The sequence below is a fragment of the Saimiri boliviensis genome, chromosome 3 (genome assembly GCF_048565385.1).
Source record: "Saimiri boliviensis isolate mSaiBol1 chromosome 3, mSaiBol1.pri, whole genome shotgun sequence".
Classification (NCBI taxonomy): domain Eukaryota; kingdom Metazoa; phylum Chordata; class Mammalia; order Primates; family Cebidae; genus Saimiri; species Saimiri boliviensis.
Window position 1 is genome coordinate 170,871,423 of NC_133451.1, and position 72,089 is coordinate 170,943,511.

The 72,089-nt window shown below is 34.3% G+C and overlaps 1 pseudogene; it reads left to right on the forward strand.

The window, feature by feature from the left end:
• The first annotated feature begins 36,431 nt into the window (after positions 1–36,431).
• Positions 36,432–37,816, forward strand: LOC101050751 (kelch-like protein 12 pseudogene; annotated as a pseudogene).
• Positions 37,817–72,089: the final 34,273 nt, after the last annotated feature.

Here is a 72,089-nt window from a genome sequence, read left to right on the forward strand (position 1 = left end):
GAATCAAGTAAACCATATGCACATAACAAAATTATATATACAAATTTGTATTTTATCTAAAATTAATACACATATTAATATGCAAAGTTATATATTTACACATGCATACACATTCACACATATACCTATATGGGAAATCTTACCTCATCACTCTGTATCAACCAATTTGTTCTTTTTATTGTTCTTCTAATATACTAATTCTATAAACATTCAAGGGCATTATCTTTACAGTTTCTTTGTCTGGAATGCTCTTTCTCTGATATTAAATCATTCACTGTTATACTTTATTCAGTGTTCAAAAATCCACTTCTCTAAATAGCCTTACGTTTCCTTATAAAATACTATGACCTATTATATTCTCAGCCATCTGTGAGTCCTTTCCATTAGAATGCAAGGTTCATGGAGGAGATGGATGCTATCTGTTTTATCATAATTGCATCCTGAGTTCCTTGCATTATACATGTTACATAGCGGTTGTTTGGTAAATGGTGGTAAAGAAAATACATAAATTAATTCATAATTTTTGATCCAAATATTTACAGTATTATAAAAATATTCTTGACTTTGGTATTTTTTGTATGTTTATAAGAGATTGCTAATTTTATTGTATCAAGATTGGATATAATTTTGTTTATTATTTTTAATTTTTATAATCTTTAAATCTCTATTTCTTAATGTATGACCAATGTTTATGATTATTTCATACAGTCTTGATGGTAGAAACTCTATTCTAATGGTATAGAATTGTACAAGAGTCATAGTTGAAATTAGGCCTATTTGATTCTTAATTAGAATTGTATATTGATATTTTTGGGGGTTCCATGAGAACACTATGTACTAATGCTGGTAATCTTTTTTTATCAAGTGTAACGCTAGAGAAATAATTTGACTTTTATTTGGTTTATGTCTTTATATATTTTTATTATACCCTTTCTTGTTTGATGGTTTGCTAAAAAGTTTTTTACTACTGATTTCTATGGGTGCAAATATCACATGATTCTGAGCAAAGAGTAATGAAAGGTCATGTGATAGGGGGCCTTTAGGAAAACATTTTAGAGCATATTTGTAAGATAAGGTGGTCTTTTTAAATCTCTCAGCATTTCTTTATCTTGATGTAGTACCTGGAGATACTATGACTATTTACCAAAGGACAAAATTGACACAGAAAAAGTGATATAGAAAAATTCTGAAAATTGCCCTGCCTGCTAGACAGAGATGATAAATTATACTCTTTGTTTAAGAAAATAACATGAAGCAGACCATGTCCAAATTGATATAGTACATGAAAAAATTCTCCAAGAAAAATCCTGGGAATTGTGCTCCCCCAATTGAAAAAAAAGTGAAATGTTTTGGCCATTCACTTTATATTTCAACAATAGTTTATTTTAAAAGTTTTGGTTCACCTGGTCTACACTTAAATGCTTCATAGATACGTTTTACTTAAGAATGCAAGATTGAAATATGAAGAAGAGTTTATTTCCCTCTTTATAACTTATTTGATTTTGTCACATGCACCCCACATTCTGCCTATTTCTATAAGGTGCAATGAGTTTACTGGACTATATGTTTTACTGTTTACCATTACTTTTCTTTGTACAGAGAGCAGTGTCCTGTTTCAGTCAACAGATGTGTTTTATTTTCTTTATCAAATGTTGTTCTGTGTTATACTTTAAATTGTTTTTTTTTTTTCCCTCTCTCTTTTGTTTGGGTTCTCCTTCATAGATACATATTTTGTGCAAATTAGACCTCATTTTTCTTGTATATTCTTTGAGAGCATCATTTTTCTCTCTTTTAAAAATTATGTGAGTATGAACATGTGTCTATTTAGTTCTTCCTAAATTATGATTTAGCAATTTGGCTGGGCATGGTAGCTCACATCTATAATCCCAGCACTTTAGGAGGACAAGGCAGGAGGATCACTTCAACTCAAGAGACAAGTCTGGGCAACATGGCTAAACAATCTCTACAAAAACTACAAAAATTAGCCCTGTATGGCGGCACAGAGCTTTAGTCCCTGCTACTTAGGGTCAGGGTAGGAGTTGGGCGTGGCTGAGGTGGGAGGATCAATTGAGCCCAGGAGGTCAAGACTGTAGTGGCCTTTGATTGTGCCACTATACTCCAGGCTTGGTGACAAGAGCAGGACCCTGTCTCAAAAATAAAAAAAAAAAAGAAAGAAAGAAATTCAACTGTTTTCAGTGTTTCTGTTTTTTTTTTCCACAATCACTTAATATTTTAAATATTTTAAAATATTGACAATAAATGAATAAAATAGACAATAGTTTAAAATGTTGACTAAGAAGCTCTCTCTCTTCCTCTTGCTGTTAACAATATGACCATAATAGTTTGATAGCTTCATTTTTTCCCATGTCTTATGCACTTAGCCAGATAATTATTGATCTTCTGTGGTCTCATCAACTGTAGCTTCAAAAAATACTAAACTGGGGAGTTAAAAACTGGAAAATTGATTTTATACTGCAGAGATTGTGATTTTTAGTTTTTGCAATTATAACCTGGCCATTTTCATTGACAAAACAACAGCAAACTATTCTTATGTTCAGCTATTGAGAAAAAGTTACTGATGTTAATATTTGTTTAGTTCTATTTTGGATTTGTTTCTGTAATTTGTAGTTTTCTTATAAATCATCAAAATGTTCATGTTCATTTTGACAATATTTAGAAAAATCTTCTCCTGCATGTTTATTTTTTAAAATTTCATTAGGGTTTATTAATATCCTCTCATTCTCTTTTTCCTTTCTTTCTTTCTTTTTTTTTTTTTTTTTTTTTTTTTTATATGGAATTTCACTCTTGTTGCCCAGGGTGAAGTGCAGTGGCTCCATCTGCTCTCACCTCAGCCTCTGTCCCTCATGTTCAAGCAATTCTCCTGTGTCAGCTTCCTGAGTAGCTGGGATTACAGGCATGCACCATCACCCAGCTAATTTTGTATTTTTATTAGACAAGGAATTTCTCCACGTTGGTCAGGCTGGTCTGGAGCTCCTGACCTCAGGTTATCCACCTGCCTCAGCTTCCCAAAGTGCTGTGATTAAAGGAATGAGTCACCATTCCCGGCTCTTACCTTCTTTTCAAATTACCTGTATGTTTTCTTGACTATGTTAACTCAGTGGTGATCTCTCTTATTATTTTATATGAAAATAGTAGCTCTTGCACTTGTTCAGTAGTTTTATCCAATTTTTTCTTCTATTTCATTATTTTACGCACTTATATTTGTTCTGCTTTTCCTTAAATTAATATTATTCCCCATCTAACTTTTGAATTGAATGATTATTCCATTTATTTTAACTATCTTTTTAGTAAACATTTCTAGTTAAAGTTTCTGACTATTTAAACACCAGTTTAGCTATTATATATCCCATAAATTCTGGTAAGTCATGACATTAAGATGGAGCCTGTACTAATATTGAACATCGGTGAGAATAATGATTTATTTTTTCAAAGTTGGTTTCCTATGCTTAACTCTTTAAGCAGCTATAAAACATACAACGTTATAAATTAGATAATGAAGTAGGCAGTGGATACAGTGTTTGTCATGGTTGCCTCTAGATTGTCTCATAATGATGAGTATGATGTTCAGGGTTCTTGACAGTGGCTTAAGGTGAACTCTCTGCCCAATTAAAGAATCAGTTTGCCTATTCCCCTATATATCCCAGCCTGCAAAAGAAAAAAAAAATACAGAACATAATATCCCTACATAGTGACCCAGGTTAACTGTCACTACTATCCTTAATTATCTTTGTGTTGTGTATGAGACTTAGATATTCCCCAGTTATTTGATTAGGGGATTTCCAAGTTCCAATCTGCCCATTATCTGCTAAGTATTATTTTATTTTAAATGTGTTTTTCAAGAAAAATTGTTTTTGGAGTCTTATTTTTTATGTTTCTACTTGGTATTAAACCTTGTCATCTAGTAAACTATTCTGTTGAAAAGCAAGTGAGGCCAGGCACGGTGAGAGACCTAGGCAGGTAGATCGCATGAGGCCAGGAGTTCCAGACCAGACTGGCTAACATGGTGAAATCCAATCTCTACTAAACAAATAGAACAATTAGCCAGGCATGCTGGAGCATCCCTAAAGTCCCTGATACTCTGGAGGCTGAGGTAAGAGAATTGCTTGAACTGAGGAGGTGGAGGTTGCAGTGAGCTGAGATGGCACTGCACTACAGTGTGGGCAACAGAGTAAGACCTCAAAGAAAGAAAGAAAGAAAGAGAGAGAGAGAGAGAGAGAGAGAGAGAGAGAGAGCGAGAGAGCGAGAGAGAGAGAAATAAAGAAAGAGAGAGAGACAGAGGAGATTTAAAAGTAAAAATACCAGAGTCTGTCTTTCAGCTTCATTAATTATGAAAATTTCTAAAACTCTAATTGACAGATTTATCATTTTTAAAAAGATGTAAATCATAGTAGTTTTTGAGAATGAAACTATAAGTTTATGATACATAAAATATCTTACATTTTACACAGATGCTAGTTTTCTTGTTCTCATGATAATTACATTATCTCTTTCTAATATTTACTATTAGAATTTTTCTGAAGATAATACACTAAAAGTGAGACCACATTATACCTATGCTTTCTGATTAAACGTGTTGGTCTATTTGAGCTAGTTTCTTCAAATGTAAAATATGAGAAATTTTAGAGCAATAAAGAAGAAAATATGGACAATGAAATCACATATTTGTACATACTAGATAACTAAACCGCTGATCATCATTATTTTTAGAATTATTTCACCTTCTAACTTGATTGATTTTTCACTTTGGAATGATGGCTGTGACATTTGAAGAAACAGAATATTTAAAAAAATATAGCTACTTAATAGCAATGTCACATTTATTTCTGTGTGATTGTTATTGTATTTCAGAAGTATGAATTATATTTGGAGATTAGTAATGAGGTGGGCATAGTTAATACCATCTACTTCCAATTTCTATTAAGAAATCACATTAAATTTGAGTTTCTCTTTTGAACTATACATGATATGATTAGCTGTCACACCTTTAAAATTTTTTCTCTTTATTTGTGTGTGTTTGAAAGAGAAATAAATAATTTTTGTTTAAATTAATTGATCTGATAAGTGCAAAAATAGTAGGTGTGTTTAATGAACTGATATTGAGAACTTAGCCTTGTGCTAAGAAATTTATTACAAAAAAAAAAAAAAAGAAAAAAAGAAAGAAATACAGCCTTCAGTTAAACATGAGATTGACTTCATTTGGCTATTTTTTCTTCATGTTTATTTTATGTATCCACCACTCTGTTTCTCATATTGATGGCATATCGAGCTTAATGAGGTGGATGGTGGGTGAAATTTAGTGTGCACTCAGATGAAGAACACATTCAGTGTGCCTCGTTAGCATCACATTCTGAATAGAATGAGGCTGCTTACTTTCTTTTAATAAGCATTAGTGATAAACTGATACACTCATTAGGTTTTTAAAAATCAAGTAATAAATTTTAAATGATCATGCAAACAATCTGACAAAATATTTCAGACTTTTATAGTTTTTAATTACATGATGTTAATCTACAAATTTAGAGTACATTTCAAATGTATTGCATGCAAATGAACTATAGAAAATATATTCAAAACAAGGATACAGTATCATAATTGGCCACAAATTTATAAAACTCTATTATCACTGAATGAATTGAAAATTACATTTGGATACTTTTTCATTATTTGCAGGGTATTTAAAATATAATAAAATATAAAGAATATTAGATTTTTACCTTCAGGAATTTGGATTATATACTGTTGTAAAAACTGTTATATGCAGCTCAGTTATATGTAGATACAGAAAAAAACTAATAAAGATGTAAGTAATCTTCATTAATCTGCTATTGGTAAATAAAAAAAACTGAGGAAGAATATATATCTACACACACACACACACAAACACGAACTTTATTTTCAACTCCAGAGGAAAAATAGATAATAAATATAGATTGTATTTTCTTGAATTATTAGTATTAAACTTTATATAATGGTACAAAGTACAACAAAAAAGTGTCCTTTTGTGTTCATTTTATATTGATAGGTATATAAATTAATACAGTGTTGGGAAACACTGCAAAGGAGAAAGGGCTTACAGAGTGCCTACATAAATGTGTTATAAGTAACATATAAACAAGGAACAACAAACTGTGGAAGGCCACAGGAGGCCTCTGAGGAGGAAGGTCCCTCCATGCCTCATGTTCCGGTGCAGGGTGACCTAGGCTCTGTTACCATAAACATTGTGCTCAAGGATGTAAATCCTCTTCATAGCACTATGACATAGCCAGACTTGCAGACTCCTTGTAAGGCCTGCATTCCATCAGCTGCGCATAGATAATAAGCTAAAGATAACCACCTGTTCTCCTTTTTGTGAAACTCCCAAACCGCCACTGTTATCAACCCTTAGAAGGATACACCAGTTCCGGCTCACTGATTCATCCCAGCGTCACTCCACCTCTACCCTATAGATCAAAGTCACTGTAATCAATAAATAGTGTGGATGATCAGAGCTTGGGGCTTCACTGCCTTCACTGTCACCACCACAGAGTAATAAGTGATGGCCTCCTGATCCCACTTTTTCTCTTAATCTTTTTCTCATTCCTTTGTCGCCACTGAACTTGGGGTACCCATGGGTGATGTAGGACTGGCTCCTTACATTCTGGTGCACCAACGTGTGGGGCTCATGGATTCCCTACAATAGAACGTATATTTTAATGCATATCTTTATTGACATGTTTATATATTTATTTATACTTTATATAAAACATCAGTATAGTATTCATAAATCTTTTTCAATATAGTTATTTCCTTTTTGTATTTTGTTATCCTCATTTTGGAGAGAAAAATAGGAGTATCTACATCATTGAAATATTGAAAAGAAATAAAATTTTCTGCAATGGAAAGCCTCATCATGTATCCTTTTGAATATTTATAGAAGTTCAAGTTTGAAGCTCTTTAAAAATAATTTTGACTTTCTAATGTCTGATTTCAGACTTTCATTGCAAGTGTTTTATTCATTCAATGCTGATAATTAAATCATCTAGATAACGTGGTATTTTCACATTTCTTCAGAAATGGATTTCACCTGACACGTTTTTAACTGGCCTCCCTGAAGTGGCATTCAGCATGCACCATCTCAATGTGCTCTTCACCCAGTAGCCCAGAACCAAAAAACCCGAAAACTTTATTTCCCTGATTAAAATACTGTGTACTTCACCCACTGCATTATCTAGTTACAGAAACCCTTTCAGTCATCCAAAGTATCTGAAGGCATTTTCTCTTCTACGCACTGCAGTCTGGCAACACTGGGCTCCTTTATGCTTAAAAGCAATGAGCAAGCTCCTGTCTCTGCTTTCACACTTACTCCTTTTCCTGAAATGCATCATCACTAAATATCTACAGAGCTCAGTCTTTTACTTTCCTCAAGTGTCTTATCAAATAACTTCTTATTTTAGATGCTTTTTTTGTATCATGTTATATAATTGATAAATAGTTTTCTCCATACTTTATTTTTCCTCTTAACAGTATAATTGATATTATATTATGTACTAATTTTGTTTGCCATGTGTGGGCTGAAATTTATTTCCCTCCCTCCTGAAAAAAATATGTATGTTGAAGTCCTAATCCTTAGTAATTCAGAATGGGACTGTATTTGGAGATAGGGTTTTCAAATAGTAATTAAATTAAAACGAGGTCATTAGGATGGGTACTAATTCAATATAACCAATGTTCCACTAAGTTGGGGAGATTAGGACACAGACACACATATATAGAGAATACCATGTAAAGACTCATGGAGAAGATAGCCATCTACCTGCCAAGGAGGGAGGGCTCTGAGAATTTGTTTGGCTCACTTCTGACTCTTTGACCTCTGATGTCTAGCCTTCAAGAGAAAATAAATTTTTGTTGTTTAAGCCTTCCAGCTTGTGGAACTTTGTTAGGGCAGTTCTAGCAAACTACGACACTGTCTTTCTCTGTTTCCTACCTGTCTCCCTTTAATTCCTAGAACAAAAAAATAATAATAATAACGTAACTAGCCTTTGAGGACTTGCTCATTTCATTCATTGTTGTATTTCCGTAGGTCAAATAATTCCTAGGGCATCAGTTTGCTCAATAGATATTTGTTGAATGGCTAAAACTGTAACAAATAATAAAATGCTTAATAAATTACCTATGTTGTTTTCAAGGAATGCTGAGGTTTGATTGTAATTTTATATTATTCTTATGAGCCATATTGATGAAAAAACTTCTCAAATTTTAATATTGAGTGTTGTAAGAGACTGGAAGCTATATCCCTCTCATTTGTGCTGAATTGTGTTTTTCAACTTGGCTAAGACTGAAAAGTATGTAGCTACTCAGTGTTCACTTTATCTTATATGAAGTACCGATTTACTGAACACATAATAAAAACATAATTTTTAATTACCCTACCCACTCCTTTTCTCTTGCAACATGTGAATTCAGTGATGTGACTATACCCTCCCTCTTTCCCATCTGGCCTGTTTTTCTCCTTTAAATGTCGAAGCTCTCAAAATAATCTTTTTTGATGAAGCCCTCAAGATGTCTCCTGGAGATTTCTTTAACCTTGGCAAAATAAACTTGTAAATTGATTGAGACCTCTCTCAGATACATTTTTTTTCCCAAATATTTTGCTGCAGTTTTTTCAGAGATGGCAGTATCTTCACATATTTATTGAGCTCTCCCAGTGTTGTGACCTCTTTTGTAGTCCAAACTGCAAAGCTTCTAAAATCTCTCTGTAAGCTGTAACTATGCACACAAATGCTTTAGCTGAGCATGGTTGATGACTTTCTCTGATCCTCCAAACTCCTTGCATTCCTCAGGACTTAAGTTCCTCCAGATCTTCTTACATTTATGTACACTCTAATTTTTATTACAAATAATTTGTACCCATATAAAATCAATTTGTTTTCTTCTAACTTAACAAACCCTAACCAATAAACCAAATATGACTAAATATGGGATATACTTGGATATATTTTTCTATATTGTTCTACCCTTCTTTCCATGGATCAGCATTCAGTTTTGAAAGATAGATGATTTTATAATTTTTAAATAAAAAATCATGTTTTAAACAAAATTATAATGTAGACAAATCTGTTTATTATTTTGATATTTTTAGTAAACACAATTATAATTTTCATAATATATATTTGCTTTGCTTCCTATTAAAAGTGTCTTATACAATGAATTAAGGAACCCAATCATCAGCAGATATATTATCCATCTAATATGTTACATCAAATCCCATATTCCACTACAATTGTTCATCTAGCATACCATTCCTATTTACAGAAATGCTATTATAATTTTAAAATCTTATAAAATTAAAAAGTTCAACAATATTCTAAGATAAACATGCTTGCTTTTAAAACAATTTAGTGTAATTTTAAAATATTTTGCACTCATCCACAATTTTAAAAATATTTAACAACGCATAATAATAAAATTAAACACATTTTTACTGTAAAAAAATATTTAAATCCTAAATGTGGAAGTGGCAGAGGTGATGGTGTTATCTTTCTGCACCTGTGCCTGGAGAGGATTTGCCTGAATCTCTCTTGACACGAAGAATTCCGCGGCCACGGTGTGAGTAGTCTTCAGCCAGTGCACACAGAGATGAGGGGTCAGGTGGAAAATTGTTTATTCCAGTGGTCCATCTGCGAGTCCCCAGCTGCCTGACAGTTGACTACAGTTGTGTGATTAAACCCGGACAAGACTGGTTATTATTTAGTTGTTATAAACAATGCTATGATAAACATAGTTGAATATGTATCTTGGTGAAAATATACTCATCTCTCTAAATTATGTATCTAAAAGTAAAAAGGATGGGTCACAGACTATAAGACAATGTCAAACTCTTTTCCAGAGTAGTTGCATCATAAGAAAGTTACTTCGCTGCATTCTTGGTAGCATTTAGCTTCCTTTTATTTTACAATTTTTGGCTATTCTGGGAGAAAACTTAGTGGTGCTTTGTTTATACATTTTACTTATTTTCACCCTTTTTTCCCCACGTGACTGGATGTGTCAATCATATTATAATGAGTTTAGGAAGACCAATTTTAAGGGATCCAATAATTTTAAATAGCGATTTTATTTTGTGACTACTTTTATGTTTTTTTATTATTATTTTGAGCGAAAATAACAATTGATATCTACTTGCAGAATATATGAGGTAGTTTTTACCTAGTGTAAAAAATGTATGTATACACACATAGGTAAGCGCATGTATACATACTAAACACACTCATGTATCTGTATTCTTAGTAATGCCATTATTCATTCATATAATCAAAAATGCCAACTTTTTTGTCTTTATGAATCATATTTGAATATTCATTTAATTATTATTTTGGGTAGGCGAATACTCTCTTTCCCCTAGGTATAATGAGTGAATAGAAAAGAAATTTTTACTCTTGAGTTGAAAGTATGATCTGGTAGAGGTTAAAAAAATTAAAGGCAATTGCTAAAAGGGCATCTAAGATAGAGACACATTCGTTTCCTGGGTCACCATAAGCGGCTGATGAGGTCATGCTCCCCTCTCATGCATCGATGAGACAGTGCTTCCCTACCTCTCCCAGCTTGTGGTAGTCCCAGGCTTTCCTTGATTTGCAGCTGCAGCAGTTCAGTCCCTGAGCACATCTTCACTGGTGCTCTCTCTGTATGGTTCTCTTCTCTTCTGTTAGGGACACTAGTACAAACTGGATTAAGAGCCTACTCTACTCTGGTATAACCTCATCTTAACCAGTTACATTTGCAAGAACCTTATTTCTAAATGAGACTGCATTCTGAGGGACTGAAGGTTGGAACTTCAATATGTCTTTTGGGGAAGAACCAAGCTCAGCCCATAACAAGTCATCTTCTTATAGAAGAGATTTCCAGAAAGGAGAGATTTCAACCAAGAATTGATTAAAATATAGGTAAAAGACCATGATGATATTATTTTTAAAACATATTTTTCTTTCAGAAGGAAGGAAGGAGAAGGGAAAGGAAGGTGAAGGGAGGGCATGGGAGGGGAGGGAAGGGAAGGAAGGAGGGAAGGAGGGAGGAAGAGAAAGAGAGAGAGAGAGAGAGAGAGAGAGAGAGAGAGAGAGAGAGAAGTATTCTGTTGTTTAAGAGCTATAAAAGTATTTTCCTATGGCTTAAGCATTAATAAAGTGAACATTAAGATAATAAAGAAAATGATAGCAAAGATCAAGCTAGAGAAGTAAACAAGTCTAGATGTACTTTTACACATTATTCTAAGGACAATGATGATTCTTTTACACATAATTCTAAGCATATCATTTTAAAAATTGCTTTCAAAAAATCATCCTGGATGAAGAGATGAGAATGGGTTGGGGAACGAGTAGACAGCCTGGAGTCAGGGAGACTAGTTAGACTAGCAAGAGTTCACTCTTTTCTAAACAAGACAATGGCAGGATGCATAAAACAAGATGTATTTGAAAGAAATTTTAACAACATAATATATGCAACTTAGTGTTTGATTGTTTATGGGGCAGGAGGGAGAAGGAGTGAATTCTAACTCCAAAAGTTCAGGATAAATGAATGGACAGAGTGAGGCAGCATTCAATGGAATGGGAAAACAGAAGTTCAGGCTATTCTAGTGGGATAAATTTAATTTGCATATTTCCAGTGTCTCTTGGTATACAAGTAGAAATGTCCTATAGGCAAGTAACTGTTTCTGTATTGTATTGGAATTAAACGAAGGAAGTGAGCATTGTCTGGAGACTATTTAAACAGAATTAAAATTTAATTCCATTTTATTTTTGTTGAGAAAGGGAGAAACGACTTACAGAGTGCCTACATAAATTAGTTATGAGTAACATATAAACAAGAACAACAAACTGCCGAAAGCCGAAGGAGGCCTCTGAGGAGGAAGGGCTCTCCATGCCTCATGTTTGGGTGCAGGGTGACCTAGGTTCTATTACCGTAAACATTGTGTTAAAGGCTCAAGGATGAAAAACCCCTTCGTAGCACTATGATGTAGCCAGACTTGTAGGCTCCTTGTAAGTCCTGTGTTCCACCAGCTGTACATAGATAACAGGCTAAAGGTAACCATGTGTTCTTGTTTTGTGAAACTCACAAACCACCGCTATTATGGGTCCCTAGAATAATACACCGGTTCGGGTTCACTAATTCACTTCCAGCTCACTGATTCACTCCACCTACCTTATAGATCATCACTCCACCCTACCATCACTCCACCCTACCCTATAGATCAAAGTCATTGTAATCAATAAATAGAGCTCTGGGTCTTCACTACTTCCTCCAGAGTAATAAAGTGATTGCCCCCTGGTCCCACTTTTTCTCTTAATCTGTCTTTTTCTCATTCCTTGTCACCACTGAACTTGGGGTACCCACTGGTGAGATGAGAATGGGTTGGGGAATGAGTAGTTTTTACCTAGTGTAAAATTTAGGGCTGGCTCCCTAAATTCTGGTGCCCAGTGTGGGGCTCATGGATCCCTACATTCTGGTACCCAACATGTAGGGCTCATGGATTCCCTACAATTTTTGTATTAGAGATATTTAACATTGATAAAAATGGATAGAAATAATATGTGGCAAAGATGAAATTATCCAGATAGCTCAAATCCTCAGAGTACTAATTTAAAAGTTCAAACTTTTTAAAATTAATTACAGAAAAAAACTTGACAGGTAAGCAGCGTAGCTGTCCATTTATTTGCCTCATTATTTTACATGTTCAGATACAAAGAAAAAATTGAAATTATTGACATAGGGCTAAATTGATTGTTAATATGCTTCTTTTTGTCTTTTCTGACCAACTTGAAATACACACACACACACACACACACACACACACACACACCACAAATTGAAAAACAAAACAACAAATTTTTGGAAGAAGAAAATTCCTACACTTTGCCTTAATATCACACTAAGGACCATGACCTTTTCATGAAACTAGAGTCTGCATATTATTGGTATTGTGTTTGTTACAGTTTATTAAACTGGGTTTAAAATTCTGTCTCTGACATGTAATAACAACATTTAGAATTGACGGCCCTTGCATCATTTCCCACAGTCATCCAGTGAACTCTGTATTATTGTTTCTTGCCCATCAACTGCCAAATTTATAACTAAAAAAACTATCAGATCTTTCCAGATGGTCCATCCAATATCATTTGTACTGAGGTTGTCAATCTACCAAACTCAGGTGCATGCATTCTCTGCTGTCATTTCAAGATAATTTTAGACATCCTATTACACCCACCATAGAAGGCAGACTATGGCAAAGTTTTATTTAATGTTGTGGATAAAAGTCCTTTTTTTTTTTTTATTTTCGCTATTAGGCAATTAATGTATTTGAAGAGTGGCCATCCAAGAAAATAATAAAATAGAATGACATATTGTTAGGTAGAACATTGTAATAAAAAAAATTCCTATTTCTATTTTATCATAAAAATTAGAACTCCCTCAAAAAATCAAAGAAAATGGGTATAATTTCCATATTTTATATTACTAAAATTATACATGGACAGGTCACTTGATTTTCTAAAATACTAGAGCTAAAAGGAGTGTATGTTGATATTTATCAGTATATACATACACTAGATAAACATTTGTTGCAGTAATATTGAAATTTCTGTTTGCAAACTATACCATTTTTTGATGCTGAATTTTATTTGATTATGACAATGTTAATCTGCAACTAAGTGATACAAAACAGCTCTAAATTTCCAATTAGCCCTGTAATGTTTTCTTTTTCCTTTATTTTACCTTTTTTTTTAAGAGACAGGGCCTCACTCTTTTGCCCAGGCTGCAGTGCAGTGGCACTGTCATAGCTCATTGCAGCCTCAAATTCCTGGCCTCAAGAGATCCTCCTTCCTCAGCCTCCCAAATAACTGGGACTACAGGTGCTTACAACTTCACCTAACTAGCATTTTCCTTTTTTTTTCTTTTTCTTTTTCTTTTCTTTTTTCCAGGTTGGTTCTCACTGTGTTGCTCAGGCCAGTCCCAAACTCCTGACTTTTAGTGATCTTCCCATCTGAGCCTCCTGAGTAACTGGGATTGCAAGTGCAAACTGCCTTTCCCGAGTGAGAAACATTTTCTGTATGTTAAATCTAAAGTAGAGCTTGGATCATAAACTGGAAGTGGAGGGCTTTCTCTTATGATGATGTTATTTAATGAAAATCAATTACTGATGTCTGCTCTGCTCTATGGAGAGCATGCAGTGATTAGAAACTGTATTTTTAACATTTAAAAAATCTTTATATGCTGGGTAATAAAAGACATATACCTTGAAAACCAAAGTCTACAAAATGTTGACAGGAACATTTTTGTTTTTACAAGAAAAATGACGTAATATTCCTCACATAGCTTTCTCAAAAATTCCTTTCTATAGAATGCATCAATCCATCAATTCCCCTTTTGTTGCAAGCATCATTGGTATTCCTCTGGTAGCTCTATTACTGAACAGGCTCTACGTATTTTCTGTTATAGCCTACAATGACAAGAAAACTGAAATCTTTGCCATATTCATTTTCTTGGCTCATACCAGAGTTATTTAACATTGTTGTTTTCCTTTTTATTTGCCAAGAAAATTATTAAACTAAATTAATGAGGACATTAAGAACTCAACTCGTTCTCAAGGTATTAATTAGAAAATCATAAAATTACGTAAGTCCACCCATGCAGAAGAAGAGTGACAAACTTTTTGTTAAAGTTCCTAAAGTCAACAAAGTTTTTCAGTAATATTGTATTCTCTTTTAAAGGAGTTCCATAAGTTTTTAATGAAAATAAGGAAGTAGTGTAAGCTTCTGCTATAGCAGATTGAAAATATTATCATCTTGAAAATATCATCTTAATTCATGTTTTCTTAATGAATTAGTAAAAATGAAATTATTTCTGGCTATGCAACTGCAAAGCTTTTTTTTTTTTTTAAAACAAAACAAAACAAAACAGGGTTTATCTTTATCCTGGTGAACTCTATCTCATAATTCACTGAATTGCCAGTTAATTTTATATAACAAAGAATTGACCATTTTAAATATTTTCTTTACAAAATAAAATACATGTAAGCATCACTTTTGATTCCAAGTCTGTACAAGATAATTCAGAAAAAAATTATACTGTCATTTGGGGATAGATCAATAGATAGACAGATATATGTGATAAATAGATAGATAAAATAATTTTTAGGATAAATGTATTTTTTTCTGAAGCTACATTAAAAAGTACTACAAGCTGATTGGCTTCAAATGACAAAAATTTATTTTTTCAGGGTTGGGGAGGCTGGAAGTTCAAAATCAAATGTTGGGCAGGGAAAGAATCTGCAGTGTAAGACTAGGCAGAATTTGGCTCTTCTTAGCTTCTGGTGGTGGTTGCCAATCCTTAGTGTTCTTTGCCTTGCAGTGGGAGCACTCTAATCTCTGGCTCTGTGTTCATATGATGTTTTCCTTGTGTGTCAGTGTTCAAATTTACCTCCTCTTATAAGGACACTGGTCACATCAGGTTAGGGCCTACCCTGAAGACTTTACATTATTATCACACAAAACCTTATTTTCAAAGATTTTTACAGTCACACGTACTAGGGATTAGGATTTCAGCATATATTGGGGGAACACAATTCAACTCATAACTGTGAGTGTCATGATATTCAGGTGCTATATGATAATAGCAACTCAGGGGCACAGAATATATAATAATCTTATCATTAAAGTCTTTTAGTCAATAAAATTCTTTTATATATATATATATATATATATATATATATATATATATATATATATATTGCATTTTAGGTTTTGGGGTACATGTGAAGAACATGCAAGATTGTTGCATAGGTACACACATGGTAGTGTGGTTTGCTGCCTAAAATTCTTATGCTACTCAACTGAGGATCTTAAATAATGGTTTCAAAACTTGGGAGAGAGAAATATAAGACAGAAGCAGGCTGCAAAAACTTAAGGGCTCTATTAAAATATGTCTACTCCACAGGTGTTAAAATAAGGTTCTAACTTCTAGGTAAGACCAAAAATGCAATAACTGAATTGGTAACAGTAGTCCTGATTCTGTTACACCATTTCTAAGAATAGAATTTCTTCTGTATGATGCTAGAAGTGATAAAAGACAACTAAGAGAAATCTAGACTGAATTTAGGGAATCAAACATCATTGGTGAAGTTGAGAACAGAACTATAAAAGTTAGAAACCACTTATTAAAAAGCACATAGATGTATTTTCTGACATTATTATTTACATAATATAGCGCACTTTGACAGTAAGTCTTGAGTCCTAACATTTTAATACATTTTCTAAGTGTTTGTTTATATTTTGAAATCCTTGAAAGTTAATCATTAATAAACATTTTCTGTTTAAAAAAATATATATCAACTCTTCAAAATGGCAGTGCTCTCTGGTACACTCCACCAGGCTGTGTTTTTCTGTCCAAATATTATTCAGATGCACTCCAGTACGTTTTTCTAACTGCTCTATTTGGACAGCAGCCTCTTGATATGTAATTAGGCACTGAATTACATAATTACATAATAGAGTGTAAAATAAAGCTTTTCCTGTTTATGCAAGTTTAGTTTGTAATCACATTAACCATATTAATTGTTTCATTCATACAATGCATATTACACTGTTACATATTTACAATTTTTGCATTACACCCTCCTATAATGGGATTTTATAGGAATATTGTCTTGTTAGTTATGAGAAGCAAATCATTTGAATTAGTATTCATTAAAAATCATGAGTATTAATCTGGTTATTAGGAACTATAGCAACTTATATTTTTATAGTACTTTCTATGTGCCAGGCATTTTAAAAATCATTGTATCTGTCTTTACTCAGTATTCACAACGAATATACAGGTTAGCTAATATTAATCTCCTCATTTTTAACATGAGAAAGCTGGTGCGCAAAGAGACTAAATAATTTCACTTAGGTTTTCTCATAGGTAAGTGAAGTTAGAATACAAAATCACCCTTTAGGAGGCCGAGGCGGGTGGATCACGAGGTCAAGAAATCGAGACCATCCTGGTCAACATGGTGAAACCCCGTCTCTACTAAAAATACAAAAAATTAGCTGGGCATGGTGGCGCGTGCCTGTAATCCCAGCTACTCAGGAGGCTGAGGCAGGAGAATTGCCTGAGCCCAGGAGGCGGAGGCTGCGGTGAGCCGAGATCGCGCCATTGCACTCCAGCCTGGGTAACAAGGGCGAAACTCCGTCTCAAAAAAAAAAAAAAAAAAAAAAAAAGAATACAAAATCACCATATCAGGCTCAAAATCTAGCCTATTAACCAGATCTCTGTCTGTTTTATGTTGTAAAGTATATTCATTAGACAATACAACAGAATTGGATAGTAATACAATTTGCATTTTAAGCATTTTTAAATTATTTTAAAATAGAGGAGAAATTGCTATTCATATATAATGAAGAAAATGTGGAGATTCTCTGTAGTATGAGAATCTTTGAATTAAGAATTTTATGAACTTATACTTACACATCTAGAACTTAAGTGTAGTTTCTGTAAACCAAGTATTCCAAGGACTGGTAATCTTTTTGCTAGTTTTATCAGTATTTAAAAGTTCAGAAACTAGTATTTGGAATAAGTGATGTTTATTCAGCAAACAGATACTGAATGGTTTGTTTATGTTCAGAAGTTTAATATAAATTTGAAAAATGTTAAATAAATACTAAATACTGAAATCATTCAAAACTTGTATAGATATATATGTTACAACACTATGTTATCCAAATATTTGAAATATATGGGATAGAGAATATGTACTATATACTCAGTACTATGTAATATATAATCAGCACTATGACTGTCTGCTGGGATCAGCAAAATCTACATGATCACAGTTACAATATGAGTGGGGAAAAAATCAAAATAAAAGCAACAGCCAGTGGAAAAGCCCAGGAGCCAATAATATCATGATACAGTAATTTGTGTTATTTTTCTCTGATCCATTTCCTGTTCTTTGCTCTGCTCTTTGTGGCAGTGCACTGACGCTTGTGATGTGACAGGTGCTCTTGCTCTCAGGTTCTGGTTCTGGTTTACCAATGGTAAACATCAGAGATTAGAAAGTGATGAAGCCAGAATACTTCTTCCATTTTATGTTTTTTTTTTCAGATCAGAGGTTATGTCATCTATGGTTCAAGCTCCTGATTGACATCCCACCTTCATAGGTTCCAGTTTCGATTAGAAAGCTTAGAATCTTCAGCTCTGGTAACTTGAACGCTTCCCTTTTTCTCTCCATTCCTAGGCATAGTGGCTATTTTTTTCAGTGATACTTAATTCTCTTCTGTTTGCCCTTAAATCACTTCCAACAACCTTGTAATGGCAGGTTTAAAAGCAAGGTTTATGTATGAGCTTCATGAGAGGCAAGGTATAGACAAGAAAAATGGCAACAAAGAGGTTGGGCAAAAGAAACCAACAAAGGAGAGACCAAAAAACAGTTGGAAAACCAAGAAAGTAGTGTGATGGAAACCAAGTGCAATTCATGGAGATGACGTTGATCAGTGTAAAGTATCTCATGTCAATAAAGTCTGAGAAATATTTATTGTGTTTGGAAATTGAGAGTTTACCAGTATTTATATTAAATAGAGTTAAATTTGGGAAAGGAATTTGAGGAGAGATAAAGTTTAGATGCTTCGTAAGTGAAGATTAGGAGAGAGAGCTGATCAAAGTAAGTTGAGTGATTAAGTGAAGACATTAATTAACTAATAATTTAATGAAAAAAATTATCAACTCTTGTGATCTCTCTTTAGCATTTCTCAGGTGTTTGGGCAAAGAAGATGAACAGTTAAGTTGTCCAGATTATCTGCAATGGATATATTACATAGAAGAACCTAAAGCAGTGGATATTAGAGATTCCAAAAAAATAAATCATGTGACCAGCTACAGATCTAAGATTGTAGTGGGAGGGTACTAATAACATAGAGACTTTGATGGTAGCACTTATTTATGACGGACCTGCATATTAATGCCAGTAGTTGACTGATGCCTACTTGGCTCAGTACTATGGATCAGTGTCAGAGAATATAAGGAAGAAAACATAGGTGCAAACAGGCTGCCATTTGAGATGAGAACAAGGATAACAGATATGTAAATAATTGCATTTAATTAGTGGGCCTACCTTCCCCAAGCTTCTAAACAAAATATGATAAATATTGAATCTTGGAGCATATTTTATACTTTATAATTGAAAATGTTGATACTGACTTCTCTTATTCCTAGTTTTATTTCTTACATTTTTGAAAACAAGTATTATGTGTCTGTGTGTACTCAATCCAATCTATTTCAATCATTCAAAGAACTTTAATTTCTTTCTATGTCAGAATTTAGAAAGTAAGTAATACATTTTGATGAGTTTGGTGCTCACAAAAAGAATTTAAAATTCTAGAAAAGAATTGGAAAGCAGAAAGCAGTTAGCAAAAGCTTTTCTCTACACAAATTTAAAGACTTTTTTGAGGTGTTTTATTAAGATATGCTGCTTCCTTACATATAGTATGTATATTTACAGAAAAATATCTATAAAAGAAAAAAAATCAAAGTGCCTTATAAGCTCATTAATTAAATATTAATTGGATTCATAAAGATAAATATTATTATTTTTATACTGAACATTTTCCATTCTGGTTGTATCGAACTTTTAACCAGCTCATTGATCCTTTTCCACATGTTTTTTCCAGATTAGACTTCCTTTTGCCAGGGCCTGTCATTTGTAGAGAATGCTGATCTGCTGTAGTACTAGTCAAACTAAAATAAGTTAAGAAGGTACATTCGCAAAGAATCCATTACAATTCATTGCAGACATATTTTCTGGACACATTTGGATTAAACACTTCTGATTACTTATGTCAGTGCTTATTTCCTTCCACTAACTAATTTGAATAATTTCTTGTAGGTCCCTATGTAATAAACTTTTGGGGAATATTGTCATTATATATTCCTGTAATTACCAGTAGTGTCCTGAAGTTAGAACAGCTTCCAAAATATATCTCAAACAGAAGTTGGAGGAAAAAATGTTACAATATTCCAAAGTCTCATTGTAATGAGTTACAGAAAACAAAACCAAGCATCAAGTGAAGTTAATCTCATATTACACATAATTTGCCAAAGGGCACCTGAAGCTGTGTTTGGCTTCAGGAGTCTGAACACAGATGTAGATTCATCAATTGGAAACAATTAGTTATATTTCTCTTTAATGGAGTTCCTGAGCCTTTTCAACAGATGGAAGAAGTAACTGAGGAATAAAGTCCAATTTGGTATAAAAACATGTAAGTTTTAAAACAATAGAGGAAATATCAAAATAAAGGTAGACAAAAATATATTTTGGAAGGTTTTATATGGGTTCTTAAATTACTGGGATTTTTGTATCAATTTCATTAAATGTATGTGAAAATTTAAATAAAGTATCATTTTTATGCATGATTTAGACATGGCACAATCAAATCCTGGAAAGTAAAGAAAGAAAGGAAGGAGAAAGTAATGCCAAAAGAAATAGAAGAAAGTGAATATTTATACTATTGTGATTTATACTTAATAATTCAGTCCACTCTATGTTTGTCTGCAGCTTTCTGACAGTTGACCAATCTAGTCATTATTTTACAATATGCAAACATATACTCATAGAGTGTGTATCACTACTGAATAACATAATGGCATCATAATTCTAAATTTTCTTTTGGAATCTAGTGAGAATGAAATCACAAATTCCACAATGTGAGAAAAATACTACACATATTGTTGAGAAATATGGCAACATGAAATAGAGGAAGAATATAAAAATCATAAAACATAATCATCTGAACCAATTGGAGTGAAGTCAAGAGAAGAGCCACCATCATGTTTATGACCAATTGGAGTGAAGTCAAGAGAAGAGCCACCATCATGTTTATTTTTCATAAGAATTTTTTTTTTTTTTGTAAAACTAAGACCTTTCACAGTGTGGGACAAGCTTAAATAGGAAAGAGCCCAAAAGGACAGAATCAGAGAAAATGCCCACAACACACTTCCTGCATGAGTGGTTCAGGTGAATACACTGGTACTTGCAGGGAGTTCTGAAAGCTAGCCTTGTCTAGCTCCTGGAGTGGGCCTGACAAGTGGACTATGTAAAGCTGTTGCCTCTTGTCACCAATATATCTGAATTTGCATCAAAGCATCTAAATATGATCCCAGGCTTACTTTTGAATAGAAGGACCACAGTTGAGAAGAGGAGATCAATACAGAGTGGAAAAAGTGAAGGTAAGCCAAGTCCTGCCAGTATATCCTCCATCAAAGACGCTAACCATGTTGACTGTCAGATAATAATAGCTGTTGCCCAGTTTCTTACTCCAACTTTTGCTCAATTATTTTTCTCCAAAGTCAGATGGTCAAGAGGATTCTCTAAAATGTAGTGTCATCAATTGAGACTTGTAATTGTGATCTCCTCTGCCATGGTACCACCCCCACTGAAAGAGAAAACAATGATTACTATTAAGAAAACTGTAAAATGTCAAAATGTATATAATTGTTGCCATTAATTTCCTGGCTGCAATATATTACTTTGTTTCAATATTTGAAAAAGCTCAAGTATCAACCAAATGTTTGGGATTTTGAACGTAACAATTTTAAATTTTCTCAGTAATTTATAACTTAACTGCTATTTCTTCCAGTTCACACTAGGTGTATTTGATAATTTCTAATCAATGCTATTCCTATTGTTTCCAGAACTGGTGAAATCAGCAGTGAAACTATTCATTTCATTGTGAGTGAGAAAAGTTCAACAATCAATGTGAATGATCCTGAGAAAATTATTTACAGTTGTAGATAACTACATTTAGCTATACTCTGTTTTGTGACAATATTAAGGAGAGAAGAAAATACACATAAACATACTTACAAATACTTTTCTAATGGGATGACAATTGACAAATTGTTACATGAATTGAAAGCAGAAACCACTTAGAATAATGGCAAAACTATTTGGTGAAACTATGCTATTATGTTCTCATTACACTAGAGTAGCTATCTTTAATGCTTTCTTTTCTATTTTAACATGTGGTAAGCATAAAGCATGGTTTTAGCTATAAAAATGTAGATGTTTCAAATAAAAGAATAATTCCTTCTCTAAATTATTTAAAAACAGTTGGTAGATTAAATTGGATTTTCTAGCTGCTATTTTATATTATAAAAACTATAATTTTCTCAATTTTTTTATTGTCAGGTTAAGCATGTGCAATGATTCCTGATTTAATTTGCACCAGCAAATTTCAACAATTTAGCCAATTTAAGGTCTATAAACATATATGCTGCATTTTACATTTCTTTATGCAGCCTTCATTTTTCTCACACTATACTTTAATCCATTGCAGATAACACCAGAAATCTCAAAACCCTTTTCTATTTCAAAATAATAAGGCTTATATAATAAGAATTAGGTTTGGATCCAGTATACTAGTTATGGTAATGTTAAACATTGTAACAGAGAGACACACAGTTACATTAGTTAAAACAGAATAGAATAGGCTAATGGAACAGAATGGAAAACCCAGAAATAAATTCACACATTTACAGTGAGCTCGATCTCAAAAAAGATGCTAAGAACATGCATTGGGATATGTAGTGCCCTCAGTGAATGTTGCATGGAAAACTGGATATCCATATGCAAAATAATGAATCTAGACACCTTTATCTCGATATATACACAATTCAAACTAAAATGGATTAAAGACTTAAATCTAAGACCTAAAACTATGAAACTAATAAAACAAAACTTTGGTAAAATTCCCCACGACATTAAACTGGGCAACCATTTCTTGAGTAATACTGCACAGGCACAAGCAACCAAAGAAAAAATGAACCAAATGGATCACATTAAGTTAAAAAGCTTCTGCAAAGTTAAGGAAACAATCAACAAAATGAAGGGAATACCCCACGGATTGGAAGTAAATATTGGCAAACTATCCATTTGGCAAGAGATTAGTAACAAGAATACATTATTATGTCAAACAAATCCATAGGGAAAATTATATAATAATCCAATTTAAAAGTGGGCTAAAAATGTAAATAGAGATTTATCAAAATAAGGCATATAAATGGGAAAGAGGTATAGAAAAAATTGCTCAACATCATTGATCAACAGAGAAATGCAAAACAAAACTGCAATGAAATATCATCTCACCCCAATTAAAATTTATTTTATCTAAAAGACAAGCAATAACAAATTCTGGAAAGGAGGTGGAAAAAAGTGAATCCTCATACAGTGTTATTGGGAATATAAATTAGAACAACCACTTTGGAGAATAGCTTGGAGATTTCTTAAAAAACTAGAAAGAGAGGTGCCATATGATCCAGCAATCCCAGGGCGAGGTATATAGACAAAAGCAAAGAAGTCAGTATATCAAGAGATATCTGCACTCCCATGTTTATTGCAACACTCTTCACAATAGCTGAAATTAACTTGGATAAATCAATAGATAAATGGATAAAGAAATGATGATCATATACACAATGAAGAATTTGCCATAAAGAGAATGAGATCCACTGGGTGCAGTGGCTCACACCCATAATCCCAGCACTTTGGAAGACTGAGGTAGGTGGATCACAACCCATAATCCCAGCACTTTGGAAGGCTGAGGTAGGTGGATCACAACCCATAATCCCAGCACTTTGGAAGGCTGAGGTAGGTGGATCACAAGATCAGGAGTTCAGGACCAGCCTGACCAAGATGGTGAAACCTTTTCTCTACTAAAAATACAAAATAATAATAATAATAATAAGCCAGGTGTGATTGTGGGTACCTGTAATCCCAGGTACTTGGGAGGCTGAGGCAAAGAATTGCTTGAACCTGGGAGGTGGAGGTTGCAGTGAGCTGAGAACACGCCACTGCACTCCATCCTGGGAGATAGAGCAAGACTCCATCTCAAAAAAAAAAAAAAAAAAAAAAAGAGAGAGAGAGAGTTTAAGAGAGAGAATGAGATCCTGTCATTTGCAGCAACAGGTATAAAACCAAGAACATTATGCTAAGTGAAACAAGCCAGGCACATAAAGACTAACTTTACATGTTCTCACGCATTTGTGGGAGTTACAAATTGAACTTATGGAGATAGAGAGTAGAATGATTGTTACCAGAAGCTGAGAAAAATAATGAAGAAGAAACTGGAAAGTGAGGAAGATTAATGGACACAAAAATATAATTAGACAGAATGAATAAGATCCAGTATTTTGTGGCACAGCAGGGTGTTTACAGTAGCTCATAATTCATCATACATTTTTAAATAACTAAAAGAGTATAAGTGTAATGTTTTCAACACAAAGAAATGATAAATGTTAGACCGATTTACCTCATTACACTGAGGATTATACATTGCATATATGTATCAAAATATCTCAACTACCCTATAAATATATATACCTTTAATGTTTATGTGTCCATAAACATTATTATTTTTTTCTTTTTAAGACGGGGTTTCACCATGTTGGTCAGGCTGGTCTTGAACTCCCAACCTCAGGTAATCCGCTCGCCTTGGCCTTCAAAGTGCTTGGATTACAGGCGTGAGCCACCACACATGGCCTAAACATTAATATATATATTTTTTTAAGTTTAAGGAAGAAGTTATATCAGCCCTAAAAGATTTTTCATAAAATAGAGGATGCTGGGTGCATTGGCTCATGCCTGTAATCCCAGTACTTTGGGATGCTAATGTAAGATAATTGCTTGAGTTTGAGACTAACCTGGGCAACAAAGTAAGACCCCATCTCTAGAAAAAATAAAATAGCTGTGCATGGTAGTATACATCTTTAGTCTCAGCTACTCGACAGGCTTAGGTAGGAGTACCACTTGAGTCTGGGAGGACAAGGGTGCAATGAGCTGTGATCACACCACTGCACTACAGCCTGGGTGACACAGTGAGAGCCCGTCTCAAAAAAAAAAAAAAAAAAAAAAAGAAAAAGAAAAAGAAAAAAACCTGAGTTGAAATAAAGGAAGAACAAAGAGCAAACTCTTCCTTACATTCAGGGAGGCCAGTATTATTCTGACACCAAATAGAGAATAAGTTTTTTTTTAAAGTGTATTACAAGGAAAGAGAACTATACCCCAATATTCCTCATGCACATCATACTACCAAATAAAATACAACAATATTGAAAAAGGATAATAAAACAAGTGGATTTATCATAAGATTGTCAGGTTAGTTTAACATTTCAATATCATTATCAATGTCAATATACCATCTAAGAAAATAAAAGGAGAAAAGCCAGATGAAGATCTAAGTTTCCACAGAAGCAGCAATTTAAAAATGAGCATTCATACATAATAATAACTCAGCAAACTAGAAGAGTAAGGTAACCACTTAAACCTGATCAAAGGAACTTGTGAATGTCTACCTCTCATTTCACATGTAACATTGAAAAATGTAATATTTTCCATTAATATTTAACATACAGATTGGAAATGAATAATTAAAACTGTCTTTAGTTACTGGAAATATGAGATTTTGTAGAAAATCCTAAGGATTTTACAAAGCAATGATCATGTACAATAAGGCTGCTAGCCTGTCCTGGGATACAAAATTAATACTTTGTGGTTTTATTCATTAACAGCAAATATATGGAAGGTGAAAGAAAAAGTGCTAATTAAAGTAGTACCAGCAAATCTGAAACAATTATGATTACATTTAACAGTATACATAAAAATACACATTGAAAATTACTATGAGGAACATAATCGAACAAGCAAAAAATAAATAACACCATTAGAACTTGGCAAAAGACATGAACAGACACTTCTCAAAAGAAGACAGAGATGCAGTAAAACAAATATTACAAAAATGCTTAGCATCACTAATCATTGAAGAAATACAAATTAAAACCACAAAGAGATACTCTCTTACACCATTCAGAGTGGCTGTTATTAAATGGTTAAAAAACAAAAATCTAGGTGAGACTGCAGAGAAAAGGGAATGCTGATACACTGTTGGTAGGAATACAAATTCGTTCCGTCAGTGTGGAAAGCTGTTCGGAGATTTCTCAAAGAACTTAAAACAGAACTACCATTCGACCCAACCACCCTGCTGTTGGTTACGTTCCCAAAATGAAACAAATTGTTCTACCCTCCCCTCTCCTAAAAAAAAGAAACATATGCACTCATCTGTTCATCACAGTACCTTATGTTCCCACTTATAAATGGAAGCTAAACTTCAGGTGCTCATGAACATAAAGATGGCAACAAAAGACACTTGGGACCACTAGAGGTGAAAGGGAGGGAGAAATGATTGAAAAACCTACCTATTGGGTACTATTCTCTGTACATGGGTGATGGGATCAATCATATTTACTCCTAACCTCAGCATCATATAATATACCCAGGTAACAAACTTGCACATATACTCCCAAATCTAAAATAAAAATTGAAATTATTTTTTTTAAATCCAGCAGGGTTGAGTAGCTGCAATGGAGGACTGTATGTTCCACATGATTGTATACACACACACACACACACACACACACATAAACACAACTATCTGGCCCTTTATGGAAATAATTTGCTGATCTCTGGTATTAAAGAGACTCACATGCATATCAATTATATGTTCCAAAATATGCCATGGAAAAGGGTTGTCTTTTAAACAATGGATTCTGGAATAATTGTGTATCCTAATTTAAAATAGAAAAAAGAAGAATGAAAAGAGAGCTTTTGTTGTTTATGTACACCACATAAGAAAATTAACTCATAATAGTCTATTGCCCTATAAGCAAAGGCCAACAATATAAAGCTCCTGGAAAACGCAGAGAAAAAAAATCACCTGTGATCTTTTGATTGGTAAAAATTTCTTAGATGTAGTAAAATTGCCTGAAACATGAAATAAATTAATTAAAGTTTATCAAAATTACAATCTCCTATTTTTCAAAAGACACTGTTATGTAATAGAAATGACAAACCAAATTGGGAAATATATTCCCAATATTGATCTTACGAAGGACTTTTATTCAGAATATAGAACAATTATTGTAAACATAAAATAAAGCAAGCAACCCAATAAACTGGTCCAAGAAAGACATTAAAATGGTCAACAGTCACAAGAAAGTAATAGTAACCTTAGTATCTTAGAAATGCAGTGTGCAGTGGCTCAGGCCTGTAATCCCAGCATTTGGGAGGCTGAGGTGGGTGGATGGTCTGAGGTCGGGAGCTGAAACCAGCTTGACCAACATTTTGAAACTCCATCTATACTAAGAAAATAAAATAAAATAAAATAAAATATTAGCCAGGTGTGGTGGGACATGCCTGTAATCTCAGGTACTTGGGAGGCTGAGGCAGGAGAATTGCTTGAACCCAGGAGGCTGAGGTTGTGGTGAGCCAAGATCCTGCCATTGCACTCCAGCCTGGGTAACAAGAGCCAAACTCCATCTCAAAGAAAGGAAGCGGAGGGGAGGGGAAGGGAAGGCTGTGTCCCCTTTTATTTTGTGTCTCTCAAGAGTGTGACTTGTTCTTATTATGAAAACTAAGCATCAGAAATGTTTATCATCCATCTTAAGGTGGTGAAGTGTGTATACAATTTCTTTATTCCCTTGTCTGTCCACTGGATGTTAATAAAAATTCACAAGTCATATGTAAAAGATATCAGAAATTCTGAAAATCTCCATTTTTAAAAAAACATGTGAAGAAGGGCCTGCAAGGCTGCCACATCTTCCATAGAACAGGAACACCTTCTTTTTTTTTTTTTTTTTTTTTTTTTTTTGAGTCAGAGTTTCGCTCTTGTTACCCAGGCTGGAGTGCAATGGCGCGATCTCGGCTCACCGCAACCTCCGCCTCCTGGGTTCAGGCAATTCTCCTGCCTCAGCCTCCTGAGTAGTTGGTATTGCAGGCTTGCGCCACCATGCCCAGCTAATTTTTTGCATTTTTAGTAGAGATGGGGTTTCGCCATGTTGGCCAGGATGGTCTCGATCTCGTGATCCACCCGCCTCCGCCTCCCAAAGTGCTGGGGTAACAGGCGTGAGCCACTGCGCCCGGCCCAGGAACACCTTCTTTTACACTGTAGTTAAGGAAAAAATAAATTATGTTGCACAAAGTCACAAAAAAGCGATTCAGGAATAAAAAAACTTGCTTTAATTAAACTAATGCAATATTAAAACTGAAATATTGACAATATTTCAGTTTTAATATTGCATTAGTTTTTTAATTATCTTTTACTAAAATTATCTGTTACTTTTTTAAATTACCTTTTACTAAAATTCAATATGCTTATGAATTTACATCCATCTATATAATACAAACATAAACACAAATACATATGTACTTTTTGGGATTTCAATTCCACTTAAAATAATTTCTTTGGAAGGGGTGGCAAATGACAGAGGTAACTAACTAAAGTGGCTGAGATAACTTGGTGAGATATTACTATTGCTATTACCCAGTAGACAGTAACTTGGAGTTTCTTGGTCATATTTTTTAATACTCTCACTACCCACACTTTATTAATTCTTGCATATATTTGACAATCTAAGTAGAGAGTCTTTTATTAATCCATGTTCATATTCCATTAATGTAAAGTCCAAATTCTTTGTTAGATTGAGGCTAACATTTAATTTTTGAAAATTAAAAAATAACATTGTTCAACAGTTTGCTAGTAAAATAACATAAAATAACATAGGCATATTTAAATTAGTCACAAAAGCAAAATATTTAAGGAATTTCAGCAGTATATCATACAGAATATAGAGAAGCCAAATTCTGATATTAGCTGTGGCTGTTAGAATTTACATAAAAATTTTAAGTTCTTCCGTTGAATTTTAGCTCTTCTGTTGCCAGCTGCATGACAAACCAAGTCCCTTAATTTGTGTCTTTTGTGGTGCAAAACATAAATATATTAATTGCCCCTTCCTATGAAATGCAGTTATGAAAATTAATAAATATAATTTATTTAAAGTGTTTAACAAAGTGCCATATACACATTAATAATTCATACATATCATTACCTTTTATTACTCATAGTAATTTTACAAACAGGCTATATAATTTAAAAATAATAGGTAACTACTTAAAGCAGTCAACTTCCCCTTGATAATATTTCTTTAGCAGTTTAATGTATTATAAGTATTTGGTGAGAGTAAATCTTTATCTGTTTAAATTTTCACAAGCAAATTACCCTAAGACAGTTTTTTTTAAATTAACTTTTACTAAAATTCAACATGCTTGTGACTTTACATCCATGTATGTAATACATACATAAACACAAATACATATGTACTTTTGGGATTTCCATTCCACTTAAAATAATTTCTTTGGTGGAGGTGGCAAATGACAGAGATAATATACTAAAGTGGATGAGATAACTTGGTGAGATAATATATCAAATTTAATAATGCAGTATAATTATTGCTGTATGCCAAAAGATACAGTGGAAAATAGCAATTAACGATTTAGGTACTTGATATTGGAAAGGTGGAAGAAGAAATATTTGAGGCAAACATTTCATTGAGAACCATGGTCATGTGTAAAAAAATGAGTAAACTGAAATGTAGACATGTATAGATATAGGTAGATATATTATATTTAATGTTTTTAAATAACAGAGAAAACCTATGCAACAAATTTATTACCATTAATAAATAGAAAATGTTGGCATATATATATGAGCATATATATGCTCATATATATATATATACATACATACATAGAGCATATATATATATATATATATATATATATATATATATATATGCTTTTTCAACTCGCTTGGTCTATCTTTCTTAAGAGCTTCTCCCTCAATTTCCCACTGTTACTGGTAGTTCAACCACCAATCAATCTCTGTTAAAAAGGTGTCTTTCCTTTTTGTACTTACCATCACATCCATGAAAAGAGAAAAGCCCTCAGGAAACAGAGAAGTAAATAGGTAGGTCACCAACTATATTAGTTTCCCAGGACTGTCATAACCATGTACCATAAATTGAGTAGGTTAAAACAAAGAGATTTATTCTCCTCAAGTTCTGAAAGTCAGAATCTGGAAATCAAGCTGTCAGCAGGACCATGTTATTTCTAAAGGGTTTACAGAAGAATCCTTCCAGGAGTTCTTTGGCTTGTGGTTGCATGGCTCCAATCTCTGCCCTTGCGTTCATATGGTCTACTTTTCAGTGTGCATTTGTTTTTGTGTGTCTTGTCTTCTCCTTTTATTATAAAGACAATTGTGTGACCTCATCTTAACTAGTGACATCTGCTGAGACCCTGTTTCCGAAGTCTGAAGTTCTGGTGGATGTGAATTTTAGAAGACACTATTGAACGTATGAAACTTAGTCTGCTTCTTTTCTTACCAGGAGTCCGTCCCCTCCCTGGTTTTGTCTAATTTGGTTGTTCTCTATTGTCTTAGAATAGTCGTTTTTACATTCATTCCACTTTTCATTATTGTTATTAAGTGAATGTTTTGTCTAATACTAGCCACTTTGTCATGAATAGAACCAGACTTCCTCCTCTGGTTTTCTTTTTTTTCTCAGTGCTCTTGATAGCAGCCTGAAGTTGTTGCCATCCATCAGCTTTATTCCCTACAGTACGTTGTACAGTGTTATACTGGTGATGAAAACTCAAATAGTATTATATTAAGTGGAGCCATACATATATCTACTACTAAATTAAAATGTTATATTGCAATGGTATGCTTGTAACTTTGTCTGCTACAAAGCTGAGTGATTTTGTACGCACAGTGCCTGATTCACCATGTGACGTATACTAGAAACTCAAAATATATTTATTTAATAAACAAGTTTATAGTTGAATATGGAGAAAAGAATGGTCATGATCATTATATTACAAAGACAGGAGGAACCTACTCAGATATATAAAAGCAAGAAGAAAGCAAAGGAGTGAAGTTTGAGTTCTAATTATTTAATTTATTATTATTTATATAACTAATTATTTTAATGACAACAGATAAATTAATAAACATCAATGAATGTACCAGATAACTTGGTAATTACATTATACATTTTAAATTTCAAATTAACTTTATGAGGTATCATTCTTAGTTCCTTTACATGTTGATAAACTGACTCTTAGAAGACCATTCTGTTTCAGGTGACTCAACTAACTGCTACTTGCAACTCTAACTTTAAAAACTACACTCAGTTTCTCCCATGGGTTTTGATTTAATTTTTAAATCAGTTTAATTTTCTCAATCATTTTAACATACAAAACCTTTCAGGGATCAATGGATTCGGCAAATTGATAAGTATAACCTAATTTGCATAAGAACAGTGTGGCTCAGGGTTTGACTTGGGAATTATACTATTTTTGGCTTTTATGAACAAGCTTGAGAGGCTTGCAATTTCGGTTTACTAAATTGGTCTGTTTGCTCAATGTAAAATAGAGACAGAATAAACTTATCAAAAGCTGAGCTTAGCTGGAGAGCTGAACTGACAGATGTCATAGTAGCCACTAAGACAAGTCAAAATGAAAACAATAGTCAAGCCGTTAATCACTTAAAACAAGAGGATAAATAGAGAAAGGTGGAGTCTCGCTCGCCACGCTGGAGTGCAGTGGCACAATCTCGTCTCACCAGAACCTCTGCCTCCTGAGTTCAAGCGATTCTCCTGCCTCAGCCTCCAGAGTAGCTGGGACTAAAGGTGGGCTACCACACCCAGCTTTTGTGTGTGTGTGTGTGTGTGTGTATTTTTAGTAGAGACAGGGTTTCACCATGTGGGCCAGGATGGTCTCTATCTCTTGACCCCGTGATCCGCGCACCTCAGCCTCCCAAAGTACTGGGATCACAGGCGTGAGAACCGCGCCTGGCCATCTCCTGATATTTTATGGACCCAGGGGCTAGAAGGAGGGTAAAGGTGAATGATTAGGAGTGGAAAAGTAATAAGTACTAAGTTCAGGTGAGGAAAAGTATTTCTAGGCTCTCTCCTTCCCCTCTCTAAGTGGGTCTCAGTAGACATGCCTAAGGAAGCCCTCAGGGAGAGCTCTTTATAAAGAAGCCTCCAGCAGATGCACCTGGTCTAGAAATGCAGCTGTGCTAACAACATGGCCAGCACGGAGGACCAGAGTCTTGGCGGCAATTTCCTTCAGAGGCTGCAATGCGTTCTTTGTGCACCACACTTGGTGTGGGGAGAGTAGTTTTCTCTGCAAGGACTGAGAGGTAGTTTTTGTAATTGCCTATGGTTGGGTCTCATATACCACACATAGGTTTTCAATCTAAAGTTGGACTTCTTAATTTTGTCATCACTTAGAAATAATTTACAACTATGGTTAAATGGTTCTTTCTGCTGTAGGAAATGTATTCTTTAATGAAGGCCATTCGTTACACATGCAGAATGCCAACTAAAATAGTCCAGCTGTGTTCACATATTTTGGGTTGAAAGACTGATAACTCACATGCAATTTTCCTTGCATAATGGAAGAGCTAGCTACATGGCCTTGCGGTGAAAGTGCTTGAAAAATTTTACATAGAGCCATAATAATGAGGCATAATTCTGCAAACATTAGAATTATAGAATTATACACACATTTTAGATAAGATTTCAGTAAACATTCTGTTTTTATTTCTGACATTCTATTGATAACATTTGCTTGTCAGTTTTGTTGAAGACAGTGAAAATAGCCTCAAATGAATGCTTATGTGACAAGTGTTCAAGTGTCTTCTGAGTCATTGCCCTTTGACCATTAATTGTATATATATGAAATAATATTTAAGATTCATGATTTTTAGGTTTAACAAATACTAGCCTACCACCATGCCTTTATATATTCAGTAATACACACAAACATTAACAAATAATTCATTTGTTTCCATAAAAGGCTTTACTCATGTTTTATATTAGTAAATACACCATTGGACAACATTCTCTTGAGAAATCCAGGGTTATATCTTCCATCTGCGGTTTCTCAATCCTCCCTAATTTGTGTTTATGAAAAGACTTGTAAATATTAACCAAGGATCTCCCAGGTATCCCAAACTAACCCATCAACCATCACTTGTAGTCATTACTTTCAGAATGTACCTCTTTATATAGTTGAAAATGCAATGGCTTTGTTATTTATGAAACAGTGAAAAAGGATTTTCCATGTGGATGCTAGCCAAATTTGTGTGTATTTTAGAAGACTTTCAGAAAGCAGCATCTAGAAACAAAATGCCAGAGAAGAAGCTGTATTTAAATGGTTCTACAGTGCATTCTAATACTGAATCTTGTCATCACACAAGTATATTATTTTTATTTATTAATACTTTATTGAACATATCTGTGGCAGAAGGGTTTAAATTTGCATGAACTATTTTTGGAGTCACTGAAAAATATTTGTGTGTGTGTGTGTGAGTGTGTGTGTAACTATCAAACTATGAGAATAACTCTAGGAAACCAGGGCATTTAAATACAGATAAAATATTTTACTGAAGATTTCTCAGACTATCCAGTTTCATTCTATTTAATTCCATTCATTTTTGCTTATGAATTAATTATTCAACTTTCTTTATTCCATTTATAATTGGATCATTAATTAGTGATCCACAAGAGTTTAAGTAGTTATTTAGAAAACCAAAACACCTTTTCCCCCTCATTATCTTCATTAACTCAATGGTTTCTGTTTCATTATTTGCTGTTGCGGTTTGAACGTCCTCTCCAAAACTCACGTTGAAATTTAATTGCCATTGTGATGGTATTGATGGGAGTGGCAGCCCATCTGGAGCAGCCTCTTCGAGAATACCAGCTGCAGCAGGGGAGTTTCCCCCAGGGCTGTGTGCTCCATGGGCCTGGCAAAAGATGAGAACACGTGGGAGCCCCACTCACTTCCAAGTAGGTGGGGCAGGAGCCCCACCTTCCTGGATGTACCTACAGCTGCCAGGCCCTGGCTGCCGACCCAAGCATCCCTGTACTTGTGGACAGGAAGACCCCTGCCCCTGCTGGCTCTGAAGTGCCTATTCCCATTGCCGGGCCTCTCCCTACTCTCAATGCCCACTTCAATTGTGTAGCAAAGTTAAAGCCAAGCTCGGGTGCTGTCATGACCCATCTGGGGTTGCACATGCTCCAGGTAATGCTGACAACGTCAATCCCCTGCTTCCTTAGCCCCCTCCAGACTTTTGGTGCTGATGAGCATGAAGGGGAGGCCAAGGGGAGGCTTAGAGCAGTTTGGCATGGTCCAAGAGGCACTTCTTGGCCCAAACAACCAGAGTGCTGTGTATGACATGTTGATGGTGGCAGGAGGCAGACAGGTTCCTGCACAGAGAGGAACGGTCTAGGTGAAGCCCCATCTTCCAGCCAGGGATAGCCTAAAGCCTCGGGGCCAGGCTGTCAGTTATGGGCGGAGTCCAAAGCCTGGAAAGAGAATTTACGGTGCTTTTGGGAGCTCACCCATGGCCACCCATGGACCAATCGCCATGCACTTTGGGACAGCCATGAACCAGTTAGTACCCCCTGACACACACACTCAGCCAGATTCAGACAGATGTCAGGACAACCTGCCAACCTACCTGCAGATAGAAGCTATGCACTTCAGTTCTCTTCTCAGCTGGGGATTGCAGACCCGCCTGCGGAAAGGAGCTACCCACCACATGTCTCCTCTCCACTGACAACTGGCCACTCACTGGGACAACCTGGGGAAAGGAGCCACCACTTTGGGTCTCCTAAGAGCTGTCCTGCTGCTCAATGAAGCTCCTCTCAACCTTGCTTACCCTTCAGTTGTCCACATATCTTATTCTTCCTGTATGTGGGACAAGAACTCGGGACCCACTGAACGGCAGAACTGAAAGAGCTGTAACACAAACAAGGGTGAACACCCTCCCCAACCCTCACCACACTGTGGGCAGCGAGATGGAGAGAAGTTCTGTGGGACCCTTCAGGGATCCCAGACCTAGGGATTCCCAGAGCTTGGGCTGTGACACCCTCTTTGGAGCTCTTCGGTTCCTTCCCTCTCCAAGCTTCCAGGCGCTACCACATTCCCCTCATGTAGACATGGGTGCTCACAGTGGAAGCCATGTCCTGTACATCTGGTCCAGCGACAGCCTCAAATGGAGCCAGCATCTGTGTCAACACCTGGAGCTGCCCACCCTGCAGACAGCATGCCTGACTGTGCTCACTGGCTGGAACCCATGCTCCGTTGCCTACACACCCCTTGTTGCTCCATGCCTGGATTGCACTTGACAGATATGGGATCTGGGCTGGGAGCACAACCTAAGTGCAGCCTGTCAAGCTGAGTGGGTGGAACAAGCCCAGTGGAAGCAAGCAATACTCAGACAGAAGGTGCCGCTGACCACAGAGGTTTGTGGTTCTTGAAACAACACCCCAAGGATCCTAGGACAATATTAAAAGATAGGACCTTTATCAAATGATTAGACTATAAAGGCTCTGCCCTCATGAATGGACTAAGGCTATTATTGTGGGAGTGAGTTAGTTAGTGCTGGTGTGGGTCCTTTATAAAAGAATTAGCTTCCAGGTTCTGTGGCTCTCTCTTGTAATCCCAGCACTTTGGAAAGCTGAGGTGGAAGGATCACTTGAGCCCAGATGTTTTATACCAAAGTGAGTGACAGAGTGAGACTCCATCTTTACAAAAAATTTAAAAACTAGTCAGCTGTGTGGCTTGTGCCTGTGGTCCCAGCTTCTCAGGAGGTTGAGATTGTAGGATTGCTTTAGCCAATGAGATCAAGACTGCCGTGAGTCATGATTGCACCACTACACTCCAGCCTGAGTTAAAGAGTGAGACCCTACCTCAAAAAAAAAAAAAAAAAAAAAAAAAAAAAAAAAAAAAGAGTCAGATTCACTTCTCTCTCTGGTAGTTTTCCTTGCCTTTCCACTTTCTGCCTTCTGTCCTAGGATGATGTAGCACAAAGGTCCTCACAAGACACTGGCCCTATGCTCTTGACTTCCAAGCCTTCAGAATTTTGAGTCAAATAAATAATTTTTCTTCAAGTTACCTAGTGTCTAGGGTTCTGAGGTAGCAGCAGAACACAGACAAAGACACTTGATGAAATTAAATTTAAGTATTTGGGCATGTACTCACGTAGCCAACTAATTTGTTCTGTACTTTCCAGTGTAACATGCATTGTCCAAATCTAGTATGGACCTCCCCAATATATCTTTCACCGATTTTTTTTATTTTTGAAATTATTTTTAGTACCACATATACCTAAACATTAACTTTTTAAGAGAGGTATTGATTTTCATATAAATGTGTTAAAAAGCAATTCATGGCATGAATACAAGCATATGTGAAACATATTGTGGAAGATCCTCCACACTTTAAGTGCTCAGGTTAGGATAAATGAAAAGAGTAATATAAGATTTTTGTTGATGTTGACTCTTTGTAGATTCATTTCATTATACTATACAGAATTCTGAAACAGATGATAAAATTCTCATTCTATGAAATATCCTGTCTTTGAGATACGATGTTAGGAACTGTGGCAAAATGAGCAAAGATGGAGAACTGTTCCGTTTAATTCAACGAATATTTGTTTAACTCTTATGAACCATATATGGGCCAGGAATTGTACCAAGTATTCAGAAGAGCCAAAGTTGAACAAGTCAAATCAGAAAGTCAGTTGGACCCTTCTAACTGCCTGGGCATTACGGATTTTGCTGGAGCCCACAATTGTGCTGACCTGATGAAAACAGCTGCGGTTTTTAGCCAGAAGCATTTTACTGAAGTGGTACAGCATGAGGAAGTTCATTCTTCTGAGTCAAGGAGAGGTGGAAAAGCTAATCAAGTGTGAAGAAATTCAGGTGGATTCTGAAGAGCCGGTCTTTGAGGATGGCATCAACTGGGTGAAGCATGCCAAGAAAGAGCGGGAAGAATCCTTGCCTAACCTGCTACAGGATGTATGGATGCTCCCTCTAACCCCCAGGTATTTCACGGATATAATAGGTGCTGATCTTTTCATCCACTGTAGTTTGCAATGCAGGGATCTGGCTGATGAAGCATGAAAGTTTCATCTGAGGCTTGAACTTCAGAGTCAAATGAAGGGACCCAGGACAAGGGCTGGCTTAGGGGCCAATGAAGTGCTTTTGGTAGTTAGGGGTTTCAGAAGCCAGCAGTCTCTCATTGACGTGGTAGAGAAATATGACCTCGAGTCAGGAGTGGATCTTTTTGCCAAACATCACTTGTAAGAGACGTTATGTGGCCTCAGTGTCCCTGAATGACCGATTCTATGTCATTGGTGGCTATGACGGCTGTTCCCACCTTAGTTCAGTGGAATGTCTAGACTACACAGCAGATGAGGATGGGGTCTGGTATTCTGTGGCCCCTGTGAATGTCCGACAAGGTCTTATTGGAGCCACCACCCTGGGAGATATGATCTATGTCTCTGGAAGCTTTGATGGAAGCAGGTGTCACTTCAGTATGGAGCAGTATGATCCAAACACTGACCAGTGGACTATGCTGGGAAATATGCAGACAGCCTCAGAAGGTGCCAGACTTGTAGTGGCCAGCAGAATGATCTACTGTCTAGGAGGATATACTGGCTTGAATATCTTAAATTCAATTGAGAAATACGACTCTTGTACAGGACATTGGACTGCTGTTACACCAATGGCCACCAAGCATTCTAGTGCAGGAGTAGCCTTGCTGAATGACCATGTTTATGTGGTGTGGCGATTTGATGGTACAACTTACCTTTCTTCCATTGAAGCATAAAACATTTGCACTGATTCCTGGATAACTGTCACCAGTATGACCACTCCACCATGGTATGTAGTGGCCACAGTGCTTCGGAAGAGACTCCATGCAATTGCAGCATATGATGGTAATTCCCTGCTAAGTAGCATTGAATGTTATGACCCTATCGTCGACAGCTGGGAAGTCATGACATCCATGGGAACCCAATGCTATGACGCTGGTGTGCGCGTTCTCTGCAAGAAGTAACCATTGTTGGAGCACCATCCAGAGCTAGCAACCAGTCCAGTGGACAGCTAGTGGGAGAGTCAAGAATTCTTTCCAGAATATCTGTTTCTCACTATGTGCACAGAGTGATTACAGGCACCAGTGCAGTGATGATTGTATTTATTTGAAACATACACCCCTATGTCCTGGTTGTTGTTCCTGGGAAGGGTGAGTAACAGATACTCCAGGGAAAAGAGTGCAGATTGAATGGATGTGAGAGACTAGATGGCCTCTCCCACTGCCTTGAGGAGCACTTTCCGGTTGTTTCTAACTTACCAGTGCTTAGTGTACTTTATGTATGTTGTGCCTCATATGTTGCAGAGAATGAAGATGAGTATAGCCTACTAGATGTGGGCAATATCCAGCCTAGATGATTGGAAGGATACCAGTTTAAGTAGACTTGGTAAAATTTGTATCGTTTTTTTTTTTTTTTTTTTGTTTTGTTTTTTTTTTTTTTTTTTTCCAGGAACAGATACCTTTTCTAATATACAGGTAGCTAAGGACAACACAGTTCCATTCTAGAGGGAAACAGAAGGGAGAGCCCCACAAAACTTTAGGGGCAAGAGAGAGAGACATATCTGACATTTCTTGTTGGGGACATGTTTGGCATGTCAGAACTGAAGTTAGGATAAGTTAATCAACTGAATTTGATGGAATGTGAGTGAATCTAGAACAACACTTAAGTATTACATGACCTGGAAGGCTGAGAAGGGTGTATCATTTGAAGGATCTTTTTATCCCCCCAAGGTCTTTCTAAGGTAGAATGTTACCTGTTTTGGCACTGGAGGCAGCATTAACAGAGTGAAAAACTGTTGGGATAAGAGAAGATGGCATCAATGTGAGAGTTCAGCATAATTGGGGATAAACTAGAAATACCTGTGATTCTAAAGTGGTCTTATTCTCTACCAGGGTTCATCTAGCCATGGCAATGTTTGCCTTGAATGGCAGTGAAAGCCTTGGTTTGTCGAATCAAATACTACTGCACAGTTACGCTTCCATATTATTTATTTGGGGATGGCCTGGGAGTGACAGTAGCCTAGTAGTTCAGCCACTTGATTAGTGCCCCATTCTTTTAGGAGTAAACTTCTGCCAAGGAGTGGTTTGTATTGCTGTGTTTGGTATATTTTGTCTTTTTCCACCGTAAGTTTCCCTTACTTGCTCTTTAGCATATATTTTATTCATCACAGGACAGAATAATCAAGGACAACCAAAACCCTTTTGTCAGTTTCAGTACCTCCGCTATCAACATTCCTGAGCTATCATTCAATGTTCCTCTGTGTCATGGAGGGAAGTTCTTGTTTCGTGGGAATGTGGAAACTTAAACAACCTTTGCTCTGAAATTCCATTTCTCCATTTTTCCCTAAATCATGTTGATCTACAGAGTTAATTTCCTTTGTATTTAAATATATATATATAAATTCAATGGTCTCAAATGCCCTTTAGTACTCACCATCACATGGGGGAAATTACTTTAAGCTATGGATTTTCTCACATCTTGGAAATCAGCATGCATCTTAAAATTAACACCCTGTCAAAATGTAACTGGCAGAGCTTTTACTTTTTTAGTGTTACAAAAATAATGGAGTGATTTACTACCCATTACAATGAAATTTAGGTTTGATAAAATATGGTGGTTTTATATTAGACAGAACAAAGACAATGCTAAAATAAAGAGGTTAAAAATCCCTTTTGGAATATTTATTTGGTAATTTATTTGTATTTCTCAACTTTTGTTTCACTTTCAGTGATAAGTGTGCAAATTTGTTGTATAAATATAATGTGTGATGCTGAAGTTTGGGGTACAAATTATTCCATCACCCAAGTAGTGAGCACAGTATCCAACAGATTTTCAACCCTTGCCCCACTCCCTGCTCTAGTTAGCCCCAGCGTTTATTGTTCCTATCTTCATGTCCATGAATATCTAATGTTTAACTCACACTTATAAGTGTGAGTATGAAGTATTTGGTTTTCTGTTCCTACATTAATCTTGCTTGGAATTATGGCCTCCAGCTGTGTCCATGTTGCTGTAAATAACATTTTACCCTTTTTGTGGCTGCATAGTATTTTCTGGTATATTTATACCATATTTTAAAATCCAATCCACCATTGATGGGTACCCAGGTTAATTCCCTGTCTTTGTTATTGTAAATAGCGGTGTGATGAACATATGATTTTATGTGTCTTTTTGATAGAAGGATGTGTTTCCTTTTGAGTATATATATATATATATATATATATATATATATATATATATATGTATATCCAGTAATGGGATTGCTAGGTCTAATAGTAATTCTGTTTTAAGTTATTTGAGAAATTTTCAAACAGCTTTCCATATTGAATGGACTAAGTTACATTCCCAGCCCAACAGCGTGTAAGCATTCCCTTTTCTCTGTAATATTGCCAACAGCTGTTATTTTTTTACTTTTTAGTAGTAGTAATTCCACAGAAGTGAGATGGCATCTCATTATAGTTTTGATTTGCATTACTCTGATGATTATTGATGATTAGCAGTTTTTCATATGTTGATTGGCCGCTTGTATCTCTTCTTTTAAGAAGTGTCTGTTCATGTCCTTATACTCATTTTTTAATAGGTTTGATTGTTTTTGCTTGTTGATTTATGCTCCTTACATATTTCTTGATATTAGACCTTTGTGGGATGCATAGTTTAACAATAATTACTACAATTCTGTAGATTGTCTGCTTAATCTGTTGATAGTTTTTTCACTATTTAGAAGAATTTAGTTAAATTAATTAATTAATTAATTGTCAACTTTTGTTTGGGTTACAATTGCTTTTTTTTTTTTTTTTTTTTTTTTTTTTTTGAGACAGAGTTTTTGCTCTTGTTACCCAGGCTGGAGTGCAATGGCGCGATCTCGGCTCACCGCAACCTCCGCCTCCTGGGTTCAGGCAATTCTCCTGCCTCAGCCTCCCGAGTAGCTGGGATTACAGGCACGTGCCACTATGCCCAGCTAATTTTTTGTATTTTTAGTAGAGACGGGGTTTCACTATGTTGACCGGGATGGTCTCGATCTCTCGACCTCGTGATCCACCCGCCTCGGCCTCCCAAAGTGCTGGGATTACAGGCTTGAGCCACCATGCCCGGCTACAATTGCTTTTTAAGACTTAGTCACAAATTCTTTCCCAGGACCCATGTAAAAATGTGCCCAAAGTTTCCTTCCAGAATTGTTTTCTCCAGAAACTCATTGCTGATTAATAGAATTCTCACTGTATAAGGTCTTATATTTAAATCTTTAATCTATTTTGAGTTAATTTTGTATACGGTTATTTTATCCCAGAATAATTTATTGAATAGGGAGTCTTTTCCCTATTTTTTGTTATTGTCAGCTTTGTTGAAGATTCAAAGGCCATAGATACACCGATTTATTTCTGAATTTTACCTATTTCTTAATCATCTGCATGGTCCAATAAGAAGTATAACAAAAATAATTGATACATGTCTTTACTAGTACTTTGTTCACAACTAGTATATTGTTATGATTATTCTCTTCTATAATACACTAGTAAATTAACATCATGTATCATAAATAATCAAATTTTTGCTCAATCTGCTAATAATTGTTTCACTAACAAAAAGCGAGAGAAAAATTTAAAATAGACTATATAAATCCAGTAACTGTTTCCTAAGTGCTTCTGAAACCTATTTTTTTATATTCTCTGCTATAGTTACTTTCAGACAGTTTAACTGAATCAAAAATCCTTGTCAGTTCTCTTTCTTTTTTGCTATTTTAGAAGAAAATAAAAATAAATATACATATGAAACGTATACTATACATTATATCAATTTACATATATACTACATGTATCTATGTTATGTTTATGTATATATATATGAATGCCAGTTTTTCAAAAGTCAAAAATTTGGATATAAAAGAATATGCAATACAGATGGAGATTTACTTTCTCTGTCAAAATTAATGAATGGGGTCCAGACAGATAACTGACACCTCTTGCAGTATTGATAAAGACAGCTCTTCTTTGTAAAGTAAAATTATAAGTCAGTTTCTTTTTCCTGCTTCCAAGATCTAGTAATAATTAAAAAAAAAACTGCATCACTAATATAGTGCAAAGAGTGAACTTTAAAAATTCTTATACAAATTCTCAAACAGTTCTTTTAAAGTGTCTCTCTTGATCTTCTACATATTTTCTCAAACAACTAAAAACATACGATGAACCTGGAAACCATTATTCTCAGCAAACTGACACAAGAGCAGAAAATCAAACACCGCATGTTCTCACTCATAGGCGGGTGTTGAACAATGAGAACACATGGACACAGGGAGGGGAACACTACACACTGGGGTCCGTTGGGGGGAAACGGGGGAGGGACGGGGAGGTGGAGAGGTGGGAATAGATAGCATTGGGAGAAATGACAGATATAGGTGAGGGGAAGGAAGGCAGCAAACCACACTACCATGTGTGTACCTATGCAACAATCTTGCATGTTCTTCACATGTACCCCCAAACATAAAATGCAATAAAAAAAAAGAACGTAGCTATCTTCTCAGGGTTTATTTTAATAATATTTCTTAAGTATAATTAATTTTATCTAAATTCAAAGACATGATAAATAAAGTCATGGCAAAAACATTAAGATTTATTATCTTTTAAATATACAGAGTTTTGGTTATTTTACATCTAGAAAAAGTTATGTTTTGCATTTATTTTGCAACTCTGTCAAAATTGTAGATTACTTCTACTCTGTCAGGAGAAAAATGGAAAAGGAATTATTTTAACCTCGTAATTTGCAGCTTTCTCTAGAAAAAAAATAATTTAGATTAAACAAAACAACCAAAAACTTCTGCCACTAAATTTTCTTCTACTGACTAAGCTATAATGGGGAAAACTATTAAAGAAATTCACATAAAATTTCAGTCATTTTCTAAAGCATGCAACAAATAATATAGCACTTTAAATATAAACCTAAAGTCGAAATGACTACTTCAATTGCATCTCAGCATGATATTTAAATTTGGTAGCTTATGCATTAAATGTACTTTCTTGCTCCTATTTTACACACACACACACACATACACACACACACACACAGATAGATAGATATACATATAAGATAATGTTATATACATATATAAGTATACGTACATGTAATTTATAATTAGTTGGATACTAGTTAAATCAGGGTTAGGAAAAGTGCAGAAAAAAAAACCTATACATTATCTTTTTGTGCTCATGCTTTGACTTTAAAAATGAGACATAAATCATCATAGATATTTTCATTGTGACATTACTTTCTTAGCTATCAAACTAATTAAATATGCTAAACCTTTCATGACATAACTATTATAGTAATTCTTGAATATTTCAAAATAAGATGGCAATAGTTATTGCATTGGACTGTGAAATAATGGTACCGATTTCCAGAATCCATAGAAGACATTGAACTTATGTCATTTAATGATGAAATATACCTGTTTAAGATTTCTAATTATGAATTTGTCAAGTGCTGGGAAGACAAATGATCTGATTTTATTTTTAAACAATAAAGGGCTCAAAATGCAACGTAGGTTTCTGGGGAATATATTGCAGAGTTTTTTTTTTTATTATAGAAAATGTTGAATAATGCTGTGAATCCCTGTAGAGAGAAAAATGCTTGCTGACACCAGTAATATTTTATAATAGAAGCAGGAAAATAATTTCCCTCAGGGTAGCCCAATGAAATACTGTAACAGAAATTTCATCTTACTCTCTTCCAAAAGAATCAGCATCTATGATGCAATAAGCAAGAACAAAGCATGTAAATATAATGTGTGATGACAGTGTCTGTTTTGTGTATGTATTTGTGTGTATGTGTGTGTGTGTGTTTGTTTGCAAGCAAATGTGTGATAGAGAAAATAGACACCAAATAATTTTGTGAATAAACATTTCAAACCAATTTTCCTGTGTTTATTGCTGATTTCTCTTAACATTTCTTTATTATTAAAATTACAGAAGACAGCAGGTAGTTTAATAAAGTAACTTTGTTTATTCAAGAAAAAATGTGTTTTATATATGGGAAGATATAAAATGACAAATTGCCATATCATATTCACATGAATCTTATACCTAACTCTTTGAACTAATGGTCCACAAAGGTGAACCATTCTTTGATGGAAGAAGTATCATCCCATTAGATGCCACTCTCCATGACAACTTTCTTTCTTGTATTAAACCTATGTAGGGTTTCAAATTTAACACGTAAATGGCATTTTGGTAGTGGGATAATGCTATTTTCTCATTGATTTACAGAGTTTGTGTTTTATCAATCTAAATAAATATACAAAAACTATTTGACAGAATTCAATGCTCCTTTACAACAAGGTCATATTTGGAGGAAAAAGCCTCAATCTGAAAAAGGTTAAATACAAAAAACCCACAGATAAAATCATACTTAATATTGAAAGATTCAATGGTTTCTCCCTAAATTAGGGACAATAAAATAATGTTACCTCTTACTTCTTCTATTTAACATTGTACTCAAACTTTTCATAGGGCAATCAGGCAAGAAAGATACATAAAGGTTTATAAAAAAATAAACTATATTTTCAAAAGACATGATAATGTTTGTATGGAAAATCCTAAGAAAACCACATAAAGAGCTATTTGAAATAAGAAACAAGTTCAGCAAAGTTGCAGGTTACGTGATCAACACACAAAAGTCAGTTAATTTCTATACACTATCAACAAATTATCTAAAACTAAAATGATAAAAAAAATTACAATAACATTAAGAAGATAAATCGTTTGGGAAAAAGCAACAAAATACACTCAAAACTTATATTCTGGCCAGGTGTTTTGGGAGGCTGAGGTAGGCAGATCATTTCGGGGCAGGAGTTTGAGATCAGCCTGGCCAATATGATGAAACCTTATTTCTAGTAAACACATAAAAATTAGCCGGGTGTGGTGGTTGGCACTTATAACCCCAGCTACTTGGGAGTCAGAGGCATGAGAATTACTGGAACCCAGGAGGCAGAGGTTGCAGTGAGTTGAGATCATACCACTGCACAGACAGAGACTCTATGTCAAAAATCAAACAATACAACACAAAACAAAACTTATGTTCTGAAAACTACAAAGCATTGAAAGAAATTAAAGAATCCCAAAATAAAAATTAGAGTATGTTCATGTATTAAAGACTTATTGTTGTTGAGAGGAAACTACTTCCCAAATGTTTCTACAGATTTTATGTAATCTGTATCAAAATAACAGCTAGCTTTTTGTTTTTGTAGAAATTTTAAAAAAAAAAAAGATGCTCATAAACATGTAATTTTAGGAAACCAGAAAAGGCAAAACAATCTTGAAAAGAACAAAGTTGGAGGACTCACATACAAAGTTACATTAACCAAGTCAATATGTTATCAGCATAGTAATAGGGATACTGATCAATGGAATCATATTGAGAGTTTAGAAACAAACCCACACATTTATGGTCAGTGGATTTTTAATGAAAGTACTAAAACAATTCAAAGGACAAAATAATAGTCTCTTCAACAAATCAGGCTGGGACAACTAGCAACAAACGTTAACACAGATTTAAATGGAACAGCTAACTAGAAAACTCTTAGTAGAAGAGAAAATATAGAAACATATCTCTATTACTTCAAGCTAGGCAACAGCTTTTTATATGTAATAACAAAAAAAAATGCTGACAAAAACTACAGGACTTCATTGGAATTAAAAGTTCTTATGATTCAAAGGTGTACTAGTCTGTTATTGTGCTGATATGAAGAAATATCAGAGACTGGGCAATTTATAAAGAAAAGAGGTTTAACAGTTCTGCATGGCTGGGGAGGCATCAGGAAACTTACAATCATGGAGGAAGGTAACTCTTCACAAGGCAAAAGGAGAGAGAAGTGCAGAGGAAAGGGGGAAAAGCCCCTTATCAAACCATCAGAGCTCATGAGAATTCACTCATTATCAGGAGAACAACACGGAGAAACTGCCCCCATGATCTAATCACTTCCCACAAGGTCCTCCCTCAACATGTGGGGATTATAATTCAGATTACAATTAGTGATGAGATTTTAGGTTTGGACACAGCCAAACCATATCACAAGAATATCCTCAAGAAAGTGATGAGACAATCCAGATAATTGGAAGAAATCTTTGCAAAAACATATATCTTATATGAAACATGTATTGAGAATCTTTACAGATAGTTTACACACTCACACACACGCACATACGTAGATATATAATTCTGAAATTGAAATAATAAAAATACAAATAATACAATTTTCACATGAACAAAGAATATCACTGAATATTTTTGCAATTGATTGATAAGTACATGAAAAGATATTCAGCAAATGTAACCATGAAGAACATGCAAACCTAAACCACAATGAAATACTACTTCTCACCCACTGGAATAGATGTTATCAGTAAGACATGTATAAATATATACGACTACAAAATTAAATACATAAAAGAAGACAGATAATAACAAATGTAGCTGAGGATGCAGCAAATTTGGAATATGCATACACTACTGGGAATGCATTTTGACAACAGTCTTTTGCTTTTCAAAAGTTAAGGAGAGTCATTATATAGTCCCACAATTTCACACCCAGATACAAAACCAAGGTAACTGAAAACATATTTATAGAAAAAGCATGTACTCTAATATTCATGCTTCATTATTCATAGTAGAAAATATAGAAACATTTCAAATGTCCATGAACTTAAGGAGTAAATGAAATATATGAAATACATGTACATGGAATGCTATATTATTCAGTAATAAAAATAAATTAAGTATTGATGCATGATACAGCAAAATAGATAATTTAAACATGTTAAGTGAAAAAAGTCAGTCACAAAAGACTACATAGTTTACGATTTTTATATGTGCAATGTCCAAAATAAGCAAATCTATAATGATAAAAAGTGGATTTATGATTGTCTGGGGCTGAGGAGCAAAAGGGAGTGACTACTAATGTGTACAGGATTTCTTTTCAGGTGATGAAAATATTTTAAAATATTTTAAAATTAATTATGGTAATGATTGTACACATCTGTGAATACACCAAAGCCCACTGAATGTGCATTTCAAATGAGTGAATCATGCTATGTAAATTTTATATCAATAAAGCTATTGTTTAAATATAGTAATAAATACTCAAAACTCAAAAGTTTGTATAGAAAGTAAGCTCAGTTGTTGATAAAGGAGAAATTTCTTTCATGTTTATAGATGTAACAACTTTCCTTGCTGTTTGGCATCTGTGACCAGTACAAAAGGAGAAATCAAAGATGTGTAAAGAATTGAATGTTTTTAAAGACAACTGAAAACTTTTAAAGACAGTTAAGTTATCAGAAGTTATTAATAGCATCAGCATCTCTCTACTTCCTCCACCAAGATGTATTCGCAGAAATTATTGAAGCCATTACTCTCTGTCTAGTGGGAAGGTTTTTCTTTAGGGTTTTTTTTTTTTTTTTTTTTTTTTTTTTTAATTTCTCTACTTCCTTTGTGGAAAGCCTAGATATTTCTCTATGCATCAAGTTCTGTGAGAGGACTCAGAATGATTCAATTAGGGAGAATGAAAGTCACCGAAAGAGGGTGCATTGTGCATCTCTTTCTTGTGGATGACCTCTGCCAATGTGGTGCTGGATTTCTTATTCTCTCATTTATTTTTCTGAAGGAAAAGAGAATTAAGAGAAATGACAAAACATGAATCTTTGTGTTTTCTGAATGTAAAGTAGGATATGTGGACTCTTGCTAAGCATACGCCCTTCTTTTAAATATTTTTTGGAAAAAGGTGACCTATGAAGGGGGAAAACTGGGGTGTGATATTACAGGCAAGAGTTAAGAAAGAATTTAGAGAGTCCAAACTAAAGTGAATTTCTTTCCTACAAGTTCTCTGAAAACTCTTCCTTGTTTTTTGCACAATGGAGTCAGCATTTGGATACCAACTTCACAAATATCAGTGAGTCAATCTTCGCTTGGGGAACCAATGATGGACAGAACAGAGCCACTAAAATAAATATTATTTTCTGCCTTTTACAGATTCCTGAACCCATTCTTCAAACTCAAAGAAAATCATCCTGAAAAAGGAAGTAGGTGGAGAAAAGAAAATATTTGGCCCTTTCCACATTCAATTTCTACTTAATGCATGGAAAACCACAAGAGTTAAAGTACATATACAATTTTGGTTTGAGTACTGAATTTATTACACTTAGAGTTTGAAAGTCTGATTAAGATATGTGTAAATAAAAGAAAAGAGAGATTATTCAAATAAAGTGACTTAAGAGTGTGAGAGGAGAAAACATAGTATTAATTTTGCAATGTGTGCAAGAATAATGTAAAAATTAAAAATAATATATTGATTCAAAAAAATGGGTTAAATACATTTATATCAGGTTACCTCAGATTACATTGTCATTTCATCATCAATATTTGTTCAGGGAAAGTGTAAGGTAATGATGAGTTTTCTTGGTTAGAGGAATGCAAATTGTTCATAATACTTGAATGAGCATTCCAGAGTGATTAATAAAACAATTTGTGAGGGGTTAACTAAATTTATAATGCAGATATTTAAGAGAAGTCATAATATTCAGGTGACTCCATCAGATCAAATGGAAATAAAGACAAAGTGTGAGCCAGAGTTCATTCATCTTTCTATTAGTAAAATTTTCTTATAATCAAGGAATGTTCCAGAAACTGTGCCAGACTTTAGGTATGAAATGGAAACTACTCCATATGCTGTTTCCTCAGGAAGCCTATGATGTAGTAAGGAGATTATATAAATAATTAACAAAACACATTAAATACTAATGAATTCTGTTTAATACTATAAAGAGAAGCAAATAATACTCCAAGTAAAAATGAAACCAACAAATTATAAAACTAACATGTGGATGAACTGGCCTACATTTGGGGGGTGATCAAAGAAAGCAGTTATTAGCAGATAAGATTTAAGCTGTCATTTGAACAATAATGATGAATCACTATCTCATATTGTGAAATCAAGGTTAACATTTGCTAAGTGTTGGAAGCGCTTTGCAGAACTTAGTATTTGATAGGAAATGACATAAGTGAGTAGAAGTATGTGTAGTGTGTGATGAGTTTGTGCAAGTGTCAAGGGGATATGCATGGAGGGTGAAAGATTGAGTGTAAGGAGTCTTCAAAAGACTTTTGATGATGACTTTGGTGGATTGCATTTTACTTCTAGCTTGACTTTGATTATAGCATAGCGTATCCAGGAGTCGGGGGGAAAAAGAAAGCACAGTTAAGAGTTTCAATAAAGATTGCAGGTGAAAATTTGGGACACATATGCATGTAACTTCAATGGAAATAGACATCAATGAACAGAATCTAAAATATATTTGGAGGTAAATTATATATGGGTTAAGGGGGAAAATCAACAATAATTTGTGGATTTCTCGATTGGCCAGTGTAGATGGAGACAATTATCAAGATAGGGAAGAAAAGATGAGGCATGCAGCAGCTTTAGTGGTGAGAATCAAACATTAAATTTTGAATGTATCTGTTTAAATGTTGCTTTGTATGATCTGAATTCAGATATACAGCAGGTGCCTAGATAGAGGAGACCACTGTCTTTGTTCCAGATATAAAATCATTGATGTGGCAGTTGAGAGAAAATCAGAGATAAGGGAGACTCTAAAAATTAATGAGCTGATTATTCAACTTCCTTATCTTAGTATAGAAAGATTATAGAGGCCAGGCGCGGTGGCTCACACCTGTAATCCCAGCACTTTGGGAGGCCGAGGCGGGTGGATCACGAGGTCGAGAGATCGAGACCATCCTGGTCAACATGGTGAAACCCCGTCTCTACTAAAAATACAAAAAACTAGCTGGGCGTGGTGGCGCGTGCCTGTAATCCCAGCTACTCAGGAGGCTGAGGCAGGAGAATTGCCTGAGCCCAGGAGGCGGAGGTTGCGGTGAGCCGAGATCGCGCCATCGCACTCCAGCCTGGGTAACAAGAGCGAAACTCCGTCTCAAAACAAAAAACAAAACAAAAAAAAAAAAAAAAAAGAAAAAAAAAAAAAAAGAAAAAAGAAAGATTATAGAGATAAAAAATGAAGCCAAGAGAGGACAGACATTTGACATAAAATTTAGGACTTAAAATGAGAGAAGAATAATAGAAAAGAAAAGTTGTAGTCAAATGTTTGAGTTTGGGATTCTTCAATTAAAACAAAAATACAGAGGAGTGATAATGCCAGAGGTGTAACATCCAGTTGAAGGCCGCAGTCAAATAAACAAACAAAAATAATAAAAATAAAGATTAATGAAGTCAATGAAGTGTAAAAGTCTGCTTGCGGCTTTTGTTCAAATATAAGTTTATATGCCTCACATAGCATTTTCCTTCACTTCTTAGGAAGCAAAATGTAGTAGTTCTTTGAAAAACACTTTGAATAATAAAGATTTACATTTATATGTAATTGTTGGTTTTCTTTGTTTTTAGCTTCATAAAACTCTTCTATAATAACCTATAGTTTTATATATCAAATGTAAAATGACTAAAGTTATAAACAATTTCAGAAATGCCAGATGTAAGTGAGGGGAGCATGGAGGCAGCAAACCACATTGCCATATGTGTACCTATGCAACAATCCTGCATCATCTGCACATGTATCCTAGAACCTAAAGTAAAAATTAAAACAACAACAACAACAAAAACAATTTCTAAACCATTAAGGGAAATAGAATAATAACAATAAAGCATGTATATGCTAAATTCACTAATGAGTAAAGCACAAGTATCATCAATTATATTCTCAAAATTATTTACTTATATATTCATGACCTGGTTATATATAAAATCTATATTATGTTATTGCTAATGAGAGTAGTAAAAAACATTTTTCTTTTTTTTTTCTTTTCAGTTCAACATGGTTTAGAACCCCTGAGAAATACATATAAAAGCCATAAAAATTACATAAAAATGATGGTACTTTTACTGTCTTAGATTTATAGATAAATAAACTGGTTTCTCATAGCTAGAGAGAATCCACTTCTCATTTTGCTTCTGAACTAGACAAATTTGCCCTCCACCTAAAGCTCTTCTGGATAATTGCCAACAATGCACCCATCAGATCAAGCAGTTCCCAATAACAGGGCACCCAAGAACAAGCTTACTAAGCAACTTCTATTGTGTTCACTCATCTTTTTTTCCCTGGGGAGAATGATGAAGTGGGTGATGCAAGGGACCAGTGTTTGCTCCCCTGGAGCTCCTCAGCACTGAAATCTGAAATCTTGTTCAGGGACTGTCTTAAACATTTTGTGTCATTTTGCATTCTTAGTTTTAAAGGAAACTTGTTGGGGATGAAAAGGAATGTTTAAGAAGCTATTTGTTTCTCCAATAATCTTCAGAAAAACTGGAATACTAAGTTTAAAGCTACAGGGGCTGGAAAACGCCTCATGTCAAGCCACATTACTGATCAAGTGAAGAAATCTCTATTGCATTTGTTAAAGGCATCTGATCTGGCTATAACAATCTCTCCCATCAGAAAGATGACTCCATAGTTCCTGCTTGTTTTTAACAAAGCCTAATTAGTGAAGTCCAAGATACATGTTGCACTACTCTCTTTTGCAAGAGAAGCTTGGAAAGCCAGTATCTAGTAATTTCAGCTTCTTTAATAGGAAGGTAGATACGTTTCTTACTGAGATTCATGGTAGTTCTACTCCCCAGATGTAGAAAAAGGGATGCCAATGTTACATTATAAAAAGAACCATAAAAGCTCAGTACAACCACCACACCTGCTATCATTTATGCATTTGTATTTACTTATTTAACTTATTTAAGATACATTTATCTTACTATCCACTAGTATACCCTGCCCCTCAATGACGTCCCTAAACAGTGAATCTACCTGCTGTATAATTTATAAGATGTCTAATTCATTCTCAGCAGAAGGTCAACCAAAATCTCAGGATCCTGCATCATCACAAGGGTCAAAAATTGTTGCTGATAATCTTTATCATTCAGCTTTTTCATGTTCCCTTTTTGATATTCTATAGCTGTGGATTCAATTATGCCATCAATTAACATTATATCATGTGAAAATATTGAGAAAAGTAGAGGAAATAGCTTGTTTAAATAAAATAACAAATAAGTAAATATGGACATAGGCCAGGCATGGTGGCTCATACTTGTAATACCAGCATATTGGGAAGCAAAGGTGGGCGGATCACCTGAGGTTGGGAGTTCAAGATCAGCCTGGCTAATATGGTGAAACCTCATCTCTATTAAAAAAAAAAAATGCCAGACGTAGTGGTATGCACCTGTAATTCCAGCTACTTGGAGGTTGAGGCAGGAGAATTGCTTCAACCTGGGAGGTGGAGATTCCAGTGAGCTGAAATTGTAACACTGCACTCCAGACTACGTGACAGAGTGAAGCTCTGTACAAAGGCTGTACTTGGTGAATATGTTTTTCCTCATCCACAGTCAATTCATATTTCTTTTATGCTGGCACTTAACTGATCAAAGTTCTTTAATTTATGATATGACCCACTCATCCTTGAACATTCTGATTACTGGGAGCTACTACCTGTATGAGACCTTATTAGCTTCTATTCCCTTTTGTTGGTAGACAATGGCAGTATTAGAGGTAGCCCAGAGAACCACTTTCATTCCTTCACTGCTTCTCCCATTTCCTTGTAAGACTTAAAAGTAAGCACCCCAGCAAATGCCAAAACACACTTTTGATAATCATGAATATGGCTAATGAGCAGAAAGCACTCTCAGCTTCCAATCTGATATAAACTTTATTTTGTCCTTAATGGAAGAAGTTATATTGAATATAAAAATATTTAAGTTGAAGACTTAGTAATCAATAGGATAAAAAATAATAATTTGTTAATAAGTTATTAGGTACAGTAATGGGAGATGAAATTATCTCAAAGCCTTGGGTCCAAAATCAATATATTTAAATACTGGAAAAATTTTGTTTTGTTTTGTTTTGTTTTGTTTTGGCTTATTCAGAGCATAATAGAAATGTGTGATTTTAGGATTAACTTGCCAAGTCAAGTACATGGCAAAATTTGGTGCACTATCCCCAATATTTTAATGAAAATTTAGTTAACATTTACAGATTATTAAAATAATCAGTGTGAGGAACATTTCTCTATAAGTAAATTGGCATCAAGGCATATATCGTTATCTGACTTACTTTGTGTGTCAGTGTGGATGTGTTTGCAAAACCCATAACTTTTGGTTGGTTCCAGTAAGGTTTTGATATTCACATGAACACATTTGATGATGTTTAATGAAGCAATAATATGTATAACATAATAGCCTAAGCTTTTCATTTTTAAGAATCTCTTTTTCTTTTTTTATACTTTAAGTTCTGGGGTACATGTGCAGATCATGCAGGATCGCTATATAGGTATACACATTCTGTAGTGTTATGCTGCATCCATTCCCCTTTCACCTACATTAGATATTTCTCCTAATGTTATCTCCCACAACAAACCCCAGTGCGTGATGTTCCCCTCCATGTGTCCATGTGTTATCATTGTCCAATACCCACCTATGAATGAGAATGTGTGATGTTTGGTTTTCTGTTCTTGTGTCAGTTTGCTGAGAATGATGGTTTCCAGCTACATCCATGTCCCTGCAAAGGACATGAACTCATCCCTTTTTAGGCTGCGTAGTATTTTATGGTGTATACATGCAACATTTTCTTTCTCTTTCTTTCTTTCTTTCTTTCTTTTTTTTTTTTTTTTTTTTTTTTTTGTTGTTGTTGTTGTTGTTGTTTGAGATTCTCTCTTGTTTCCCAGACTGGAGTGCAATGGCGCGATCTCGGCTCACTGCAATCTCCGCCTCCCAGGTTCAAGCAATTCTCCTGCCTCCGCCTCCAGAGTAGCTGGGACTACAGGCATGCGTCGCCATGCCAAGCTAATTTTTGTATTTTTAGTAGAGACGGGGTTTCACCTTGTTGACCAGGATGGTCTCGATCAGTTGACCTCGTGATCCACCCACCTCGGCCTCCCAAAGTGCTGGGATTACAGGAACATTTTCTTTATCCAATTTATCATTGATGGGCATTTGGATTGGTTCCAAGTCTTTGCTATTGTAAACAGTGCCACAGTGAAAATACATGTGCATGTGTCTTTATAATAGAAACATTTATAATTCTCTGGATATATACCCAGTAAAGCTATTGCTGGGTAAAATGGTATTTCTAGGTCTAGATCCTCTAGGAATTGCCACACTGTCTACCATAATGGTTAAACTAATTTACACTCCCACCAACAGTGTAAAAGCCTTCCTATTTCTCCATGTTCTCTCCAGCATCTGTTGTTTCCATTCTAACTGGTGTGAGATAGTGTCTCAATGTGGTTTTGTTTTGCATTTCTCTAATGACCAGTGATGATGAGCATTTTTCGTGTTTGTTGGCTGCATAAATATCTTCTTTTGAAAAGTGTCTGTTCATATGCTTTGCTCACTTTTTGATGGGGTTGTTTGTTTGTTTCTTGTACATTTGTTTTGGTTCTTTGTAGATTCTGGATATTAGCCCTTTGTCAGATGGGTAGCTTGGAAAAATTTTTTCCTAATCTGTTGTTTGCAAGTTCACTCTAATGATTATTTCTTTCTTTCTTTACATTTTTCTTTTTCTTTCTTTCTTTTTCTTTCTTTCTTTCTTTTTTTTTTCTGTGCAGAAGCTCTTAAGTTTAATTAGATCTCATTTGTCTATTTTGTCTTTTGTTGTCAATGCTTTTGGTCTTTTTGTCATGAAGTCCTTGCCTATGCCTATGTCTTGAATGGTATTGCCTAGGTTTTCTTCTAGGGATTTTATGGCATTAGGTCTTATGTTTAAATCTTTAATCCATCTGGAGTTAATTTTAGTGTAAGGTGTAAGAAAGCGGTCCAGTTGCAGCTTTCTGCACATGGCTAGCCAGTTTTTCCAACACCATTTATTAAACAGATAATCGTTTCCCCATTATTTGTTTTTGTCAGGTTTTGTCAAAGATCAGATGGTTGTAGATGTGTAGCATTACTTCTAAGGCCTCTGTTCTGTTCCATTGGTCTGTTTCTCTGTTTTGATACCAATACCATGCTGTTTTGGTTACCATAGCCTTGTAATATAGTTTAAAGTCCGGTAGTGTGATGCCCCCAGCTTTGTTGTTTTTGCTTAGGATTGTCTCAGATATGTGGACTCCTTTTTAGTTCCACATGAAGCTTAAGGTGGTTTTTCTCCAGTTCCGTGAAAAAGGTCAATGGTAGTTTGATGGGGATAGCATTGAATCTATAAATTACTTTGGGCAGTATGGCCATTTTCACAATACTGATTTGTCCTAACCATGGGTATGAAATGATTTTCCATCTGTTTGTGTCTTCTGTTATTTCCTTGAGCAGTGGTTTGTAGTTCTTCTTAAAGAGGTTCTTCACGTCCTTTGTTAGTTGTATTTCACTATATTTTATTGTCTTTGTAGCAATTGTGAGTGGGAGTTCACTCATGATTTGGTTCTCTGTTTTTCTGTTATTGATGTATAGGAATGTTTGTGATTTTTGCACATTGATGTAAATTGAGACTTCGTTGAAGTTGCTTATCATCCTAAGAAGCTTTTGAACTGAGACCACAGGGTTTTCTAAATATATTATCATGTCATCTGCAAATAGAGACAATTTGACTTTCTCTTTTTCTAATTGAATACCCTTTATTTTTTTTTCTTGCCTGATTGCTCTGGATAGAACTTCCAATACTATGTTGAATAGGAATAGTGAGAGAGGACACCCTTGTCTAATGCCAATTTTCAAAGGGAATGCTTTCAAGTTTTGCCCATTCAATATGATATTCGCTGTGAGTTTGTCATAAATAGCTTTTACTATTTTGATATACATATATCGATACCAAGCTTATTGAGAGTTTTTAGCATAAAGGACTGTTTAATTTTGTCAATGACCTTCTCTGCATCTATTGAGATAATCATGTGGTTTTTGCCTTTGGTTCTGTTTATGTGATGGATTACATATATAGATTTGCATGGTGAACCAGCCTTGCATCCCTGGGATGAAACCTACTTGATCATGATGGATAATCTTTTTGATACACTGTTCCATTTGGTTTGCCAGTACTTTATTGAAGATTCTTACATCGATGTTTGTCATGTATATTGGCCTGAAATTTTCTTTTTTAATTGTGTCTCTTCCTGGTTTTGGTTTCAGGAAGATGTTTGTCTCATAAAATGAGTTAGGGAGGATTCCCTCTTTTTGTATTGTTTGGAATAGTTTTAGAAGGAATGGTAGCAGCTCCTCTTTGCATATCTGTTAGAATTTGCTTGTGAACCCATCTAGACCTGGACATTTTATGTTTGGTAGGCTATGCATTTTTCCCTCAACTTTAGCCCTTGTTATTGGCCTATTCAGGGATTCAACTTCTTCCTGGTAGTCTTTGGAGGGTGTAAGTGTCCAGTAATTTATCCATTTCTTCTAGATTTACTGGTTTACAACCATAGAGTAGTTTGTAGTAATCTCTGATGGTAGTGTGTATTTCTGTGGAATATATGGTGATATCCACTTTATCATTTTTTTTATTGCATCTATTCAATTCTTCTCTCTTTTCTTTTTTATTAGTGTGGCTAGTGGTGTATCTATTTTGCTGATCTTTTCAAAAAACCAGATCCTGGATTCGTTGTTTTTTTGAGGGGCTTTTGGGTCACTATCTCCTTCAGTTCTGCTCTGATTTTAATTATTTCTTGTCTTTTGCTAGTTTTTGAGTTTTTTTGATCTTGTTCCTCTAGCTTTTTCCATTTTGATGATAGGGTGTCAATTTTAGATCTGTCCTTACTTCTTATGTGGGCATTTAGTGCTGTAAATTTCCCTCTAGCTTTAAATGTGTCCCAGAGATTCTGGTATGTTGTGTCTCTGTTCTCATTGGTTTCGAAGAACATCTTTATTTCTGCCTTCATTTCATTATTTATTCAGTTGACATTAAGGATCAGGTTGTTCAGTTTCCATGTAGTTGTGCTGCTTTGAGTGAGTTTCTTTATCCTGAGTTCTAATTTCTAATTTGATTGCACTGTGGTCTGAGAGACTGTTTGCTATGATTCCCATTTTTTTTTTTTTTGGGGGGTTTGCTGAGGAGTGATTTACTTCCAATTATATGGTCAATTTTAGAGTAAGTGTGATGTGGTGCTGAGGAGAATGTATATTCTGTGGATTGAGGGTGTAGAGTTCTGTAGATGTCTATTAGGTCCACTTGGTCCAGATCTGAATTCAAGTCCTGGATATCCTTGTTAATTTTCTGCCTCGTTGATCTGTCTAATAATGACAGGGAGTGTTAAAGTCTTCCACTATTGTTGTGTGGTAGTCTAAGTCTCTTTGTAGGTCATTAAGAACTTTCTTTATGTATCTGGGTGCTCCTGTATTGGGTGCATATATATTTAGGATAGTTAGCTCTTTTTGCTGCACTGATCCCTTTATCATTATGTAATGCCCTTCTTTATCCCTTTTGATCTTTGTTGGTTTATAGTTCATTTTATCAGAGAATCTCATTGTTAAAAATGATTTTCAAATTCAATAAACTTCTAGCAAGTTGTCACTAACACATCTTTTCTTCTCTTCAGTGGCTTCTGGAATGTCTGTTGGTAGTTTACTTGTCTCCAATCTGTTTATTGTTATCATGACTTCCATAAACTTTCATGTAGACTCAAAATTCTTTGCTCTATAGGTTCTAAATTTGTATGCTCACTTAGACCCTCTCTCTGCACTGAGATCTTTCTAATCAACTCTCTATTCACTATTAACATTATTTATTTTTGTTTCTCCATTTTCACAAATTCTTTTAGCATAGTACTCAGGAAACAAGCTCAAACCCTACTTCTAGGACAAACCATCACACAAGAATACTGTTTCTTCTGTCTCGTCAATTGATACATGCAGAAAACATAAAATGCTTTAAAAAACTTATGCTATCTGAGGCCCTGAATTGCTGAATTTAGCTTATTGAAAATTATATGGAACTGGAATTAGATGGAAGCTGGGAATGAAATAATTTCCATCTCAGCACAAAAAGTAAAATAAAGGAAGGACAGAATCTAGTTTTTAACTTAAAAATAGCAGCCACAATTGTTAAAACATTGGCTAATGTGTCTCAAACTCTATCTAATTAAAATAGGTAAACAAAGGAAAAAGCTTGAGAATGAAGACTAGAAGAAGATGGACTGTGAGAAAAAGAAAAAAAAAAAAGTATGACTATTACCCAGTTAACATTTGTTTAATCATAGGAAAGGGCATTTAAATATTAACAGATGATTTTTATGCACACTAGCTCTTCAGAAACAATGATCTGAAGGAATAATTAATTAGCAAGTCCTTTAGAGTGTCTCTTTCACATAGGAATTATATCAGTCATGCTTTGGTCATATTCTGAAAGGCAACCAACTTATTGTCAGATGAATGCCTTAGGTACTGGCATTTCATGTGAATGACAAGATAAATTCTAATAATTCATAGGATGGACATTAATATTAACATTCCAGAGGCTGAAAAATGTTTCCCCAGCAGACTAAATAGTATTTCAATAATATGCTAAATTTAGGGGTATCATATTTTGATATTTACTTCCAAAGCATGCAAGAGACAAGGTTTTTATTAGACATACAGAAATATGTGGTTCAATGGAATTGCAAATCAATCGTAGTTAGAAATATCAGGCATACAATTAAAAAAATGTATTCGCATTATTCAAAAGATGATGACAATGTTGCTTTTAATGGTAAAATATCAGTAATATATAAAACATAAAAATGCATTTCTTTGTGAATTATTTAAATTCATGAAATAGAACAGATTTTTGTGGTTTTTCTTTTAGTTTCTTTTGAGTTATTCATATTTAAGAAAATAAGAATTTCATCTCTTTTAAATACAAGGATTATTTATTTACATACATATGTTTGATTAATGAATTATTTAAAAATATTTGGCTTGTAGGATCTGGACTGCATATGATTGCTATGCTCTTTTTAAATACATTTTAGAATATTTTAAAGAATACCAATGCATTTTTTCAAAAATACCTAAATTTGGACTCGAATAAAGTTAACTCATAATCTAGGTGTACTGGCACTTAAAAATAACTATGGTGTTTAGGAGTTAACCTTAAAGTTTTAAGTATTAACCAGAAAAAAATAATACTTTCTATTGAAGAGTTAAGTACTTCTCAGCTGGCTTTGAGCTATTGGTAATTCTTCCCCTTGTGTGAAAAACAGTGGAATATATAGGACCATTAAAAGATTATTGTTCAATAAATGGTTTTCCTGGACAAAAAGTCCATGCAACATGAGATATAGAGAGAGCCTGTTCATTCCATATGTCTGCTTTGAAGAGAAAATGGCATGGTAAAAATGAGCAGAATTGCTGCCCTGGAGGAAAGTTATTTGATTTCATTACAGACTTCCAGTTTTGAAAGGAAATACTTGTCAGGTTTTCCATTAATGCTTTGCATTATGAGAGGAGAAAGGGAGCAAGGGAGAAAAACAGGGATAAAGAAGAGAAGAAAAGAAAAGAGAGGTATCATAAAGTATCACTTATATACCTGAGAGTTGTTTAAATTGATATTAAACATAATTTAGAAAGTTTGTATATTGCAGAAAACACTCCCAAACAAAAAAAATCTGAATTAATATTTTAGAGAAGAAAGCAACATTTTATTTCTGAGTCAAGCCTCTCGAGAAATAATAAATACAACTTCCTCAAACAGAAATTGGATGGAATTTTAGCCTTTTATATCACGGTAAAAAAAATAACATATAAACAATTATTTGAATAAATCTGAGTTTACATAAAGCTTGTCAAAATGGAAGTATATTAAAAATCAACTGAGTATTTTTAAGTATAATTAATATTCATTTTCAAATTTTTATTAAATAAAAAATAACTCAGTTTTTCACTAACGGGCCATAAAAACGATTTGGACTTACAGAGGCATTAATTCTACCATTCTTTTTTTCTTATCTAGATTCAGGTACAGGTCTCCAGAAATACAAAATATGTATATAGAAAATGCTATTGTAATGCCCTGGTTTCTTTTTTTTTATTTTCTTAATTGTTCATTTTATTTGTTAAGGTCTTCCTTCATATATTTTATTATTACTATCTCTATTATTAAAGATTTTCTCCATTTCACATTTAATATAATAATTGCTTTTTGAATGTTTCTACAAATTATACTAACTTTTGCACACTTTGGCAATTTGTTTTCTCTGATGCTTCTTGATTATTAATATATATTACAGTACAGAATAATAATGGAAATAATAGGTAACATACTGTTCTAGTTCCAAAAGAATATGAGCCAGATTTAAGAGATTTTGCTGTTTTGGCCCCACATATATTAAATGTAGTCATGTAGTTTTACTCTTAGAATATAATCCTTTGTCTAAATGTTTTGAAATCTCTAGATTAATAGAAGATATAACAAGATATTACTAATTATAACTTTCATTATGAAATTATATAATTCTATTATGGTGAAATTATAACTACCACTTAATTCATGAGGAATAATATTATTTTCCTGACTTATTGAAGTCATTTAGTGAAAATATTTTATATATTATCTTCTACTGGCAAAAGAAAAGCTTAAATATCATAACATTATTGCTTATTCTTTTGAGTTATTTGAATGCAGTACTTTAAGTGGTTTTAAATATGTTTGTTAAAATGAGAAACTATTTTCTTAGTTTTAAGAAACTTCCCTACTTTTCATAATTAATTATGCTAAACATATTTCAAGAGTGTTGCTTCATTATCTTCTCATATAAATAATTTTCAATGACATACCACTTAAGGTTTATTGTTCAGGTACTGACAGTTAAAATTCTGTATTCATCACAAGCATCTTTAATTTGACTAATATAATAAATATTATTTGTACCAATGTTAGCACCTATTAGATAAAATAAGTCATCAAAGGTGGCATTGGTATTACTATTGACGAAGGGTGGTATCCTTTCATATGTTTATTGAACATCCGGGTTCCCAAACTAACTTTGGCTTATGATGTAAACATTTAATTCCTAGAAGTGCATTTCAAATGACTGCTTTTATATTTCTGTTCTATTTTATATTGTATTTCCAGGCAGAAACAAATTTTAACCAAATAATTTATACATCACAGAATTTTGATCTTACATTTTTAGATAAAAACTTATTAGAGTTTATAAAAGATAGAAAAAACTACACAAATCACAAAGATGTTGCTGGACAAAGTTTCACAAAGTGAACAAATCACCGTGCTCCAAGTCCTCAGAGTGCTCCAAGTCACAGTCTCCATAATGGCAAACAGTATCCTGTTTCCAGCAACAATTAGGTTTGCTCCCTCTGAATATTATTTACATGGAATCATACAATATCTGCTCTTTTATATCTGAGTTCTTTCCTTCAGAATGTTTGTTTCCATGTTGTTTAATGTAGCACACCTTTATTTTTGTGTTCTTTCTATCTGAATATATCGCAATTTATTTTTCTATTCTTGATAGAATTTGACTTATTTTTATTTTTAGCTTTCATGAAAATGCATCCTTTATAAGTAATAGCATTCTTTATGAATAATACCATCTTTATACTTGTGTGGCACACATGTACATCTTATTATTGGGCAGGTACCTATCAATGCAATGACTGGGTTATTGATTATGTGCATGCCAACTGCAGATATTGCCAGTTCCCCAATTGTACATGAAAATATATATACCCGCTAGGTGCTCTGCATCTTTCCCTGTGATTGAATTTTTAAAAAAAAGAAAGAAAAAAACATTTTTATAAATGAAAGATAGTACTTTGTAGAGATTTTCATATAAATACAGTATTATGTGATGGTGTCATCCCTTTATTAGTAAATTGGATTTTCTACATATTTTCTTCATTACAGTTGTAGGAGATTATCATTTTCATTAATATTTTCAAAGAATTGTACTCTAAATTTAGAGATCTTTAAAATTACATATTTATGTTCTTTTTCATTATATCTGAATTTTTCTGTATTACTTCCAATTTTTACTTTCATTAAATAGATTGTCACATTCTCCATATCCAAAAGGTAAAATTTTAGGTCACTGTTTTTCAGCCTTTCCTCTTTTAAAATCTATCTACATACATATAATTAAATTCAAAATAAAGAGCAAAATATTTATTTATGTTTATTTTTATATTGGTATCATCAAGAAACATGTTCTGGCAGAAGTGATGGAATTTTGTTAAACTTATCAGAGGAAAACAATAGGTTAGTGTTTTAACTTAGAGGTATATCTACAGTATAATTTGTTATATACTGAAACAACATTTGGCATATAATTCTTTTTATTATTATTATTATTATTTTTTTGCATTTTAGGTTTTGGGGTACATGTGAAGAACATGCAAGATTGTTGCATAGGTACACACATGGCAGTGTGGTTTGCTGCCATCTGTCCCCTCGCCTGTATCTGTCATTTCTCCCCATGCTATCTCTTCCCACCTCCCCACCCCCCTGTCCCTCCCCCATTTTCCCCCAACGGACCCCAGTGTGTAGTGCTCCCCTCCCTGTGTCCATGTGTTCTCAGTGTTCAACACCCACCTATGAGTGAGAACATGTGGTGTTTGATTTTCTGCTCTTGTGTTAGTTTGCTGAGAATGATGGTTTCCTGGTTCATCCATGTCCGTACGAAGGACATGAACTCATCATTTTTGATGTCTGCATAATATTCCATGGTTGTATATGTACCACATTTTCCCTGTCCAGTCTATCATTGATGGGCATTTGTGTTGGTTCCAGGTCTTTGCTATTGTAAACAGTGCTGCAATGAGCATTCGTGTGGATGTGTCCTTATAGTAGAATGATTTATAATCATTTTAATGGACCTTCACCCATTACAATAAAACATCTAGTCTAATGAAGGGCAGGCTGAATTGGTTTGTTTCTTACCACCTTCAAAGTAAGTCACATCTACCATCAGTGATTTATTAACATAAAAATGTCAACAAATCATAAATACTTATCTTTGTAAAATAATAATTAACAACTCATCTCTATAAACATTTTTTGAGTGTTTGAGGTAAGATACCCTATGAACCACTGGTTCTGTAAAATGTTCTCTTGTTTCTCTCCTGATTAAAATTTCTTCAGAAAATTTGTCCCATGATGTAACACTGCACAAGCGTGCCACAACTTCTATGCTGCATTTGTTTGTCCATAAATAAGGCAATAAAGAAATTTCGCGTGTTGGTTTATTTATACCCATTTCACAGAATCTTTTTCTTTATTATTTCCCAAATCAAAACTGCCCTGTAAATAAAAGACATTTTCCCAAAACTGCTCCATAAATAAAAGACTTTTCCACTCATAAAATGCTCATATTAGTAAATAATATGAAACACTGAGATAATATATAGGCTGAACTGTATGTTTATTTTACTGGTTCAAAAAGGTAAACATTTTTGTAGTAAATTATGGACAGATAAGTTAGAAAATACCAGCCTAAACCATAAAATTATTTTTGCTTTCATGTAACTATAGAGGAGTTCAACACTTGTGTAACATGTTCTAAAAATTATTCATTAAACTTTTAACAATATTCTTAGTTTTCTAATACTACAAAGAGGGATCAGAATATATGTCTGTATTTTACAGTAGTGCATACTTGAAGTGTTATTTATGTAACATGAAGCATTATTACCACATCTGGACAGGATGTGTTTTCTCTGGACTAAAGAACTCTTTCAATTGTGCTATTAAGTAGAAAATATTAAAGGTGTTTCTATATACTTAGCAGTAAAATTACTCATATTTGTAAATTAAGAATTGAATATAAGTCCTGGTGCAGAGGCTCACACCTGTAATCCCTGCACTTTGGGAGGCAGAGGTGGGCAGATCATGAGGTCAGGAGATGGAGAAAATCCTGGCTAACACGGTAAAAACCAGTCTCTACTCAATATACAAAATAAATTAGCCAGGCATGGTGGCAAGGGCCTGTAGTCCTAGCTACTCAGGAGGCTGAGGCAGGAGAACCCCTTGAGCCCGGGTGGTGGAAGTTGCAGTGAGCTAAGATGGTGCCACTGCACTCTAGCCTGGGCGACAGAGCGGGAAGCAAGACTCCGAAAAATAAAATGTATATTACAGACTTTTAACACAACTAAACATGTTTTGATTTCATATTCATAATTTTCCCATTCATAATTTTTACATTTTAAAAGGTTTTCTATGGGGAATGTTTTCATACAAATGTTTTTTAAAATCTCAGGACAATATGCAAAGTCTATTTATGTTTTACTATTGAGAATAGTCATTCTAATTCTACATTTCTAATACTATTCCTAATAAATTTGAATGTTTTGAGCTCATGTCCAAAAGTATGTGATTAGAAAATTACTGTTTTATCTTTTTTTGTTAGGAACATATTCAGACAGTAATAAAAGAAGGAAATGATAAAATGCATTCAGACAGTAATTTTTTTTTTTTTCTATCTGTGTTGCTAGAATCATCTTGGATCTTTGTGTAATTCTACTTAAGAGCTTTCAACTTGCCATATGGTGAGGTCAACTGTGTTTTAACTATATTTCATTTCCCGGTCAGTGTAACCTGGAAAATTAGCCCTGTCACAATGCATTGCAAATTAATAAAAAAGTGAGAGTACCAATAACTGCCCTCTCTTCTTAAGATTGCCAAATGCAGTTATGTGGGCTGTAGAGTTTGTAGAACTACCATTCCAAGGAGCCACCATTCACATTATAGACAACCTTTTTCTATTGAAGATACCATATTGCTATTGTACCTTTTAAATAATTCAAATGTTAGAATATTTACACATAGAAAAGTCTTGATTTAATATGTATACTGCATATTTAATGTATGTTTTCTATTTTATTTGCAAAATAGGAGAACATTTAAAGCTTTATTGACCTAAAACTAGACAAATTAGCTGAGTTTTCTAAAGAAGAAACTGCTTCTTTGATGCAAATCGAGGACCATAAAACATCTATATTATTGTTTGTATTTATGCTTTGGCTAAATCTGACATTTCATATTGCATATTATTTTATCTAGCATTATTGTGATATCAGCTGTCAGCTGAGTTGCAAATTTATAACTAAAATACTTCCACATGGCAAAATTCTTCATGAAATAATTTTTATTCAGTTATAACAAATAAGTCACAAAATATTACATAATTATCAAGTTGACTATATGACACTCCTGGTTATATTTTAACAATGATATTAATCATAAGACCTACATTTCAAAAAAATGAAAAAAAATAATTTCAACCTCATATTTTACAATAATCCCAGATACAATTTAAAAATAAATTTTAAACTTGTTTTTATTTCTACTTTGGATACCTAAGGCCATCTCTAAAACTATACTATAAGATATTGAATGTATCATTAACACTTTGAGTGTTCCATATTACGTATTTGAAGAATAAAAGTAAACATTAACTATTACAATCATAGAAAATGTTATAATTAAATAAGACTGAGAAATATGATATGTTATGTTACTTTTTTAAAATTTCCTTTAACTTCTGGATACAAGTGAAGACGGTATATGTTAGTTACATAGATATATGTGTGCCAGCGTAATTTGCTGAACCTATCAACCCATCTTCTTGGTCTTAAGCCCCACATGCATTAGTTATTTGTCCTAATGCTCTCCCTTTTCTTGCTCTGCAGTCCCCAAGTAACCCCAGCATGTGTTGTTCCCCTCCCTGTGTCCATGTGTTCTCATTGTTCAACTCCCTTATGAGTGACAACATGCGGTGTTTGTTTTTCTGTTCTTGTATTAGTTTGCTGAGGATAATGGCTTCCAGACTCACTCACATGGCTTCAAAGGACATGATCTCATTCATTTTTATGGCTGCATAGTATTCCATGTTGTGTATGTATCACATTTTCTTTATCCAGTCTATCATTGATGGGCATATGGGTTGGTTCCAAGTTTTTGATACTGTAAATAGTGTTGCAATAAACATATATGTGTATGTATCTTTATGGTAGAATGATTTATATTCCTTTGGGCATAGACGCAGTAATGAGATTGCTGGGTCAAATGGCATTTCTGGTTCTAGATACTTGAGGAATTGCCACACTGTCTTCCACAATAGTTGAACTAATTGACATTTTCACTAACAGTGTAAAAGTATTCCTATTTTGCCACAGCCTCGCCAGCATCTGTTGTTTCTTGACTTCTTAATGATAGCTGTTCTGACTGGCATGAAATGATATCTCATTGTGGTTTTGATTTGAATTTCTCTAATGATCAGTGACGTTGAGCTTTTTTTCATGTTTCTTGGCCACGTAAATGTCTTTTTTTGAGAAATACCTGTTCACATCCTTTGCTACTGTTTGATTTTTTTTTCTTGTAAATTTAAGTTTCTTGTCGATTCTAGATATTAGGCCTTTGTCATATGGGTAGATGGTAAAAAATATCTCCAATTCTGTAGGTTCCCTGTTCACTCTGACAGTACATTTTGCTGTGCAGGAGCTCTTATTTTAATTAGATCTCACTTGTCAATTTTGGCTTTTGCATGATTGCTTTTGACATTTTTGTCACAAAGTTTTTACCTATGCCCACATCCTGAATGATATTGCCTAGATTTTCTTCTACAGTTTTTGTGGTTTTGGGTTTTATATTTAAGTCTTAATCTATCTTCAGTTAAATTTTGTGTTAGTGTAAAGAAAGGGTCCAGTTTCAGGTTTCTGCATAAGGCTAGCCAGTTTTCCAGTACCATTTATTAAACCTGGAATCCTTTCCCCATTGCTTGTTTTTGTCAGGTTTGTTGAAGATCAAATGATTGTAGATAGGTGGTGTTATTTTTGAGGTCCTTGTGCTATTCCTCTAGTCTATACGTCAAATTACTTTGGGCAGTATAGCCACTTTCACAACATTGACTCTTCCTATACATAAGGATGGAATGCTTTTCCATTTGTTTGTTTCCTCTCTTACTTCCTTAAGCAATGGTTTGTAGTTCTCCTAGAAGAGGTCCTTTACATCCATTGTTAGCTGTATTTCTAGGTATTTTATTCTATTTGTAACAATAGTGAGTGGGAGTTCTTTTGGCTCTCTGCTTGTCTGTTGTTGATATGTAGGAATGCTTTTGATTTTTGCACATTGATTTTTTTATTCTGAGACTTTGCCGAAGTTGCTTATCCGCTTAAGGAGTTTTGGGGTTGAGACGATGTTGTTTTCTAAATATACAATCATTTCATCTACAAAAAAAGACAATTTGACTCCATCTCTTCCTATATGAATACATTTTATTTATTTATCTTTCCTGATTGCCCTGGCCAGGACATTCAGTATTATGTCATCCAATACTTTGTTGAATGGGAGGAATGAGAGAAGGCATCCCTTTCTTGTGCTGGTTTTCAAAGAGAATGCTTCCAGCTTTTGCCGTTGATTATGATAATGGCCGTGGATTTTCATAAATAACTCTATTTTGAGATACGTTCCATCAATACCTAGTTTATTGAGAGTTTTTAATATAAAAGGTTGTTGAATTTTGTTGAAGGCTTTTTCTGTTGAGATGTTCATGGGGTTTTTGTCATTGATTCTGTTTATGTGACAAATTCATTTATTGATTTGCATGTGTGGAACCAACCTTGTATCTCAGGGTTAAAGCTGACTTGATCATGGTGGATAAGCTTTTTGATGTGCTTCTGGATTCAGTTTGCCAGTATTTTATTGAGGATATTTGTATTGATGTTCAATAGGGATATTGACCTGAAGTTTTATTTTTTTCTGTTGTATCTCTGCCAGGTTTTGGTATCAGGATGATGCTGGCCTCATAAAATGAGTTAGGGAGGATTCCCTCCTTTTCAATTGTTGGAATAGTTTTAGAAGAAATGATACCACCTCCATTTTGTATATCTGGTAGAATTCAGCTGTGAATCCATCTGGTCCTAGATTTTTTTTGTTTTGTTTTGCTTTTGGTAGGTAGGCAATTAGTTACTGTCTCAATTTCAGAACTTGTTATTGGTCTATTCAGGGATTCAACTTCTTGGTTTAGTCTTGGGAGAGTGTATGTGTCCAGGAATTTATCCATTTCTTCTAGATTTTCTAGTTTGTGTAAAGGTGTTTATAGTATTCTCTGATATAGTAATGTGTTTCTGTGGGGTCAGTGGTGATATCACCTTTATCATTTTTTTATTGTGTCTATTTGATACTTCTCTCTTTTCTTATTAGTCTGGCTTTCATTCTATTCATTTTATTTTATTTTATTTTAAACAGCTCATGGATTTTTTTTTAAGGTTCTTCATGTCTCTATCACCTTCAGTTCTGCTCTGATTTTACTTATTTCTAGTGTTCTGTTACGTTTTGGATTTGTCTGCTCTTGTTTCTCTAGCTCTTTTAATTCTGATGTTAGTGTTGATTTGAAATCTTTCTAGGATTGTAACTCTTGCCTTTTTCTTTTTTCCATTTGCTTGGTAAGTTTTATTCCATCTCTTTATTTTGAGCCTATGTTGTCTTTGCACGTGAAATGGGTCTTCTGAGTTTAGCAAACCAGTGGGTCTTGACTCTATCCAATTTGTTAGTCTGTATTTTTTAATTGGAACATTTATCCCATTTGCATTTAAGATTAGTATTGTTATGTGTGATTTTGATTCTGTCATAATGATACTGTCTGGTTATTTTGTACAGTAGTCGATGCAGTTTCTTCATAGTTGGGCTTCTTCAAAAGGGGGCTTCACTTCAGGACCTATTCATCTGGTTGCTCCAGTGCCTGGAGATGTCACTTGAGGAGACTGGAGAGCAGAAAGATAGGTTCCTGCTCCTTTCTCTGGGCACCGACCCAATGCTAGTAGAAACACTCCTATACAGGGTGTCTGATAACTTCATTGGAGGGTCTCACCCAATTGAGTGGCATGCAGAGCAGGACTGGTTAGTAAAGAAGGGAAATTATTGTAGAGTTTACTATTACAATTAGTAAGTCTGGCTGATGTAAGAAATATAGGGCTATGGGAAAGAGACTGGGTAAACTTAACTTGTGCATTCTCTCTTGAACAACTGACTAAATAATGGTACTAAATTTTAGTTTAGAAAACAAAATTGCAAGAATAGCATGTTAAGAGCATGAGACAGAGAAGAGCAAGATTTTACTTTGAATAGAATACATTTGTTAATATGACAATGGAAAGTGCATGCACCAGTAGAATATTACTAGTTTGCTGAAGGCAAGACTGGAAGGATATTAAATGTGGTTGCAGAGATAAATCTCCATGAATCTTGAGAATATTTGGAGCTGTATGACTTTATGGAATCACTGAGTTTTAGGTTTGCATCCGTTACCATATCCTGCTTGAACATATCTAGTCATAAAAACTTTTTCTCACACTACAGCACAGTATTTTTTCAGACAATTGAAATTGTTGCAACTTTTAAGAAATTGTATTCATTTTATGAGGACAGCTAAATAATTCTATCATATATCTGCCAGATCTGTTGGGCTTTTTTTGTTCTTCCTCCGTTGTTTTAGGCAAAAAAAAAATAAAAAATAAAAAAAAAATAAATAAATAAATAAATAATATATGCATAAAAGATGTAAGTCCTTTGTCAGTTTTTACCTATGCTAGGGATTCTACTTCTTCCTTTGTTATCAATATATTTGCCAGATTTTCTTGCCAGAGTGTGCTCCCTCGAGTCCTGAAAATGGGAGACATTATCTCTCATTCATAAATGAGAGATTAGCAAAGAGGAGATAAAATAAAAAAATTACGCTTGTGGCAGTGACTCTGGCAGAGCTGGTCCCTGGGCTCCGTCAAGACAGCATTTGCTACTTGATCTCTGAATTTCTGGTTAGCACAGTCTTCATTCTTTTGCTCTTTCAGGCCTTTGATCTCTTTTGATATCAACTCTTTGGAGCAAAGACGTTTCTGCTTGGAATATTTGGAGGAATATATGGTGTCTTTAGTTGATAGTCTAATTGTTAGCATGAAGGATTAAATGAAAACATTCTTTATTACATTTACAGCACTATACTAATGTTCAATATGAATTCAAATGGTGACATATATGGAATTTTTTCAAGAATATATGTTTCTCAAAAGTATGCTCTATATACTAAATAGTTAAAATGTAATTATTTACAGTTGAGGATTAAGACGTCAATACTATTTAAGAGAAAATTGTGTAACAAAGTTTATAAAGAGCATTTTTACATTTTACAAACATTCTTTTTTCATTCTCTAGAGAGACAAAGTAATGACAAATTATTGATCATATTTAAAGATCACACCCAGGCTGGGCATAATCCGGGATCACATGGCTCAAGCCTATAATCCCAGCACTTTGGGAGGCCTAGGCGGGTGGATCCCAAGGTCAAGAGATTGAGACAATCCTGGTCGACATGTTGAAACCTCATCTCTACTAAAAATACAAAAATTAGCTGGGCATGGTGGCAGGTGCCTGTAGTCTCAGCTACTTGGGAGGCTGAGGCAGGACAATCTCTTGAACCTGGGAGGTGGAGGTTGTAGTGAGCTGAGACTGTACCACTGCACTTCAGTCTGGCAACAGATCAAGAATATCTTAAAAAAAAAAAAAAAAAAAAAAAAAAAGAAGAAGAAAAGAAAAAAGAAAAGATAAAGAAAAACATAAAAATAAAAAAGATCACATCTGAATATATATATATATATATATATATATATATATATATATAATTTTTTCCTCAAACTGGCTGCAATATAAGATTTAGTCAGGAGAATATTTGCCACAGTCATGGAAATAAATATTCAACCTACTAGTCCCCGTATGGAGTATGTATGTGTCTTGGAATGGAATTCAACGAGGCACATAACATAGAATTTAATAAGGCATTTGAACCAAATTTTTAGCATTTCGTTTGAGGTATGTCCAGAAGTGGCAAAGTGGCAAATGGCAAATCCTTATCCATTTCCTATTTTTTTACTATCTAAAATTTCCCCTGTTACGAGTTCATAATCTGAAATACGATCTCTGTGCTTGATGACTCCCAAAATTGCATTTTCAGGTCAAGCATTCTTTTGAACTTCAGGTTAAAAAAATAAAGTTTCAATTTTCTTCTCTTAGAAGAGACAGAGAGAGAGAGAGAGAGAGAGAGAGAGAAATGCAAAATGTCAGAATTACCTTTTTCAGACCTCTGAAAATTAATCAAATGCTTGCAATAAGCTCAATGTTTATTCAAGGAAATCTGCATCAGAGTTTTTTTTTTTTTTTTTGTATTATTTTATCTTTCTCCTCTTAAATCTTTCACTGCCTTGAAAGCCAGCAACTTTACAATTATGATGGCTGTGAAGACCAGAAGTCTCCCTGGTACAGAAAAGAGACCAGGTGCAGAGCTCATAAAAAGATCCCATTTCCAGAGGATTGTCACTTCTTGAACTGTCCCAAAACAATCTGGAAAAGCCCAATTCACAGAAAACAACTCTGTAGACGACAAACCTATAAGAAGTTGCAGCTTTTGAAAGCAATATTCTTACAATTTACAACTGCTTATGCACTGTGGCAAAATAGGAAATATAGTGTAAAAGGAAGGGAAATGACTATTTAAAATATAATTGATAGCTAAAGTACTGAAGAGAAAGCTAATAACTAGAATTAGTAAAGTAAAATATCAGATTGAATTATGAAAGTGATTTGATCAAACAAAAATACAACTCACTGAAATCCTATATTTAGAAAATAATTTACTTTAGAAGAGCATTTTCTGTCATAAACAGATTAAAATTAAAGAGTCAGAAAAAAAAACAAAATACTTTCTTAAAAAAAAACTCTGCAATCAAAATTCTTGTTAAGGAAGAATAAAACTAAAGCAAATCTATGATTACCATTTAATAATCAACCCATTACAAAAGTAGTCATTATGCACAAATAAAAGGCTGTTATAATGCTAATTATGTGTAGTTATAAGTTTTATTGTCCTAATTCTTTTTTCCATGATACTTCACTGATTTCTACTCAGTCTTTGTCTAGCTACGTCCACAGAATTTTCCACCCACATATAGTCATTTCATTTAACAAGAATAAATGTAATTATCACCTAGCTAGAAGCTAAGGGGATTTTTTTTTTAACCTAGCTGGAGTGAAGTGACCCAATTAACACCTTGCACGAATACTCTGAATTATAAACTTTTATAATATGTTTTGAGCTTAGAATAGTTTTGATTGATGGTTTTCTTTTCTCAGGAGGACTTATCTCCACATTTTCATTGTTTCCAATTTTACTTTAGAATCTCAGCTCAAAAACTACAAGCCTTTTTAGAATTATACTCATCCAACATGTTGTTTTACCTGTGAAACAACGTACTTGCTTTTTCAC